Source organism: Ostrea edulis, chromosome 2, assembly GCF_947568905.1.
Source record: "Ostrea edulis chromosome 2, xbOstEdul1.1, whole genome shotgun sequence".
In the NCBI taxonomy this organism is placed as follows: domain Eukaryota; kingdom Metazoa; phylum Mollusca; class Bivalvia; order Ostreida; family Ostreidae; genus Ostrea; species Ostrea edulis.
The window spans coordinates 93,846,135-93,910,079 of record NC_079165.1 but is presented as its reverse complement, the minus strand read 5'-3'; the positions used below and the strand labels follow the sequence as shown (position 1 = coordinate 93,910,079).

Here is a 63,945-nt window from a genome sequence, read left to right as displayed (position 1 = left end):
TCCTCCACCCTTTGGCCTCTTTTCTCCATGTGAAGACGACATTTCGATAGCAGACTGCCTCGAACGCTCTAATCGTAATGTTTCTTGATTTTAGATCGATTCCCGGGAAAAAATAGAAACTTCCAGTCACAGTAAAATAATGTTTCATACCGGAAACGGCTCCGAATTTTTCCGGAAATAAAAAAAAATGTCGCTGAAAAATATGAATAAAAACTTTTGGGTCGGCGGGAATTTGACTGGGTCGGTCGGGCGAGGGGAAACAAACTATCTTTTTTTTTTGGCCTAAATGAGTCCCGTCTGAGTGATAGAGTTGTGCTGGTTTCCCTATGAATTGGGGGTGGGTGAGAATTTTCCCCCCACAAGCAAACACCCGATTGGCTGCCCACCTATTCAACCTATTCCTAGCCTGTTCTATAGCCCTTACATTTTGAGAGTGTCTCCAAGAAATACGTGGGAGAAGGAAGGACCATATAAGTGTGGTGTGAGAGAATATACCTGAAAGCAATTTGATGTCAGCTTTGATTCTATGCAATAAGCTCTGGAGTTTAGTTTGGCCTAAATCATTGGCCCCATAATGGATAAGCAAATATTTAGGGGGGTCCTCTAAAGTGGCCAAGTATCTGACTTTTTTGACCAGGTGTATGAATTTTAGACCGCCATACCCCTGCCACCAAATATCTACTCCTCTTTGGTTCAGGCCTAAGCTCCATCCCCCCGGTCTATTTCTTGCCGCTATTGATGCCTTTTTTATGATTGATGAACCGACTATCCAAACTGTTATTCTGTCTGTTTTTACACAGCCTGTAATGCATACCAGAAATTGGGAAAACGTAAGATATAGGAAATGTTGCAGTAAGTGGTGATCTAATATAAGCTTGAAAAGCAGTGGACTTGCATCTGCCAGCCATTTTAATCTCTTCATCTGAAAACCCCTTGTCTGCTGCAACTGTTGCAGCCCCTATCCTAAAAGAATGAGACTTGTAATATTTCTTATCCAAGCCAATAGCCATAATAATTCTATCTAAAACTGCCGAAAATTGATAACGGGTAAGTGGCTTCCCTCCAAAATGGCAAAACAAAGGTCCTGTAAAATGAGGTCTTATTAGCAAAAAATTGGCCATAGCTTGAACAGGGCAAATATTTGAGCCCTGCCTATTTAACATAATTGTGACCCCCTTTCCCAGTTGATCAGTTTTAGAACACCTAAGACATACTACTAATTGGTGATTCTGTATGCTAACATCATCAACCCCCAAAATTGACTGAAGATTGTTGCCCTTGGATAAGGCGAATTCTCCAACTCTCAAGAAGGCAAAAAAGGCTAATGTATATGCTGCTTTATATAATTTGGCTTCATAAAGACTCGAACACACAGTGTTTAACGCTCCCATCAAGTTTGTCAGAATTTGTTCCGTTATCGGCAACCTAGTATCCGCCCTGGACTTCAGACGCCTGAAACCATCCAACACCTTAGCAATAACAAACCTATTTGTAGAGTCTTCTAATCCCTGAATTTTGCACTCATACCCAATTGCCACTACATAAGCTCTAGCAGTAGATTCTGCATAGCCCTTAAGTGATAAGTATGCAATGAAATTGACTATTTGCTTTACTGGGGGTGGCCATATCATTTCTGCATTAGTCACGCTCCTAAACCTATCGAAAGCTAAAAGCCCCGTTTTGTATGTTGCTGATGTATTGGAGGAATTTGCTGCCGTCAGTAGTCGAGAAACTTCACGCTGGACAACAGATCGTGAAATGCTGCTGGTATTGGATCTGGGATCTGGTTTGCTGTTGGAGCAAGTTGGCGTAATCTTCCCCACTGTTTACGAGAAATGGCATCAGCTATACCATTATCAATACCAGCAATGTGTTTGGCCTTAAATGTGATGTTAAATTGCATAAACAACAATACTAGCTTCCTAATCACATACATAATCCGTGGAGACCTGGACGACTGAGTGTTCAAAATGCTAACCAATGCACTGTTATCTGTGTGAAATTGAACCTTATGACAACTTAGATCCTCCCCCCAAATCATCACTGCCAACAGTATGGGGGCCAACTCAAGAAATGTTATGTCCCTCAAGACATCCAAATTTTTCCATTCTAAAGGCCACTCATAGTAAGTCCAGTTTCCTTTAAAATAACACCCACAACCAAATCCGACAGTCCCAGCACTGTCCGTGTATAGCTGGATCGCTCTAGAATTAACCCATTCTGAATGAGGAAAATAAGCTACACCATTAAAATTGTCTAAAAAATGGAGCCATGATGACATGTCTTCTTTCAATGCTCTAGTGAGTCTAATATGACTATTTGGGCGAGATAACCCCATCATTGAATCATAAAATCTCCTGTTAAATGCCCTACTACCTCTGATAGCCTTGGAAAAGAAATTCAATTTTCCCACCAATGATTCCAGTTCCTTTAACTTAACCTTAGTTTTATTGATCAGAATACTAAGCAGCCCTTTCAGCTCCTGTATTTTTTCCCTGGGGATCTTAACATTCCTAAGCACTGTATCTATTTCAAGTCCCAGAAACACTAAGCAAGTAACTGGACCCCGTGTCTTTTCCCCTGCTAATGGAACTCCTAATTCACTGCACAACTGTTGGAAAATTGTCATTAACTGCAAACAGTCCCCCGATCCACTCCTACCCACACAGATAAAATCATCCAAATAGTGCTCGACTGTCCTTAAACCCGATTTGTTTATAACTGCCCACTGAAGAAATGTTGAAAACTTTTCAAAAATTGCACAGGAAATTGAGCATCCCATGGGCAAGCACTTGTCAATATAGTAATGATCCCTAACTCTAAATCCTAACAGCTCAAAATCTCCCGGGTATACTGGAAGTAACCTAAATGCACTTTTAATATCCACCTTACCCAACTCTGCACCAGGACCTATCCGAGTGATCATGTCAACAACTGTATCAAAAGCTGTGTATCTCACAGTACACAATTCCGGGTCAATAAGTGAATTGATGCCAAGGGATGGAGGGTACGACAGATGTGTAATCATCCTCCAACCACCACTTGACTTTGGAACAAGCCATATAGGTGAAATATGCATATTAGGCATAGGAGATTGTAAAAAGGGGCCCATTATCCTTCGCTCTTTAACTTCTTTAAGGATTTTTTCCTGTAACTGATTTTTAAATTGACTAGCTGACCTCAAATTGTCGGAAAACGTGAAAATTCGAGGACCTGTATAATTTAACTTAAAGCCATAAGTAAACCCATGTACTATTTCCTTTGCCACATGCCTGATTGGATATGGCATACATTTTTGCAGTTGTTTCCCTTGCGGCGGAAGTAGGTGGAGCCTTTACCGATGGGGTCCTAGCTCAGAATAGATTCCATTAGCAAAGCAAACGAATACGTAAACATTTCATACAGTTAAAAGTATTGTAGCATGCCCTCGTCATGTTGTTGTGTGCCTGGGTGCGCAAACAGGGGAGGACATCGTTTTCCAAAAGACGATGCCCTTCGGAAGCTCTGGATTATTGCTATTAAGCGTGATCAGAAGCCAGGAAAGTTGTGGCAACCTTCACCTTCCAGTGTTGTGTGTTTTCAACATTTCGAAAGTACCGACTATATCAAGGAAACAACTCACGGTAACATCGCAGTTGTTTTAAAGTCTGTTTCTTTAATATTACCAATGTTTTCTTTTTATTTGTTATTTCGTTAATTTGCAAATTACGTAATATACATCGAATGATACTATAGTACAGCTGTAGTACCAGGAACGTGTAATCGTGTATCTGTCCCTGTCAATTAAATCATATCAATGCATTACTGAAGTAGTTAAATAATCCATAACATTGCTATGATGACATATTCTACACTTGTTTAGTCATGGATGTCCAAGGTACGAGTCTACTACAAGATGGGACAAACTTTGCAACACCCTTCAACAGCTCACAAGGAAACCAGGGAGTTAATTCATTAATTCTATTTACATTTAATAATATGAAATGATGTCCAACTACTATTAGAGTATCAGTGTGCGAAACTTGCTTTCGAAGAGTGTACCACAATTTCAAATTTTATAGGCCCAACTGATTATTATAGGCTAACATAGAAGTATCAAATTCTAATTGTACTCATTATTTGTATTCGCTTTTGTTTTGCAACAGACTTTATCACTTAATATTGAATATGCATAGGTCATTTACAATACTGTTTATTTCTTGGTGATAATATCTAGTGTCTAATTTGTGCAAGTAGTACTAATAGGGAAATAAAATTGAACTACAGAATGCCCAAAATGTGTAAATGTCTTAAAACTGCATTAATTCTCTCTATAAACATATTAGTTCAAGATACTCGTCTCGCTACAACAGACTGGGGGGTGGGGGGTAATTCAAGTAGATTTTGTCTACCGTTGATTTTGCACACTGAAAAAGTTTTTCTACTGGTTTTATACTGCAACATAAAATGTTCACACTTTGGTATGTGGGTTCGATTCCCACCCAGGGCTTACTATTGCAAACTACATTAACTTATCTGAATAAATTTATAACATGTATTACATATAAAAACAATAAATATTCAAGTTTGAACCTCGCCACCTCAAATGTTCACATATTGCATAATGAAATTGAGTTTTTGTTTACTTTTTGTCAAAATTATTTTTTGCTTTTCTTAATTGTTGGATTTCTTGTGTTAAAACAAATTCTATGTTGGTGTAGTTTGCTGTTGCTGGTGCTAAAGGAGGATATACTGCCCTGTGCCTCCACCAAAGTGTTCCTTATCAATAAAATTCATCCAATTCAAGTTGTAATTTTCATTTTAATTGTAGATTCAGATATTATAAAGTAAACTATGATCAAGAACACTACTATAAACAATATCAATTGAATGTACATGTAATGCTTAAACTTCAGAATTGTTAAGATTTCCATCCATATAATAGGCACTACACCAAGAAAGAAACAGCTAAAAGACCATGCTGTCCCAAGTATCTTTCCATGGCGACAATGTAAGCAGTCATTCAAAGAATCTGAAGATGGCACATTGAGGTCTGGAAGAGGGTACATTAACACTGGCACAGCAGTTGAGGACATGGGCGGTGAAGCTGATGGTGCATCTTTCCTTCCAAATGAAGATTCTGTGTGTAATGTGGAGAGTGAAGTCACCATTGAGACAGATGTTCATCCTAATGCACTACTCTCCTCTTTTGCACCAAGTAACTCCAATTTCCCCCCATCATTTCCGGTGAACTCCAGCACACAGACGCCACAAAGACCCATTTTTAGTATTGAAAACTTTGTCAATGACAATGCTGGTATTATGTTTTATACTGGTCTTTCTTCGTATCAAGATCTTTTATTTGTCCTGTGGACACTTGGTGAAGCGGCATACAATCTTAATTATCTATATTCTCAGGTAGATAATGTGAGTGTTCCTGATCAGTTTTTTTTTAACACTGATCAAGCTTAGACAGCATAAGATTAACTTTGAACTGAATAGGCTTTTTAGCATTTCAGAGTCCTCTGTATCCAATATCTGGATTACATGGGTGAATTTTATGTTTCACCAGTGGAGAGAAGTTGACTTGTGGCCAGAGAGAGATCTCGTCAGGTATTATACACCAACTGACTTCAACAGGCAGTTTCCTACTACTAAGGTGATCATCGATGGGACTGAATGTCCTGTGATGAAGTCAAAACCACCCAGAGCACCTTTTCCACCTATAAAAATAGAAACACAGTTAAAGTTTTAGCTGGAGCAACACCGGGTGGTTTAGTTTCTTACCTTTCCCCAGCATATGGGGGTTCAACTTCTGATAGGCAAATAGTTGAAAGATCAAGACTTACAACATTATGTGACAAGGGGGACAGCATAATGGCTGACAAAGGGTTTAATGTTCAAGACCTTTTTGCACCCTATGATGTTACTGTAAATATGCCTACTTTTTTTAAGAACAGAAACAGAATGTGTGGGAAAACTATTCAAAGAGACCGCAAAAGTTCAAGTAAACGTGTACACATTGAACGAATTATTGGTTTGGCAAAGACTTACAAAATTCTTACTCAACCTCTAAATACAACTGAAACAAAACTTGCCTCTGAAATCATATTCAATTGTTTCATGCTTTGTAATTTCAGGCAGTGTATTATTCCAAAAAATGCTTAAGAACATGTACCAACTAGTTCACTGGTAATCTCAGTTGCGATTCCACTCAGCTGATATTTGGACTGATGCCTTCGTCAAATCGTGGAACAGCCCTCTGTAATTTATGTCTGGAAATAATTCCCCAACATCTATACATTATTGCAATTTAATTAACAATTTTTTAAGGACTTGCCTAGGTATTCCCAATTCAGTTCTCATTTCATGTGTTTCTTACCCTTGCAAAATTCAAAACTAAACAGGTTTCAAAACTTGATATGAATTTGGCAGCTATTGCATTCATTTCCAGTGTCAGACTGGAAAGCTTTGCATTAGGGTGCATTCACTGCATAGCACCTTTAAACACTGTTTTCATTATTGTCAAATAACTGTCAAATTCATATACATGTACAAATTTTGCATCATATATACATCAGCTGAGTCAAATCTCAACTAAGATTACAACAAGCGGCACTTTAGAGTAACCACAATGTCTGTCAGTCAGTTGTCTACTACAAGTGTACCTATGTGGGAAATACTAACCTTTGAGAAGTATCATTGTTTTGATATAGTACTTGTTTGTTAATTTTTTTTAACACGGAACTTTTGTATTTTGTGAGTAAGTATTTTACAGCCCTCTAGATACTGTACACGAAAAATTTGAATTTTATGCATTCTCTTCCAATGTAATATTTCCATCAATACTCTCTGAGTAAGTATTTGATAGTTGTTATCCAAAGTGAAGCAGATATTTTAAATTTTTTAGTTCTATCGATTTTAATTGTAGATTTATCTGATCCAGTACATGGAATTTGTACATAGGGTATTCCATTAGTAAATATTCTATTGCTTACTGCCTGTTACTTTTTACTGACTTACACAACAGATCATCCAGATACTTTGTTTTAAAAAGTCTCCTTATCACTATTGGATGCTTTCCACAGGTCGACATACAAAACTTTCAGATTTCTGAAGTTATCAACTGAGAGACAAGAAAAATATGGATTTCATTTAAACTATATATTTAAGTCATAAGATAAGTAGGTTTAACTACATATTCCGAATTTCAATTCAACAACAATGTCATCTTCATAAAATAAACATCCCAATTCAAAAATGTACAAAATAAGAGAAAAGATTCATATATATATATATATATATATATATATATATATATATATATATATATTCTATAAGGGTAGCTTTGGGTACCTACAATTGCCTATGCTAAGAAATATATATACAAAAAGAAAAAACAAAATTCTGATAATGTATGCAACATTGACTCATGGTAAAATAAACAGATCACAATGGCAATTAAAGTATACTTCAAATTGATATAAACAAACAATGATAAAACTTTATTTTGTCTAATCCTCTCAAATCAAAATGTAAAATTGCTATACTGCTTGAAGTAAAACTTCTCTAGAACAGCATTCTTGAAATGTGACTGAAAAAAGTGTTCAAGTTTTTCTAACATCTGTTCTATAAAAAACCTCATCCCTCTCAATTTGAAATATCCTGATATCTTGAAATGTATAAACAACAAAATCACATCTTTTCTTTTCACAACAAAACAACTGCCCCTGAACTTGATAATAATACTCATGTGTTGGGTCTAATGTAGTTTGACCATTAATAACTTTCAAATAAGGAACTGTTTGTGTTGTAACAAGTTGAGTTCTGGAAGAAAAAGGACATTTAACTTCTACAAGTTTATCTTGTTCTACAATAGAGTCTGGACTGGCTGCTAAAAATGGACAGATTTTACTAACAAAAGTTCCACAACTTCTGGTGAATTCACCCGTTACCTCAAAATATTTTTGAAGAGCAACAGACTCATACTTCTTGCCATGAATTATGGGAGCTGAATTGATATCATGAACAATTGTAAGAGATTTTGCCAGTTTATCTTTATCTGTCCTATCTGTACATTTGCAAATTCGACCAAATTTTGAGGAATGTAATCTTTTACATCTTTCTGAGAGCCATAGTTTATTTTTTGATTGACCCAGAGTTTGTTTTTCTAAGGAACAAATTTCTGCATTGCTTATATTTGTAATATTTTGTTCTCGAAGCCAAATGTCAGAGAGTTTTTCAAATGAATAATCATGGTCAAGGTCAACTGCATATGGGTTTGCTGGAGTAAATAACTGAGAAATAGGAAGGCGGTTAATTGGAGCATAATTAACACAATTATTTCTAAAATAATCATTGTAACCTGTGCTTTTTCTGAATTTAGTAGGCCTGTGATCAAAATTAAAAGCATTGGTGTCTTGTCTAGCAAGTTGCAAATCTTGAGCCTTGATGGGGCTTCCAGAAAATGGCTTACATTGATGAAAAGTTTGAATTTTCTGAGTACATGTTTTTTCAGTTACAATTTCTTTTGAAGACGAAAACTTGCATATTGCTAACAGCAAAGTACACACATGTTTATAATGAGCTTTAGGTCCCATACCAGCAGCACACTCACATTGTGTTTCTACAACACAACCATCTTGATCAATGCACACATCAATCTTATAAGTCACTGACTTTTTCATTTGGGCACGACACTCACTTCTGAAGAAGAAAAAGTTATTGAAGCTTGCCAAACGAATGTACTTTAGAAATCTATTCGAGAATAAATTCTGTGGTATAGTGTCAATTCTTTTATTTTCTTGACTAAGGAAAAACTCTACTGCCGTCATCTTCACAGTTGCACACACACAATCTTCATTCAAATCTTTGTATATGTCATGATCAGGCACACTCATTACATATTCTTCACTCTCTAACTTCTCTCTACCAAAATCTTTATTTCTATCATATGCTTCCAGACTGAAATAAATCATACTTTATCTATTCATCGCATGCATATATCTAGCATTTAGAAAAATAAATCATTAAACATACAATTATTTAACAGACAAGTCAAGTACTCTTCCTATCAAGCTAAAGGGTTAACTCTGCTCACTAGCCAAAACTAGGATGAAGGCTAAATGTTCCCTTCCAGAAATACCCGTGCTTGTGTGACAAAGTTCTTGGGACAATCACACCTGACAGAGAATATACCCCGAGTCCTAATGTGGGCCCCATTATGAGTTTTAATGCATGGATGATGTTGACAAATAAGTGAAATGACGATGACTTACAATTACAATGTTTAATTCCATTGTTGTCAATAAATAATGAATTATTAGTCATCGTATTTATCACTATTGATCAACAATATTCATAGGCTATCAAACACCTGCTAATCACAACAACACGCACCGCGCAGGGTAGACTACGTCTTGTAGTACTTGGGCCTAGTACGTGATTCTGTCAATTCTAACGACTGCTCAATAAACATTTAACGGTTTCAGACATTCAATTAATTCAACAAATGTGTGAACTTATTATATTTTCGTAAAAACAACACAAAAGAAAACAAACAAATCCATGTGTTACGATTTCACCGACACACGGTATCTATAGTCGTTTTGTTGAATCATGTAAACAGTACGATTTATATCAGCAAGATTGGAACAATACCGCGATACTGTATGAATAATGAATGAAGAAAGTCCTTACCGTTCTATCAATTCTCTCTTCCTTCCTAAAACTCTTGCACCTCGCTCTCGCAATTCATTTCTAAGCTTCGGGAGATCCCACACACCATAGCTATTACCGGGTTTATCCGCCATTGTTGTGAACTGTTGGACCCCATCGGAGCGTGCGCCCCCTGTAGTCAGGGGGAGATAACGTCGTCATTACTGTCCGCAATGAATGCCATTGGTGCAGATACTGTGCTAAATTAGAGACCCTAACAGGAGTTGAACCGAGCTCCCAGAGGCCTGGGTGCGGCAAATCGAGGGTACTTTTGCGGGATGTGGTGTGCTGGTCGGCTCCCTTGTTGGGGCCCCTGTCGTAAAGGTTGTTTGGGACTGAAAGAAGGAGCTTGTTTGTTAACATTGACAGCAAGGGGGCAATTTGTCATTGCATGCTCTTGGCTACATTTAATACAAAGGTGAGCATACGTGCAATGTTTCCTACCACAAAACCCCTGAAAGTTAAACATGTAACATTTATTTACCCCCTGTACTCCTGCAGGTGCCATGTTATGACCCCCAACCATATACATAACCCACAATTCTGTGACTATGGCTGACCACGATTTGGTGGGATCCATTGCTAATTTGAGCCGAAACTGCTCATCATATATTTTCCACCCAGAGGACCTGCCAGCTCCCGTACGTACATCATGCATGTACTTGAGCATTTCCTGGTATTTACTTGTATGGACAGACGTGAACACACTCAAATAAATGAGAAAAGCGTCCATCCATTTTTCAATAGATGTAATTTTAAGAGTATTCTTTCGCTTACTCTGCATCTGACCATCATTTCCAATCAGAAAAATTCTCTCGCTAGCCGAGTCTTCAATATTTGAATGTTTTAACAAGAGAGCCAGGTCTACATGTTTTCCCTCTACAATTTTCTGCCTGATCATTTCATTAACGTTTTGCCCCAATGAAAATTGCACTGAATTTACTGGCATGGGGGTAAAACCCCAATCCTGTGACAGAAGCGTATTTGTACCTGTCTGAAAGGGCTGGTCGGTATTACTAGACGGTATTTCGTCGCTGGTTATTCCCCCTTGCGGGACCGGCGGCTCCGTTTGTACCTGGGATTGGGCACCCCCCCCCCTCTTGTTGGTTTACTGCTACCTCGTTTTTGTCGTACCGGCGGCATGCTTACATCAATTTGAAATAAAAAGAATCTATGTAATTTCTAATTACACATATGAGAATTCAAGTATAATTGACGCAGTTACAAGTCACCAATATAAACCTTCCACGTGTGCCAACATTAAAATCTGCTAAAATCCTCAAATTGTAAAAGCCATCGTAGTCATTACATTGTAAAATTATCATCTGACATGATTAATCTTAATGATTTTGAAATTGGAAACAACTTATTCCTTATTTAGTAAAAGATATTTAAAATGTTTTTCTTCCCCAAAATTTGACCGACCTTCTTGGTTGGCTGCTGAATGGAAAAGAAGGAAGCTGGGATGCGTAATTGCCGAGTGCACCCGTGATGAGTTATAATTCCGGAACAAAGTTTCCGGATTGCAACATAACAGAGATGGGCTTACTATTATTATATATATACATATAGTAAATCATACGTTGATGCGAATACTATCGTAAATAATGCTTAGATAAAGACACATATTTACAGACAAGCTGAAATATGTAGATATCTAAATTATTAGTCAGTTGTAAGCTAAAAGATAAAGTATACGCTTGCATTGTGTGTTCCAAGAGGACAAAACCCGGTGAACCCCGATCATTACATGTAAAAAATAGATAAAAAACATTTCTTAAGAAAACATTTTTAGTAGAAACGAACGACTCTGACTGCATTTGCAATCAATGTCAACAGATCTACAACTCTAATCGTTTCATGCTTAAATTTTCGCAAGCATTCAGTACTACCATAAAGGGGGGGGGGGGGGGGGGGGAGATAAATCAAAATTCGCATGTAAAATTTATGGAAAAACTACATTCTTAAAACAAAAGAATGTGTGGGCCAAATTCCCCCTGTTGCTACGTCGCTGTAATAATTATTTGTTTATAGAATCACCTTACATTTGTCGATAACTGACGCACGTGTTCTGTGACATAGTTATTGATGGCTAGTCATTGGTTACTATTTTCATCATTAAATCGTGGAACTGGTGTTGAAGTATTAGAACGCGATTTTCACACATAAGGAGAACTTTCTTTTCCTGCATTTACACTCTAACCACCCCACTCACCGTCGGTCACTTAGGATTTAGTGGCATGTGCACAAAACATTGCTTAATGACTACATGTATATCCGAATCATGCGTGGATCTAGAGTGGAGGTCCGGACACCCCCTTACCTCTGGAATTAAAGTTGCATGTAAACATACAGATAAGAACTACCTAAAAGAGACCATAAATACCTGAGCATTTTTATCATGATTATTGACATACACGTTGTTTATATTTTCGGATTATAATTGCTTCATACATTAAAAAATGATCTTGAAAATTAAAAATGGATCCATTATTACTTAGAAAAGCGACATCAATCCGTATCTATTAACTCCGTCAAATCTACTGAGCGAGTTCTTTCTTTTGGCGTCACCCAAGGGTCTGTTCTTAGTCCTAAACTTTACCGCCTGTTTTCCAAACCAGTCGGAACCATCTGTCGACAACATGGAATTAAGTACCACTATTATGCGGCCGACCCTCAAATATACCTTGTAATACAACCAATGCAGGATGGAATAATTACTTTTCAAGATTAGAAGCTTGTACAGCAGATATCAATTCATTGATGGCTATTGTTGAAACGGAAGCAGAACAAAACGGAGCTGATCATTTTCTCTTAAAAACATAATACAGCAAATATTCCATTACACCACCTTAAAGTTGGAGAAAACAACATATCTGCTGCATCATGTGTCAAAAATATTGGTGTGCACCTCGATTCCTATCTCATTTTTGAGAGTTATGTATCATATATTGTGAAAGCATATCTCTTTCATATTAGCAATATTGGTCGAATATGCCATTTCATAACTACAGAAGCATGTAAGACTCGTGTCAATGCAATCGTTACATGAAAATTTGATTATGTGAACTCTCTTCTATTTGGAATCAAGAAGACCACCTTGGACCGCTTACAGAAGGTACAGAACACCGCAGCCAGGCTTGTGTCGAAGACAACAACACGGGGTCATATTTCCCCAGTCTCCTAATCTAAGCGCAGCTACATTGGCTTTCAGTGCAGTATCGTCCGCAATAAAAAAAAAAAAATCTTGGTGTCTACTTTCTGCGCGCTGACAAAACGTGTTCCCGAATAGCTACAAGAACCGATTGAAGTGTATTCCCCATATCGACTTCTAATAATCTGAAACATCACTTAAGCTCACCGTGCCAAAAATTTCGCAAAAGTCTTTTGGGGTACTTCCATTTAGTTGGGCTGCAGCCAGTTTAGTTTGTGGAATGATCTTCTGCAACACACTAAAGTTGCCAAAAACATTAACATTTAAAAAAAACCTGTTAAAATCCCACGTTTTAAAGATTGCATTCCTTATAGTTTAACGAAAATTTTACACTAGAGATGCCAATCTAAAATATATTAATGACAAACGAGTTTTTGTCAACAGAAGTGCATAATTTAATGCCAGATATATAAATCTATGCTTATTTCACAGATAATTTTTGAGGGGCGGGCGGGGATGATAATCTATGATAACCTATCAATTAAGTAATTAATTAAGTGGTAAACTTATTATTCTAGCATCATGAATGATCTTGTACATGTAAATTTAGTTTAATCAAATTGAATTAGGTGTGTACTGTATGAAAAATAAAATGAACTTTTCAATATTTTTTCAACACATGTTTTAGAACTTGAAGAGCAGAAGATGCATTCCATGACTCTTACATGATATAGAAGACAAAGGAGAGCTCTTGAGAATGGAAAAGAAAAAGAACCTGCGAGTTTTACAGTCAATGAACACACCTCACGACACAAGTCCATCCTGATTCACTAAACTGGTAGTCTACTCTTCTAAGGACACATCATGACTTAGTTAAGAGCAAGTTTTGGTGTCAGAAGACTAATGTAACTAAAACATTGCAAAATTAACCTGAAGTGTCTTATGTGAGCCTACTGAATAAGGATTCATTACTGAACAGTTGAAGGAAAATCACTATTATAATAAAAAAAAAGATGATTGTGTTGTTAGGATAACATTGTGATCCATGTTTGTTGAATTAACAACTTTGCAAAAATGAGTTGTTCTGTGTTAATATTATAAATTTACTAATTACTGGTATGTCAACATAGATTACAGTAACACTGAACAAACTTCAATAAATTTTAAAGTTTCATGTAGCTTCTGCATTAGAAAATGACACATATTGATTTTCTGGTCCAAAGGTCACCAGGTGTAATACAATACTCTGTACAATCGATGTCTGACCAGTTTCTTCGGAACCCTTTGATTGATAGTGATATTTCATACAGGGGTTGGTCACTGGTAGTATATGACCCCCCTTGATTTTCAGGTCAAAAGATTAAAAATGGCAGGGGCCTCCGTGGCCGAGTGGTTGGAGCATAGTGCTCAAAATCACACAGACTCTGTCGGCGTGGGTTCGAATCCCGCTCGCACCGGTAAGTGAGAAAGTTTCCCACTTTACTTTCGGAAGGTCGGTGGTCTCTTCACAGGACGTACATTGTATCTGGATTTTCACTTTCACCAATAAACACTGGGCACCACCAGATAACTGAAAAATTGTTGAGTGTGGCGGAAAATATCAATAAATCAATCAATTAAAAATGGCTAGGTGCAATGTAGCTAGTACTCTATGCAATGCCCCCCCCCCCCCCCCCCCCCCCCAATATATTGAGCCTGTTGTTCAATTATGATATTTCATATGTTGGTTGGTTATGAATAGTAGATGACCCTAATGACTTCCAGGTCAAAGGTCAGCAAATACAAGGCAGTACAATAAACAATTTATTGGTATCTGCCTAATATCTTGAGAAGACTTTTTTTTATAGTTATTGATAATAGTTTACATGGCAATACAGCACATGTAATATAGCTCGTTTATGGAAATGATTGCAAAATCTACTTGGTGTTTGGGGAGGGGGGTACTATTGGATTACATCAGTTTATGTTTACACGTTTGTTTTTAATCACTCTAACTAATCTTTATTAATATGTTAAACTTCTCCATGTTTATTTTAGAAATATCAATTGCTCATATTGTTCATTTTGTATTATTTGTCATTAGTATGAATTTTTGGCAAATGCCCAAATCTACAGTTTTCGTACTACATTGTATTGCCTCGGTTTCTTTGCATTCTCATCTAAAAAACCGTCGCATTTAGTAACCTCTTACGATTAGTAACAAAGAGGATTGAGGACTTATTCAAACGTGTTCGCACAGATATATATATATATATATATATATATATATATATAATTCAATAAAAAAAGCAGGAAAATATACAGTTCCAAAATATATTTAAATCACTAGCGCTTTGTATTCACCTGAGGATGGATGTTAAAATCCAGAAAGCGCTAGTGATTTAAATATATTTTGGAACTGTATATTTTCCTGCTTTTTTATTGAATTATATATATATATATATAAACAGTTATAACACCCAACCTTCCGTTTACTCCTAGGATCTAAACGATACATGTGATAATCAATTAATTAATATATAAAGCACTAAATAATCACAACTAGGTACTGAAAATTTTCGCCCCAGCCCGGGGTCGAATCAGCGACTTCCCTTCGTTGTGGCCGAGTGGACTTACGCACTGGTTTGACAATCTTGCTAGACGGTGGGTGCCGTACGTCGCTGGTTCGACCCCGGGCTGGGGCGAAAATTTTCAGTACCTAGTTGTGATTATTTAGTGCTTTATATATATATATATATATATATATATATATATATATATATATAGTTTGTAAATAAAGAATTCGGTATTTGATACAGTAAATACATCCAATAATAAAAGTCAAGAAACACAAAACTCGAATAACATTTCACTGTTAGCGTTTTCGGCTTTAATGCCTCTTCAGACAGTTATAAAATGAATTAATTATTAAAATAACTGTCTGAAGAGGCATTAAAGCCGAAAGCGCTAACAGTGAAATGTTATTCGAGTTTTGTGTTTCTTGACTTTTATTATTGGATATATATATATATATATATATATAAAATATATATATATATATATATATATATATGAGTTGCGTCAAGCGAAAAGGGACCTTCGTGACGTTCATGGAAAAACGTCACAATCGATCAAAAAAGTAACGTTGTTGTACAGACGATAATTGCCGGGGGGAAAAAAACGACACCGCTAAAAAGAGATTTCAACAGAGATAATACCACAACTACTGGCATCCCATGGATCTACAGGTAACGCATTCATTTTTTAATGACATGTAGTTTAAGATTTAAATTGTGTTACATTGTCCCCGTAAAACACAGTGTACGTTTATGCCTATATGGATCTACATAGGGCCTATATATTCTTGTACATAATCAAAATAAGTAAAATAACTTAAAAGTAACTGTGCATATATACAGAGCTTACTCCCATTAAAGAACTATTGTTCACAAAACTACATGTATGCCTATATATTGAAATATGTAAGACTTACTAGGTATATTGCTTACGATAATATTGTGATCTGATGTAAACAGACGACAACACTAACCAACGATGTCGGCACTGTTATTTAGTGATAATAGTCGTAGAATAAGTATAATAATGGGTAAACATTCTCCTAATAAACGGATATATTTAAAGAACTATTGATTATGAACTTAATAGAAGCACTTGACAACAGTAAACAAAATGTTTATCCAAAGATTCTTTTTTTTCCCTGACAATACTGTATTAATTTTATTACAAAGTTATGTAACGTCGAAATGGTCAAATGGGAACGTTCTCGATTTCTGACACGAAGATCCCGGTTCAATTCCTCTGACGGGCAACATTTTTTTCTTCAAAATTGCGCTTTTTCTTTTTTCTTTTTTAAATTGCAATTTCATTTTTTTCTTCAACATTATTATCTTTTATTTTCAAAGTTAATATAAACATTAAAGTATTTTCATAGGAATGATTATTTATAAGGTGTTGCTTTAGATATCGAATTAATTATTCTTTAAATAACGTTCAAGCAGTGATTTGTTTTTAATTGATTTTATATGAACTGTAACTTTGTTGAAGTTAAAGGCGCTTTAAAAATCCTAATAATGTATATTATATATTATTTCCAAATACTACTTTTTCAACACTTTACATGTACTTCTAAATATATAATTTTGCCTTTAAGAACAACTGATTTTTTAAAAATGTATTATACATGTAGCTAAAACTATGAAATCACAATAACATAAATTAATTGTCAAAAAGGTAGGCAGACTAAAAGAATAAATCGATTGTCCCTATACTAGTATATTTTGGTATCGATAAAAGATAAATAGATATTCAAAATTGATTTAAAAAGCCAATATACTTTAACCACTACAGACATTAATTTTGTATTTACACCCACCCATTAAATAAAGAATACGACCCCATTGCTGTCTTTTAACACCAATACTAATTTGATATCCATACTTTTCACTTTACAGGATCTAGGACACTTAGACGATGAGTATTTCCCCCATAGGCCCACACGATTATCGAAATACAATCCTGTGTTAGATGTCTCCGACGGTGATGTAAGCGATGATGGCAGTGATGATGAAATCAACAAAGGCTTTCATCGACAAGAAACTATCAGAAACAAAATCGATATGTTTGGAAGAAACTCTTTCACCGACAACAACGAAGAAAGTCAAAGTGAAGGTGAGGAGGACACTGCTTGTAATGGATACAACGATCTTCAAAGTTTAAAGCAGAACACTACTACAGCCTGTTCTTGTGGTAAAAACTGTTTGAAAAATATCGGTGTAAAAGAGATACAGAACTCAATATTGACCACAAAGGAACTCACTAGGGATGAAAAGGACATGTTTATAATGGGAAGACTGATGTGTACTGGATTTGGTAGCAATACCCAACGTGGGAAAGAGAGGAAAAGGAAGAAATACGCATACTATTTCCAAAATCAAGAAATTTGTAAAGGTTCCTTTCTTTTCGCCTACGGAGTTGGATCAAAGTATGTGAAAAATCTAGTTTCCCACATGAATGAAAATGGACATGTTCCACGGACACACAAAAACAAGAACAGACGCCCATCAAATGCTTTCAATTTCGATGATCTTAAGAACGCAATCGACTACATCCAGAATTACGCTGAAGAATTTGGACTTCCACAGCCAACGGTGAAAAACAAAAGCATCCCCATCACATATTTACCTTCATCGGGCAGCAAAACTACACTCCATTCTTTGTATTCTACATCATGTGACGAGTTGGGTAAAAGAAAAGTGGGACTCACAACCTTCAAACTTTTGTGGAAAGACTGTTGTCCTCATATTAAATATATGACACCCCGATCTGACATATGGCCTATATGTGAGGATTGTAGAGCAATAATTTCAACGGCGGTTGGGTTAGTTAAGAAGCAAGAGGACCTGCGCATTTTCACAGAACACTTGTCAAAGGTTGAGATGGAACGACAGGTAAATGATAAGTTTTGTTCAATACATATTTATTCAAGGATTGTGCCATTTTAAAATCAAATCAGAATTTACGTTTATTAAACACCTATTAGCTCTTATTTTATTTATTGAATTATTTCAGGTATATAATGATGCAGTGAAGAAAGCAAGAGATGAATTTAGTACATTCGCAAGACCAGCGGGATTACTTCCTCCATGCTCAACAAATCTTCAACATGTCCACTACACCTTCGACTTTTCTCAAGCGCTTTCCATTCCACATCATGCCAGACAGAGGGACCACTTTATTTCTTGACACCAAGAAAGGTGCAGCTTTTTGGAGTTGCCTTAGAGGGATGTTACCAGCAGGTGAATTATATAGTTGATGAAGACCAGGGAATGGGAGAAAACGGGGCTGGCGTCAAAGGTTCAAACGGTGTTATTTCTATGCTACATCACTGCCTTACAACATTTGGATCTGGAGAAAAAGAATGCATTATCCATTGTGATAATTGTGCAGGTACGTTAACATTTGAATACGTTGTAGTGTATGCATTTTTTGTATTTTGCTCACCTTCAACTATACATCATGATTTTGTGTATTTTTCTCTATAAAATACTCGTACATGTATTTATAGAGGTAACTATTCTTCTAGGTGAGAATAAAAACAGATACGTACTGGGGTATCTGTCATGGCGGACACTGTTAAGCCTACACAAGGATATTACCCTTTCAACGCAGGTGCCCTATCATGGGCGTTGTCTGGTGGATGCTGGATTTGCCAACATCAAGCGTTTGTACCACAGGACTGATGTTGATAGTTTATCCGGTTTAGTGGATGTCATAAACAGAAGTGCCAAGTCAAACAGATCGGTGACATATCTAAATGATGCGGGGGAACACAACTGGGAATGGTTTGATTGGAAGACATTTATATCCCAGTACTTTGGCCCAGTAAGAGGCATACGGAAAATGCACCATTTTAGATTTTCTTCGTCATTTCCTGGTAAGTTTAGAAGTAAAATCCCCAGTCATTTTGCAAACTAACCGTATATCAGCGCACGAGATACTAATTCAGGTAGGAATTTCTTATCATTGACTGCAAGAATATATTTTACAAATGTCTAAATATATTTATTTCTTTTTCCAGGAAAGATGTACGTCAGAGAAAGGGCTGATCAGGTAGAGACCGAAATTGTATTATTGAAGTCTGCTGTTATACCTGAAGACCTGACAGCTAATACCGTGATGCCGGATATTGTACCACCAGGAGGGATTTCTCCAGAGAGACAGAAATACCTCTATCGTATGGTCAGACCATTTGTCAGGGATCCTTATAAAGAGCTGACTTGTCCGAATCACGAGGAATAATCACACCATAATTTGGCCTATTATTGAAACTTTATGTCATTATTGGAATGAAGTATAGATGCTCTAACATCATAAAAGAGCTTACATGTACATACTTCTTTGTTGTTGCTTCTACACACATTTTGACCCTTGACTGCATCAATAGCTCTTATAATAAGGCATCATCAGAATTATATGTTATGTATTCTAAACCGAAACCACGTAACGTTATTTGACGTTACGCTAATGACGTCAAAACACAGAACAATTCACTTTGCTTCTATGGCAGTTTTTATGCAATTATTTTTTAGAAAAGAAGTGAAAATTGATACACAAATAATCAGGAGGACTTGTTCTTTAAGAAAAACTAAAAAAGTGAATTTCCAAAATCTTGTTCCGAAGGTCCCTTTTCGCTTGATGCAACTCATATATATATATATATATATATATATATATATATATATATATATATACACGTATATTTGTACATTAAAAATACCAAGAGCATATTTGGTTTGATTTTTTGAATAACAGCTACAGCTGGTGACTTACCATTATGAGTGAAAAGTTCGCGAGGAGATGTAAAACAAGCAATCAGTCAATGTCGATAGCCTCTATTCTAATAAGTTAACTACAGTCAGACACTTTAGCCATCCATCGTATACATGCTCATACAGGAAACTTATGTTAATTTTTTAAAAAGTAAAATAGATCGCTAAGACTCACCCAATTTATCTGGAAGTCCTGCATTACTATATCGTTCCACCATGATCCCGATGGACCATGTTGCAACTCGAAGCATCAACAAAAATCGAATTTCATGCATACACAAAACTAAATTCGTTCTTTGAAATACTCCGAGTCAGAGAACTCGATCTTAGAAATATTCGGAAACGGATTTACATTGTAATACTTCATAGTACAGCTTAACAAAGGTGAAAAAAGACATTATTTTTGTATCTTATAAAAAAAACTAACACCAATAGTATGCACACATGTAAGGCGAAGATAACGAACAGTGATCAATCTCATCACTCCTATAAGCAATACAAAATAGATAGTTGGGCAAACACGGAACCCTGAACACACCAGATGAGAGATCAGGTGCCTAGGAGGAGTAAAATTCACTGAACCGATCGTAGAGGAACTTCAGAAGTATTCAAATCAACTACCCAAAAGGACACATCGATGCTCTTTACAAAGTACTAGCCCAAACCATAATTTACTAACTCCGGATTATAGTGCCTTCAATCAATTCGAGTGCCGACTGTTCAAATAGTCAAAACGAATTACAAAATATAGCTCGCCAGATTTGTAATAACACGGGAAAATATCACCCCGATGAGACTCAACGTTCAACATATCTAAATTTTACAATGGTTTATTTTTTTACCGGACCCGACTAATATTGATAAAGTTTAAACATTTATCTTTTGAGTTTTCGTTGAAAACTTTTAATCTAAAGGTTAAAGCGAATAAATCTCAGTCTAACCTTTATGGCAGAGCTTGTTTACATAACCATATAACAATTATGTAAACCACTGAATAGATTTTAATTTAAAGTATATACCCAATGTTAAACTTTAAATAGATTGCGACTCAGCCATATGCAGGAGTTATAACATAAAGACATGGGAAACTACACTGTACGAAGATGTTTAAATATAAAATACGAAGATAACGAACAGTAATTAATCTGATAACTCCTATAGCAATACAAAATAGAGTTGGGCAAACACGGACCCCTGGATATACCAGAAGTGGGATCATGTGTCTAGGAGGAGTACGCAATCTCTGTCTACGTCTACCGGTAACAACCGCCGTGAATCTGATATCTTGATCAAATAAGCAGAGTTATCCGTAGTCAAAAGCAGTGAGCCAAGAACTATCTAACAATCGATATGAAAGTAGTCAGACAGCCTTTGACCCAATGATATGTTGTATTTGCAAACTAGATCGTTATAACGACCATACGATTTCCGAAATGCTGACTTCGAACGAGACTGTTGAAACCTTACAACATAAACTTGTTTATCAGTAGCCTGCTTCAATTTTAAACTTATCATTGGCAGTACAAGCTCTTGCGTATTGAATTAATTGAAATATATATACACTATATACAGGTGATAATGCAATATTGCAACATGAATATGGGAAGTTGATTATTTATATAGGAAGTTGAAGTATATCTATTTGACAACCTTTATCCTTGTTGGTATTCAGAATTTTTTTTAACAACATTTATGTTTGAACTCATATTGTGAGCCCGATCTTGTTCCAGGGGTCATGAGGTGACTAACTGTGAGAGAATGTTTGCAAAGGATTAAGATCACCAAGTATAAGATCGGTTCTGTTTCCAAATCTCATTTCTTCACAGAGGAGAGCTCACAGTGCGGACTATTTCCAACATTTCATGATTTGCTACTATCTCAACTGCTCTTTTCCGCATATCCGTTTGAATGTATTATATTAATGATTGTTTATCTGTACCAACGCCATGGTCTCATAACGATATTACAATGATACCAGCTATGAAATCAATCTGCATGAAAAATTAAAAAAAAAAACCCACCACAATTACCGTCTTTAAGGATGTATTAATAGTATCTGTATTTCTGAGATGAACTGTGATTTAAAAAATAATTCTAACTACTAGTAAATCAAGTGTATGTACAACATCCTCCGGAAAAGGAGTTGGGCTCGAAATAACGACCTTTCAGTCATGAACAATTTGTCTGATTTTTTAAGGTCCGTACACCGTAAATACGCTTTGGTTAACTTCTATCAATGTGAACATCGTAAGAAGAAAAATATTATTATTGTTTACAGGTGTTCATGTATATATTAACCAAGCCTGTCTAATGACGACGAGCAGGCGGGGCTCATTATTTGTGAGAGATTAAAGTGCAGCTTTGAATCTTAATTCAATCTCTGTGTTAAAGTATGTAGTAATTTTAGTAGGAGAGATTTCCTCTGGTTGCCTGTCAAAGACTGTTCCATAATGGTCGACAAAACACTCATGCAGAAATAAATATCAGCACTTTATCCCACGTTATTTTGAATCTTTTTAAGCATAATCTGTTATTTCAGTTGGTATATAGTAAAAGGCTACCTATCTATAGATCGTAGATTGGAATCTTACTTTTAATTTTTCTTAAACTACAACTAAACATTTTCAGTAAATGACATAAAGGAAACGTCTTAATTTTCAATTGCAAATTAGTTTTCCACTTTTCATCAATATCAGTTATCTCTGGAGTGCTTCAATCTATCCTTTCTTATTATAAGCCTCGCATACTTTACCTAATATTGGAATACGTGCAATATGGGAATTCCTGATTTCACATGGTCAATGCTGGTATATGTAACGTGGTCAATTCACGTTGCTTATCTGTACATCAAACAAAAGAGGTCCCCCAGGGAAACGCACTTTTTAAAAAGATTATTTTTTCGATTCTACTTTATTATATTATGTATGTAAATATGTTATTATACTACATGTAAGATAGCACATAAATATACAGAGTTTTCTAATTAAGTGAGTAGGACCCAGTATATGCACTCAGTAAAACCTTTGGAATTCCCTCAACATGTGTTCGGACATGTTTCAATATTTCACCACGTGTATGAGATTCAAACACGAGTTTGGGACAATGTTATGTAAATTGAGATACTATTTTTCATTATAAAAGGTAGAAACCTTTAGCTTCGTTATCAAATCAGCTGAACTGAAGCATTGATTAACCATGATTGCCGCCCTTGTTCTCACCGTGTTGATTCAGAGTGCCTTCGGTGGCAACTTGGTGGAAGTTCTTCAAGCCGATGGGGAAACGACACTCATTTCATTGGTACAACAAGCAGGTCTGGCCGACGCAATTTTAGGAGGTAATCGTCACGTACAGTTTCAAACAGGCATAGTAAATAAATTGTTTGTCTTCTATACGATAAATCTAGAAGTTAAAACATGTTTCCCGCAGCTAGTTACCTTTCATCACAACGAACAAATAATTATTGTAATTGTAAAACTCTCATTTATTAATGACAAGAAGATATCAATATAAAGAATTAGGGATATCCTACTTGCTTATCAAATTGTACATAGACTTGGTTTAGGATCTCCAAAATTTACTTGTAAAGATATAGTGTGATAATTATGATTACTATGATGAAAAATAAGGTGGCAACAAACAATAGGCCACAACATAACGAAATGACAACGTGTAAAATATATATAGCAGTCTAGTTGTATCGGTGGGGATGGGTATCTTTTCTGATGCTTCGTTTAAAACATCTAATGATAATAACTTTACTGATAACGTCATACAATAATTTATTACTTCAACAGCTAATCAAACGTCTCAAATGCACTAGTGGATTGTTTCGTCACCAAGCTAACGAAAATTATGTACCAGTGCATTGTTACATATAAATGCATAAAACATATTATTTACAATAATATCACTCTATATGTTAATTCAGAAACGAAGATAAAAGTTCTAAATATCGTTTTAAAATCTTAAAATTCTTTATATCGAATATTGGGAGGGCACCTCAGTCACTCAAGTGACCTATTCCTATACGTGTCCGCCGTCCGTATACATTGGTCGTTATAGCTTTGGAACATGTTTATCTTTTAATCGTAATCAAATGCATCATTTGACAGCAAATTTAGTGTGTATCATTTTAAGGAGTAGGTAGATATACTTTATGAATTGCCTGAAATTATTGTTTACTATCCTAGGAGAATTCACCATTTTTGCTCCAACAAACGCCGCTTTTTCCAAACTTCCCCAGTCCACACTTGATAGTCTTCAGAAGGATACGACAGCTTTGGCCAACATTCTGAAATACCACGTGGTTAAAGGGTCTATCCACAAGGCCGATGCTTCTAACGAGCTTCAGTTGGAGACACTAGCTGGAACCAAGATTAGATTCAACATCTATCCTCACAACAATGTAAGCTGTCTAGATTTGCACACTTATGGTGGATATATCATGTAATATTGTCGTGTTATTATGGGTTAACGGGTTACTTCTGTCTAAAATATATTTGAATCTTTCCGTCGATAGGTCGTGACTGTCGAAGGATCCAAAATCACTCACTTTGATTTGACCGCCTCCAACGGTATGGTACACGTGATCGACACCGTGATGATGCCTCCAGAAGGAAGTATCGTGGATCTGGTGGCAGGCAACAGTGACCTCAGCACCCTTCTCTCCAAGGTCCAGGCAGCCGGACTGGCTGGACCTCTACAAGGTACGCCAACATCTGTACAAATATTTTTTCGAAACTGCAAGTGACACGTATTAATCAAAGAATGACAAAATTCTATATGTAATGTTGTTTAGAATTGTATATCCATATCTGAACGAAGAATGTCCGAAACTGTGCAAGTGGCATATACCCAGAAAAGTATGACAAACTTCTATATGTATTGTTCTGAAACATTATAGATTTTGACTTTTGTTTCCAGGTGATGGTCTCACAGTTTTTGCGCCAACCAATGCAGCTTTCCAAAAACTTGGATCCCATGTCTTGAATAACTTGAGAAGAAACCCTCAACTTCTTAAAGGTTAGTCTTAGTTCATGGAAACCATTTACACTGTAATTGAGAAAGTGGGGATAAGTATATATCCCAAATTTGTTTCAGAAATCTTGGAGTACCATGTTGTTCCCCACACTGAATACTCCGCTGGGCTTTATAACAGAGAATACGTAAGGACGTTGGATAGTCACCATGATGTCATCAGGCTGGCAGTCAGTGGTACAGATATTTCAACTTTTTTCTTTAAAGATCATTATCAATTCTTTTCTATATCGTATTCTATCTTAACTATTAGATAACTCGTAGCGGTAGCCTAGTGTTCAATGCACCCGCTTCTTTACGAGGTTTCAAGTTCGATTTTCGATCCTGACGCCGTGTTATTCCTAACACGTTTGATATAGATAATTACTGTTCATTTTAAGCACCTATCATTAAAAGTGAAAATGACACATTGTTCGTTTATGACCTATAAAACCCCTGAAATATACTCCTAGTAGGTGTGGACGCACTGCTACGGCTTTGAACAGCAAGAAGTCAAATGTTTTTTTTTTTCAAATCACATAAACGTAGTAAGGTCTCTATGACTGAAAAAGTTGTTGATGTGACCCAAAAAAACCAAACCAAAACAACAACAACATACAAACACTGAAATTTATTTTTCAGGGAATGCTGTTACCGTAAATAGAAATGGCCATGTTGTCAAGGCTGACATTAGCGCCACCAACGGAGTGGTACACATCATAGACCACGTGCTCATTCCTGCCAGACATCTACTCTCCTCTATTTTGGGAAAGTGATAACATTAGAACAAACTTTACTTTTGTTACAGTTTTTTGTTACGATGTTTTACTCAAGTACATTAATGATCGCCAGTGATATGTTATGTATATCTGTTCATATTAATACGTGTGTTGATATTAAAAATTGAAATTTAACAACAAGCGATTGTTTACTTTTCTGGTTTATGAAGTAATATCAATGTAGATAATTTGGTATGCTGATAGCACTTCATTACAGAGGTGAATATATGTGGCAAAGTCCATAAACATTCTTTTTTCCTTTTTTACATTACCCGAAAACAGAATTTCACACTCTTCGACATCATCCACAGTATGGATGAGGCTGAATATTGAAAACTTGTAACAACATTGTCTTTTTGTGAAGCTCATTATTACAACTGTATTTGAACCGAACTTGGCATTAATTCCACTTTTGGTAATCGTACTTATACTCGAACTGCCCTTTCAAAGGTGAAATGCTTCAGTATAAGTGTGTGCCTGATCGAGAAGGGATGCTTACTCCTTCTTGGCATCTGATCCCACCTCTGGTGTGTACAGTGGTCCGTGTTTGCCCAACTATCTATTTTGTATTACTTATAGGAAAGGTGAAGATAACGAACAGTGATCAATCTCATAACTCCTACAAGCAATACAAAATAAATAGTTTGGCAAACACGAAACCCTTGACACATCAGACTTGGGATCAGGTTCCTAGGACGAGTAAGCATTCCCTATCAACTGGCCACACCTGCCGTGAGCCCTATATCTTGTTAAGGTAAACGGAGTTATCCACAGTCAAAATATCGTCAAAAAGGAGTTATGGGATTGATCTTCAACTTTCACACATTTAATATTCCAGTCAATGGGTCCGATGAACATGAGCTACTGTACCTATACTGAATTCTTAATAATATCAATAATGGCTCTTATTTATCCAGGATTACACAAATTAGCATATAACTAGTTTCCATTGTGGTCCTGTAAAAAAAACATATATACAGACACAAAATGAACACCTACATGTAAACTTCATAAAAACCCTAAAGAACAAAGATTACTGGATCTACTAAGTGTTCTACGAAACCCTATCATTGCTGCTCACGAATATACTAACAGCTGTGAAGGAAAAACTTCAAACATATTTTGCAACTACATCTGCCAGAAGTGGTGTAAATCAAATGTGGATTCTAAAATATTTTAAAGAGCGTTTAGTAAATTTGAAATCGAAAAAAAAATTCTGAAGTCAACAGCATCAAAACGTATGATTTTTAGCAATTTACACGACCATTCCTCGCGATAAATTAGAGTCTAGACTTTTTGATATCATAGACCGTTGCTTCTTGCACAAAAATGGAAAATGGAAGCATTCATATCTAGTGATGAGTCATCCAAAAATTACTTTGTCAAATTCCACGTACAAGTACTCTGAAATTGAAATAAACAAGATACTGAAGTTCCTCATTGACAATATATTCGTAGTGTTTGGTGATCAGGTCTTCCAACAGCCTGTTGGAATTCCGATGAGCATGAATTTTGCTCCTTTGTTAGCTGACCTGTTTTTATATTTATATGGAGCCGAACTTATTTAAAAATTTCTACGTAAGAATAAATTCTTTTCCTGTGACTTTCAATTCGACACTTAGGTATACCAACGACGTTTCATCTATTAACATTAATAATTTTCGTTCATATGTCAATTTGATACATGTATATTCCTTTGAGCCTAAATATAATACACCACAGAGTCGTGCAATTCTGCTTCATACTTTGATATTTTATTGAAAGTAGATACCAATGGCAAACTAACAACTCAACTTTATGACAAACGGAATGATTTCAGCTTCTGCATCCTCAATTTCCAATATTTATGTAACAATATTCCATTATCACCTTCATGAAAAGTGAAGATAACGAACAGTGATCAATCTCATAACTCCCATAAGCTATACAAAATAGAGAGTTTGGCAAACACACACCCCAGGATATACCAGAGGTGGGATCAGGTGGCTAGGAGAAGTAAGCATCCCCTGTCGACCGGGGATATAAACACCATATGCAGGTGATAATGGAATATTGCTACATGAATATTGGAAGTTCCATGTGGTTTTTATATCCCTCAACTGCTTCGATATGCAAAAGCTTGTTCTGTGTATGGTCAGTGTTTAAATTGAGGAAAGCTTCTAACAAACAAGTTGATGGTGTAGGGGTATCAGCAGTCTCGTTTAAAGTCAGGATTCCATAAACTCTGTGGTCGTTATAACAATACAACCTTTCATTGTGTCAAATGCTGTGTGATGTGTTTCATACCGATTGTTAAGCTGTTCTAGGTACACTGATTTTGACTGCGGATAACTCTGTTTACTTGATCAAGATATAGGGCTCACGGCAGGTGTGAACGGTCCAGAGGGATGCTAACTCCTCCTAGACATCTGATACCTCTTCTGATGTGTCCAGGGTTTCGTGTTTTCCCAACGCGTTATTTTGTATTGCTTATTAGAGTTATGAGATTGATTACTGTTCCTTATCTTCACCCTCACCTTCCATACAATTTGGACTAAACAGTATGGCGTTTTTTCTGCAGAGGAAAATTTAATGATTTTGCATCTCATAAGTTTATAACGTAATTTCAATGAAATACTATTGTCGGTGAAGGACTGCAAAGTTTAGGCCTATGTACGGCGTTGACGACCTTTAAACAAGAAGGGGACTTTATTGTTCTACACGTGCTGAGACATGGTACCTCGGTCTCTCTGCATTCTCACCCCAAAGAAACCCTTCGCACTTAGTAACCTTTTACGACTAGTAGCAAGGAGTAGAGAGGACCTATTCAAACTCGGATCGCACGGATATATATGTACATTTGTATATTAAAAGTATTAAAAGCATATTTGGTTTGATATTTTGAATAAAATTTACAGCTGGTGACGTATCAATATGAGTAACAGTTCGCGACGAGACGTAAAACAAGCAATCAGTCAATGTTAAAAGCCTCTACTCTAGTACGTTAACTACATTCAGACACTTTAGCCATCCATCGTATACATGCTCATACAGGCAACACATTTTAGTTTTTTTAATAAAAAAGATGGACCGGTCACCAAGACTTATCAAAAGTCCTGCATTACTGGATCATTCCACCATGGTCACGATGGTCCGCGTTGAAACTAGAAGGTTAAAAAACTCAGGTATCTTTCATACACAATATTAAATTCGTTCTTTACAATAATCCGAGTAAGATAATTCGATGAAAGGTGAAGATAACGAACAGTGATCAATCTCATAACTCCTATAAGCAATACAAAATAGATAATTGGGCAAACACGGGCCCGATCTTAAAAATATTCAGTAACTGATTTACATTGTACCACTTCGTAGTACAGCTTAATAAAAGTAAAATCAAGAAATCATTTTGCATCTTATCAAAAAACCAACAACAACAAAACCCCAGAACGCACATGTGTCTAATATTTACTGACCCGATCGTAGAGGAATTTCATTAAAGACCCAATTTTAAGTTAACACCCCCAAATTGTAAGCTGCCTGTCAATCAAACATTTAACAATAGATCTCATGTCGAGTGACACCTGCAGACACCGTGGTCTGGAGCTACCCCAGAGAGGTGTTTTGATAACAATAACAGCCAGTAACTTATTGAAATAATTTATGTCATCAATTTATGATACCTATATATTTATAACAGAAATTATTCATTGAGTCAATGACTGAAAGTAAAAGACAGAGAGAGAGAGAGAGAGACGGGGGTGGGTGGGTGGGTGGGTGTAGAATGTGTGTCAGCTACCCTTAGGAATACAATCATTATTCGAACACTATGTACACAGAAACTCTGCAGGGGTCCCTGAGACAGGTCCTGTGTATATCAAAACTATAAAAAAGCATGAACAGGTAGATTTCTACCGTGTTCTCTCTCTGTGTATTTCTTTGAGTGTCATGGAATATAGCAATTAACACCTTGGTAGACCCTGGACACTCCAGGTAAATAACATCTGTTTAGATAAGACTCCGCCTACATTTTCACTGACCGTACGGTCATGAGATGGGTCTTTAAGTATTTAAATCAACTAGCCTAAATGATACATCAATGCTCTTTACAAAACACTACCCCAAATCTCTAATTTAATTACTCTTGACCATCATTTCGAGTGTTGTGAGTTCAAATATTCAAAACAAATTACAAAAATATCGCTCTTCAAATTTTTCATAACACGAGGAAATATCACCCCGATCGGACTCAACATTCAATATATCAAAATGTTACATTTGTTTATTTCTTTACCGGAACTAAGTACTATTGATGAAATTAAATCATTTACCTTTTAAGTTTTCGTAGAAAACTTTTAATATAAAGGTTAAAGCGAATAAATTTCAGGGTAAGCTTTGTGGTAGAGGTTGTTTGCATATCAATATAAAAATCATGTAAATCAATGCAAATATTTTAATTCAAAGTATGTTCCTTATGTTAAACTTTGATCCTAATGGATGTGCAACTCTGTCATAACCAGGACTTATGACATAAAAAAATTTGAAACTACACTTCACGAAGATGTTTGAACATGAAAGGCGAAGATAACGAACAGTGATCAATCTCATAACTCATATAAGCACTATAAAATAGAGAGTAGGGCGAATACGACACCTTGGATATACCAGAGTTGGGATAAGGTGTATAGGAGGAATAACAGTCCCCTGTCGACCGGTCACACCAACCGTGAGTCCGATAGCTTGATCAGGTAAACGGAGTCATCCGTAGTCAAAATCAGTGTGCCAAGAACGGCCTAACAATTGGTATGAGGGAATTTGCAAAATGCTGACATTAATCGATACTGATGAAACCCTGCTTCATCAACTTGTTGATCAGTAGACTGCTTCGATTAAAAAACTGATCAATCTCTTGCGCATGAAATCAGTTAAGATATATACACTCTAGATGCAGGTGATAATGATAAATATGGGAAGTCGATTATTTATATAGGAATTTGAAGTATATCTATTTGAAAACCTTTACGCCTGTTGTTTTTCCGGAAAGAGTTTTAACAATAAGTTTGAACCCATATTGTTACCCTGATCTGGTTCCATGGGTCATGTCATGATTAAATGTGAAAGAATGCTTGCAAAGGATTATTATTATTATTAAGTATCAGATCGGTTCTGTTTCCAAATTCAATTTCTTCACAGAGGAAAAGTCACAGTTGACACTTATTACAAGATTTCAATTTCAACTGATGTTTCCTCCATAGCGCTTTGAATATACCATAACAATGATTATTCTTCTGTATTAACGCGATGATGTCATAACAATATTACAATGTTATCAGATATGAAATCAATCTGGATGGAAAATGAAAAAAAAAAACACCCTAAAATTACCGTCTTTCAAGGATGAGTTAATAGTATCAGTATTTCTGAGATGAATTGTGTTTGAAGAAAGAATTCTAACTAAATGAATTGTATTTACATCATACTTCTAAAAAGAAGTTGGGCTCGAACTAACAACTTTTCAGTCATGTAAAGTTTGGTTGATTTCTTTTAAGGTCCATACATTGTAAATACAGTTTTGTTAATTTTTATTAATATCAAAATTGTAATAAATAAGTAGAAATATTATTGTTTACACACGTGCATGCATATATTAACCAAGTCTGTGTAATGACAACGAGTAGGGGGATCATTATTTGTGAGAGATTAAAGTGCACTTTCCATCTTAATTCTATGTCTATTTTAAAGTATGTAGCATTTGTTTAGTAGGGCATGTTCCCTATGGTTGCCTGTCAAAGACTGTGGCATAATGGTCAACAAAACACAGAAATAAATATCAGCAATATTTCCCACGTTATTTTGAATCTTTTTTGAAGCATAAAGTGTTATCTCAGTTGGTAAATAGTAAAAGGCTACCTATCTATAGAACGTAGGTTGGAATTTTGGTTTTAATTGTTCTTAAATTAAAACTAAACCTTTTCAGTAAATAAGTTTAAGGAAACGTTTTAGTTTTCAATTTTAAATTAGTTTGATACTTTCCATAAACATCAGTATTCTCTGGAGTACTTCAATGTATCCTTTTTATTGTAAATCTCGCATGCTTTACCTACTATTGGAACACGTACGATATGGGAATTCCTGACTTCACGTGGTCAATGTTGGTACACGTAACATGGTCAATTCACGTTCCTTATCTGTAAATCAACAAAAGAGGTTCCCCAGGGACATGTGTTCGGACATGTTTCAGTATTTCACCACGTGTATCAGATTCAAACACGAGTTTGGGACAATGTTATGTAAATTGAGATACTATTTTTCATTATAAAAGGTAGAAACCTTTAGCTTCGTTATCAAATCAGCTGAACTGAAGCATTGATTAACCATGATTGCCGCCCTTGTTCTCACCGTGTTGATTCAGAGTGCCTTCGGTGGCAATTTGGTGGAAGTTCTTCAAGCCGATGGGGAAACGACACTCATTTCATTGGTACAACAAGCAGGTCTGGCCGACGCAATTTTAGGAGGTAATCGTCACGTACAGTTTCAAACAGGCATAGTAAATAAATTGTTTGTCTTCTATACGATAAAGCTAGAAGTTAAAACATGTTTCCCGCAGCTAGTTACCTTTCATCACAACGAACAAATAATTATTGTAGTTGTAGAACTGTCATTTATTAATGACAAGAAGATATCAATATAAATAATTAGGGATATCCTACTTGCTTATGAAATTGTAGATAGGCTTGGTTTAGGATCTCCAAAATTTACATGTAAAGATATAGTGTGATAATTATGATTACTATGATGAAAAATAAGGTGGCAACAAACAATAGGCCACAACATAACGAAATGACAAGGTGTAAAATATATACAGCAGGATAATTGTATCGGTGGCGGAGGGCATTTTTTCTGATGATTCGTTTAAAACATCTAATGATTATAACTTTACTGATAACGTCATGCAATAATTATTACGTCAAGAGCTAATCAAACGTCACAAATGTACTAGTGCATTGCTACCTCACCAAGCTAGCAAAAATTACGTTCCAGTGCATTGTTACATATAAATGCATAGAACATACTATTTACAATAATACCACTCTATATGTTAGTTCAGAAACGGAGACAAAAGTTCTAAATATCGTTTTAAAAATTAAAATTCTTTGTATCGAATATTGGGAGGGCACCTCAGTCACTCAAGTGACCTACCCCTACATGTGTCCGCCGTCCATATCCATTGGTCGTTATAGCTTTGGAACATGTTTAACAACTGTACCATTTGACAGCAAATTTAGTGTGTATCATTTTAAGGAGTAGGTTGATATCCTTTATGAATTGCCTGAAATTATTGTTTACTATCCTAGGAGAATTCACAATTTTTGCTCCAACAAACGCCGCTTTTTCCAAACTTCCCCAGTCCACACTCGATAGCCTTCAGAAGGATACGACAGCTTTGGCCAACATTCTGAAATACCACGTGGTTAAAGGGTCTATCCACAAGGCCGATGCTTCTAACGAGCTTCAGTTGGAGACACTAGCTGGAACCAAGATTAGATTCAACATCTATCCTCACAATAATGTAAGATGTCTAGATTTGCACACTTATGGTGGATATATCATGTAAGATTGTCGTGTTATTGTGGGTTAACGGGTTACTTCTGTCTAAAATATATTTGAATTTTTCCGTCGATAGGTCGTGACTGTCGAAGGATCCAAAATCACCCACTTTGATTTGACCGCCTCCAACGGTATGGTCCACGTGATAGACACCGTGATGATGCCTCCAGAAGGAAGTATCGTGGATCTGGTGGCAGGCAACAGTGACCTCAGCACCCTTCTCTCCAAGGTCCAGGCAGCCGGACTGGCTGGAGCTCTACAAGGTACGCCAACATCTGAACAAATATTTTTCGAAACTGCAAGTGACACATATTAATCAAAGAATGACAACATTCTATATGTAATGTTGTTTAGAATTGTATATCCATATCTGAACGAAGAATGTCCGAAACTGTGCAAGTGGCATATACCCAGAAAAGTATGACAAACTTCTATATGTATTGTTCTGAAACATTATAGATTTTGACTTTTGTTTCCAGGTGATGGTCTCACAGTTTTTGCGCCAACCAATGCAGCTTTCCAAAAACTTGGATCCCATGTCTTGAATAACTTGAGAAGAAACCCTCAACTTCTTAAAGGTTAGTCTTAGTTCATAGAAACCATTTACACTGTAATTGAGAGAGCGGGGATAAGTATATATCCCAAATTTGTTTCAGAAATCTTGGAGTACCATGTTGTTCCCCACACTGAATACTCCGCTGGTCTTTATAACAGAGAATACGTAAGGACGTTGGATAGTCACCATGATGTCATCAGGCTGGCAGTCAGTGGTACATATATTTCATCTTTTTTCTTTAAAGATCATTATCAATTCTTTTCTATCTCGTATTCTATCTTAACTATTAGATAACTCGTAGCGGTAGCCTAGTGTTCAATGCACCCGCTTCTTTACGAGGTTTCAAGTTCGATTTTCGATCCTGACGCCGTGTTATTCCTAATACGTTTGATATAGATAATTACTATTAATTTTAAGAACCTATCATTAAAAGTGATTGTGACACATTGTTCGTATATGACCTATAAAACCCCTGAAATATGCTTATAGTAGGTGTGGACGCACTGCTATGGCTTTGAACAGCAAGAAGTCAAATGTTTTTTTTTCAAATCACATAAACGTAGTAAGGTCTCTATGACTGAAAAAGTTGTTGATGTGACGAAAAAAAAAACCAACAACATACAAACACTGAAATTTATTTTTCAGGAAATGCTGTTACCGTAAATAGAAATGGCCATGTTGTCAAGGCTGACATTAGCGCCACCAACGGAGTGGTACACATCATAGACCACGTGCTCATTCCTGCCAGACATTTACTCTCCTCTATTTTGGGAAAGTGATAACATTAGAACAAACTTTACTTTTGTTACAGTTTTTTGTTACGATGTTTTACTCAAGTACAATAATGATCGCCAGTGATATGTTATCTATATCTGTTCATATTATTACGTGTGTTGATATTAAAAATTCAAATTTAACAATGTTTACTTTTCTAGTTTATGAAGTAATATCAATGTAGATAATTTGGTATGCTGATAGAACTTCAGTACAGAGGTGAATATATGTGGCAAAGTCCATAAACATTCTTTTTTCCTTTTTTACATTACCCGAAAACAGAATTTCACACTCTTCGACATCATCAACAGTATGGATGAGGCTGAATATTGAAAACTTGTAACAACATTGTCTTTTTTGTAAAACTCATTATTACAACTGTATTTGAAACGAACTTGGCATTAATTCCACTTTTGGTAATCGTACTTATACTCGAACTGCCCTTTCAAAGGTGAAATGCTTCAGTATTAGTATGTTCCTGGTCAAGAAGTGGCACCTGATCCCATCTCTGGTGTGTACAGTGGTCCGTGTTTGCCCAACTATGTATTTTTTATTACTTATAGGAAAGGTGAAGATAACGAACAGTGATCAATCTTATAACTCCTACAAGCAATACAAAATAGATAGTAGGGCAAACACGGAACCCTTGACACACCAGGCTTGGGATCAGGTTCCTAAGAGGAGTAAGCATTCCCTATCAACCGGTCACACCCGCCGTGAGCCCTATATCCTGTTAAGGTAAACGGAGTTATCCGCAGTCAAAATATAGTCAAAAGGGAGTTATGAGATTGATCACTGTTCGTTATCTTCAACTTTCACACATTTAATATTCCAGTCAATGGGTCCGATGAATATGAGCTACTGTACCTATACTGAATTCTCAATAATATCAATAATAGCTCTTATTTATTCAGGATAACACAAATTAGCATATAGCTAGTTTTCATTGTGATCCTGCTTTAAAACATATATACAGACACAAAATGAACACCTACACTTCATAAAAACCCTTTAAGAACAAAGATTGCTGAATCTACTAAGTGTTCTACCAAACCCTATCATTGCTGCTCACGAATATACTAACAGCTGTGAAGGAAAAACTCCAAACATATTTTGCAACTACATCTGCCAGAAGTGGTGTAAAACAAATGTGGAATCTAAAATATTTTAAAGAACGTTAGTAAATTTGAAATCGAAAAAACACTTTTCTCAAGTCAACAGCATCAAAACGTATGATTTTTTAACACTTTACACGACCATTCCTCGCGATAAATTAGAGTCTAGACTTTTTGATATCATAGACCGTTGCTTCTTGCACAAAAATGGAAAATGGAAGCATTCATATCTAGTGATGAGTCATCCAAAAATCACTTTGTCAAATTCCACGTACAAGTACTCTGAAATTGAAATAAACAAGATGCTGAAGTTCCTCATTGACATTATATTCGTAGTGTTTAGTGATCAGGTCTTCCAACAGCCTGTTGGAATTCCGATGATCATGAATTTTGCTCCTTTGTTAGCTGACCTGCTTTTATATTTATATGGACCCAAACTTATTAAAAAATTTCTACGTGAGAAAAAATTGTCTTGCTGTGACTTTCAATTCGACACTTAGGTATACCAACGACGTTTCATCTATTAACATTGATAATTTTCGTTCATATGTCAATTTGATACATGTATATTCCTTTGAGCCTGAAATATAATACGCCACAGAGTCGTGCAATTCTGCTTCATACTTTGATATTTTATTGAAAGTAGATACCAAGGGCAAACTAACAACTCAACTTTATGACAAACGGAATGATTTCAGCTTCTGCATCCTCAATTTCCAATATTTATGTAACAATATTCCATTATCACCTTCATGAAAAGTGAAGATAACGAACAGTGATCAATCTCATAACTCCCATAAGCTATACAAAATAGAGAGTTTGGCAAACACCGACCCCTGGATATACCAGAGATGGGATCAGGTGGCTAGGAGAAGTAAGCATCCCCTGTCGACCAGGGATATAAACACCATATGCAGGTGATAATGGAATATTGCTACATGAATATTGGAAGTTCCATATGTTTTTATATCCCTCAACTGCTTTGATACGCAAAAGCTTGTTCTGTGTATGGTCAGTGTTTAAATTGAGGAAAGCTTCTAACAAACAAGTTGATGGTTTTGGGGTATCAACAGTCTCGTTTAAAGTCAGCATTCCGTAAATTATGTGGTCGTTATAACAATACAACCTTTCATTGTGTCAAATGCTGTCTGACGTGTTTCATACCGATTGTTAAGCTGTTCTAGGTACACTGATTTTGACTGCAGATAACTCTGTTTACTTGATCAAGATATAGGGCTCACTGCAGGTGTGAAGGGTCCAGAGGAATGCTAACTCCTCCTAGGCATCTGATACCTCTTCTGGTGTGTCCAGGGTTTCGTGTTTGTCCAACGGGTTATTTTGTATTGCTTATAGGAGTTATGAGATTGATTACTGTTCGTTATCTTCACCCTCAACTTCCATACAATTTGGATTAAACAGTATAGCGTTTTTTCTGCAGAGGAAAATTTAATGATTTTGCAGCTCATCAGTATTTATACCTTCCTCTTTATATCTACCTTATGTTTTCCTCCCTAAACATCTCCATGAGTCTACTCTCCTATGTTTTTGCTAAGTTTTACTAAATAAGGACTAAGTCAGATTGTGTTGAAAATAGCATTTATTACAAATACCAAACAAAATCACAATATTCAAAATATAAATGTTACACTTGTTGGAATTAAAGTAACATTTATCTTATCTAGACTAGCAAATGACACAATTATGGATATGAAAACATAAACAATATAATAATGGAGTACAAATGCCAAAAAAATGGGACTATTCTGCATAAAACAGGCCACCAACTTGACCATATCTAAAAATATGGGCAAGTGTCCCATCCAGAGAAGACGAAATGGAAATACAGTTCTAAAATCTAACAAATAATTTAATTGAACAAAGATATACCCTATAATGTACAGAGAAATCTGAATTAGTGTTCTTCACCTTCAAACACAAAAAACAACCTGTTGGAGAGTGCTGCCTCAATTAATTGCATAACAATACCCCAACAGTGTACAATCTGAATATATGTGTAGATTAAGAGATGGCATATATGGTCCATTATTAGGACGAAAACTAACTACAGTTCATAAAAAGACTACCAGGTGTTGGCCCTTAACAGTCCAAAAAGGAGGGATAAATTATCTGCTGCCTCAGATAGTCAAATACGGTGAAAATATTCTTACGGTATGAAAGAAATTACTAGCCATTGTCAGCTGCCTCACACAGTCTGACTTGTCGCGAAATATCAATAGCATTGAAAACAGGAATTCTAAAGTACCTTTTAACAGCCCTTGAATTCCAGCGCCCCATTAGCCGTATTTGGTCTTCGGGTATTTTGCACTGAAAAGCATGTGATGCTGCCCCTATCCGAAAACTGTGAGATTTGTAATGTCTGTTATCTAAACCAATGAATGAAATGACATTTTTTAACTCTGATGAAGGATTGAGTAACAGGTAACCTACCATCAATAGTAAAAAGGGGGCCTTTCGAATTACCCCGAACTTTGAGGTATTTAGAAATAGCTCTCACTGGACATATAGACCTGTTACTTTGAGCTGATATATGTAAACACACTGGTCTACAAGAGTCGTGATGTTTGAAATGACGGAGAGTTAATGTTAAAAGACTTCTTTTTCCTTGTGGTTCAACAGCAATGTTATGTAATTGAATTATGTTCTTTTGTGAGGTTTTAGAAGATTTGGCTGTTATTTCACCAATGCGCAGAAAAGCAAAGAAACTTAGAGTGAACATTGCCACCAGGAGGCGTTTATTGTATTTTCCTAATGCTGTATATTGCAATGCTTCGACCAATTAACTTAATATTGTTGGTGTAATGGGCAAACGAACATCAGGTTTGCCTGACACATGCTGAGCCCCTTTCAGAAGTTTTTTTGATAATGAAAAATTGAGTAGGATCGGCAAGATCTCTAATCCGATGATGATAAGAGATCCCTGCTAAATAAGTGCTTATAGTATTGTGGGATTTATTTTGACTATGTAACCATGCCACAAAGAATAAGACATGCATCACTGATGATGGGTAAACAGGAGCACATTTAAAAATCTTGGAAAAATATTTTTCATATGCTGACAGGGTAGTATTATAAGATGTTTGAGTGCTTTCATCGACTGCCGCATCCAATAACTTAGATGCCGTTTCAATCAAATATGAAGATATTTGAGAGGAACACTGGTTGGGCAACTGTCCATATATAAAGCCAATTCTCTGAATTTTTCTACCTGCAATCGTGAAAGTAGATCTGGCAAAATATTGCGTTTGCCTGCAATATGTTCTGCATGAAATAAAATATTGTACTCCAAACAAGCCAAAACCAGTCTTCTTACTAAAGACATAACTGCCTCGTCCTTAGAAGACATTTTATTAATAATGTGGACAACTGCCAGATTATCTGAAAAGAACTATACTGAACAATTAGACAACTTTTGTCCCCATAACTCAATGGCAACCACTATAGGAAAGAGTTCCTTAAAAGTGATATTGAAATCCTGAAAATTTAAATCCACCCACTTGCCATAAAACCATTTGGAACCCAAAAAAAACAGCTCCATATCCTAAACATGTAAACATGTGCAGTTTTTCTGAATCTTGCCACACTTCATCCAGAAAAAAACATTTTCCATTGAACTTATCTATGAATTTTGCCCATGCTCTTAGATCTAACCTAGTTTGTCTGTTCAGTTTAAGTTTGAAATGTGGCTTACGTACACTTATTGTCAAATTAATCAGACTACGTAAAAAGGCTCGCCCTGGGACAACTACATAGCAAGCAAAATTCAGAAGGCCAATCAATGATTGAAGGTCACGTAATTTGATTTTCTTTCGCTTCTTAACAGATTCCAATGCGACTTCGATCTTTTCTATCTTATCATGAGGTAACCTAGTTTCCATGAAACAAGTATCCAATTCTATGCCCAGAAATATTATAGAAGTTGAAGGACCTTCCGTTTTTTCTGACTTGATGGGAACCCGTACCAAATCACACACTGAAATAAACTGTTTCAGAGATGAACTGCGTATCGATGAATCTGGTGGCCCTATGAACAAGAAATCATCCAATATGTGCAACATACTTGATATCCCAATTTTTTTGCAAGCAATCCATTCTAAAGCTGTGCTAAAAGACTCAAATAAAGAACATGATATGGAACAACCCATAGGAAGACACTTATCATAGTAGAACCGGTCTTGAAATTGTATTCCTAGCAATTCGTGATCATCAGGGTGAACTGGTAATATGCGAAACGCTGATGCTATATCCGTTTTTGCCAGCAAACACCCTCGACCTGTTTTCTTTATAACCCTAATTGCATCATCCACTGTTGTATATGACACTGAACATAACTCATCTGGTATAATATCATTAATAGAACTACCTTGAGGATGGGACAAATGGTGAATTAAACGAAATTCATTAACTTCCTTTTTGGGAACTAACCCAATAGGTGAAGACTATGGGTTTTGGAAAGGCGGGACGTTAAAAGGACCTGCAATTCTATTCAACAATATCTCTTTTTGTAACTTTTGCAATGCAATCCCTTCATTTTGCTTAACAGACTGCAAGTTTGAAGAAAACCTGGGAATTCTAGGCCCTTTAAACTCTAAGTGAAAACCTTGTTCAAATCCTTCACACAAAAATAACCTAAGATTGTCATCATAACCTTCCAGAAAATGCTTTTAGATGCTTGATTTAACAGGTGTAACTATTGACTTATTTTGATGTGTTGAACTGCCCTGTGTGTTTTGCTTGCTGAGAAGTTCCGGAATCGCTAAATGACTGATCTCCTTTTGAACACTTGAAAACTGAGTGTGGCTTTCCACACTGGTAGCAACTGTGCTTAAATTGACATCTTTGAGTGTTGCATTTTCCAAGCCTGTTAAATGCAAAACAGAGTCCTCTGAGGATTCTTTTCCCAATGTAAGACCCCCCTTTGCTATGAAATTGTGTGTTGGCACGAAAATTTTGTGTACTACTTGATTGTTTTGATGTAGTGGCCAACACCCAATACTCGTAATGTAGCTTTCCTCATGGCATTGCTGTTGCCTCAATATCTTTTCCGACCTGCTTATCATACAACAACCAAGACATCCCAGTACGCCTACTTGCTAGCTCCCGGACTATTTCCCCATGTTTTATTACGCTTGGAATAAGTTTAGGAAATTTTTCAGAGTAAATAGCCAAAAATTTCAAAAAGGCCGCGGTCCACTGATCAATAGACTTGATGCTCTTTCTATTTTTGGATTTCACCAACTTAAGCTCTGATTTTCCTGAACTTCGTAGGTGTACTGACATGTCCTCTGCACCAAAATCTTCCGTAGGAAGAAGTTTTTCAAAATCTATATACATACTTTGCCAGATTTTGTTTTTAATTTTTGCATCAACCTGTGCTGTTATTGGGGTTGATAACAGTTGGTTGTCACCAATCTCATAATCACTCTCACTAGAATCAGAGCTTTCCAGCCTCGATTCACTGTCACTTGAGGGGGACGAAGTACCTGATGTTGATTGTGATCGTGCTCTCCTCTTCTTTCGCTTACGGCCCCTTTTCTGACTTCGACCTCTGTCATCAACATTCGGCGACTCATTCACCCTCTCTTAACGCAGTGTGTCGAGGACCTGCTGGGTAACAGCCGCTACGAAATCAGGTTGCATATTGTGGTCTATGATTTCCATCTGTGTTCCCGTTTCTCTAAGTGTTCCTCATCCCCAGACCTTGCTGCAGCACCCACTCCTTTTGCCCTCCTGTGTTTTGGCTGCTCTACACGAGAGGAGTTGCTCATATTGTCCAGTTGTTCCCTGGATCCTGCTGCAGCCTGAATTCTGTTGGGCCTCCTGCCTCTTGGGAGCTTTAAGGCAGCTGTATCATTCATCTAAATTCTGTTGCAACAGAATGTATCATTATTCAATATTAATTGTTATATATAATATTCTAATAATTAGTATAAATTATTCTAATTGAAAATTCCTTTGCCATAATGTTTGTTATCCAATTGGACAATTATTGCACTTGTACTTGATACTGTGGTATGAAATATGTACTATATATCAAGAGTAAACTTGTAAGTACTTAATATATATGAATTACAAATGTTATAGACCACTATGCATATCTTACTTTATAACCATTAGGGGTTCGCTACAGCCTACATACACAACCACAATATAGGGAATGTATGAACCTGACTGAACTGAACCCCCACCAGTAATGCCCCAACCACTTGAGGCTTTATTACATTAATGACAACAATTTCTAGGTTCGCTACAGTCTACATACACCCCAACCAATGAGGGGTTGTGCAAACATGACCAAACAGAAACCCCAACCATACCTGCCCCGAACATTTACGGGCTTAACCACTCACAACCAGTAAAGGATTTGCAGCCTTGGTACACCGACCCATAGAGGGTGTATCAACATGACTGAAATTGAAACCCATATTGTGATTCAAAACAGCCTACATACATACCCCACACATTTAGGGGTTGTATGAACATGACTGACTATTTACATATCTGCCTGTATCAACCTATAACTTATAACTTAAACTCATTAGGGCTTAATCACCTTATCCAAGCTTAACAGGTTCTACTGAATGAGTAATGCAAGTCACTACCAGACTACTATGAAGAATATGATCATGCAGATGTTTCAGTCTTGCATATACTTACTACCCACCATTATCTATGGATTTTAAGGAAGACACAATACTGGCTCGTAAATTATTATAGTATTTCTTGTTTCCTTCGTCATTCAAATGCACTCCATCTGAAGAATAGACCTGCTGTTGGCTTTCTGCAGACCAAAATAGGAAGAAAATGGCACCATCTACATTTGCTAAGTAGCTGGACATTCAGCGATTTAATTTCTCCGCTCTGTCATTGAACCATGCAGTGTCCACTTGAAAACGTCTAAAACGAGTAGGGGGCAGTCTATACAATGTTTGTAAAACCACAACTCTTTTCACACGCTTTCCATAACGTAATGTAATTGCGAAATCAACCAATTCAAATCTCATTGACTGTTTTGTTTACATCGCATAGGTCATTTGACACACCCTGTATAAGAACCACGCTGGGTTGCATTCGAGTGACGTAATCTAGACCACTTGCGCGTTTCTGATGAAGACGCGCTCCTCTTTTCCCCAAATACGTAACAACTACATCCTCAGCTTTTAGATTAAAATCCATAGATACACGAATATCATTGTTATGTGCATTAAACTGTTGAAGCCGACACACAAACGAGTGTCCCAGAATCAAAACATCATGAGGCATTTCGTAAGCTGATTCTACGGTTGACCGAGAAAGTCAATCCCAATATATACGATCGCAAAACAATGTACTTACAGTGTACTTGGTGCATGGAAATGCTTTGTGAGCTACTTGAAAACTGTTTAAAAGTTTCGGTCTATAAATTACTGACGTGCATATACAAAACAAAGATGGCGAAAGTGAACAAAGAAAGTGGGGTTGAATTACACATAAAACCCAAAAAGCTCAACACGTCAAATTCCGGAAATTTTTTTAATAGAATACCGGGTAGTTGTACAATAATTAATCGAGAAGGTATAAATTACTTTATGTTGCACATAAATATAAATAACATAATTTCAATGAAATACTATTGTCGGTGAAGGACTGCAAAGTTTAGGCCCATGTACGGCGCTTAAGACCTTTGACCAAGAAGGGGACTTTATTGTTCTACACGTGCTGAGACATGGTGCCTCGGTCTCTCTGCATTCTCACCCCAAAGAAACCTTCCGCACTTAGTAACCTCTTACGACGAGTAGCAAGGAGTAGAGAGGACCTATTCAAACTCGGATCGCACGGATATATATGTACATTTGTATATTAAAAATATCAAAAGCATGTTTGCTTTGATATTTTGAATAACATCTACAGCTGGTGACGTATCAATATGAGTGACAGTTCGCGACGAGACGTAAAACAAGCAATCAGTCAATGTTAATAGTCTCTATTCTAGTACGTTAACTACATTCAGACACTTTAGTCATCCATCTTATACATGCTCATACAGGCAACACATTTTAGTTTTTTTTTAGTAAAAAAGATCTTTCATACACAATATTAAATTCGTTCTTTGCAATAATCCGAGTAAGATAACTCGATGAAAGGTGAAGATAACGAACAGTGATCAATCTCATAACTACCATAAGCAATACAAAATAAATAATTGGGCAAACACGGGCCCGATCTTAAAAATATTCAGTAACTGATTTACATTGTACCACTTCGTAGTACAGCTTAATAAAAGTAAAATCAAGAAATCATTTTGCAACTTATCAAAAAACCAAATAAACCAACAACAACAAAACCCCAGGACGCACATGTGTCTAATATTTACTGACCCGATCGTAGAGGAATTTCATTAAAGACCCAATTTTAAGTTAACACCCCCAAATTGTAAGCTGCCTGTCAATGAAACATTTAACAATAAATCTCAGGTGGAGTGACACCTGCAGACACCGTGGTCTGGAGCTACCCCAGAGAGGTGTTTTGATAACAATAACAGCCAGTATCTACAGGCATTCGTTAGATCTTGAGGAAGCCCAGTATACCTGAGTTTTTATAGCATTGACCTGTCCATAACTGCTATTTTCTTGTAATTCAATTGTTTTTAAAAAGACCCTTAAACAATGCAATTTCAATAGAATTGTAATTTTGTCCCCTCTATGTACATGTATTATAAATTACACAATCAGAAATCAAACAATAATTTGTACAATAATTTCTAAAACTTGTAACTTATTGAAATAATTTATGTCATCAATTTATGATACCTCTATATTTATAACAGAAATTATTCATTGAGTCAATGACTGAAAGTAAAAGGGAAAGAGAGATGTGGGGGGTGGGGGTGGTTGTAGAATGTGTGTCAGCTACCCCTAGGAATACAATCATTATTCGAACAGTATGTCCACAGAAATTCTAAAGGGGTCCCTGAGACAGGTCCTGTGTATATCAAAACTATGAAAAAGCATGAACAGGTAGATTTCTACCACGTTCTCTCTCTGTGTATTTCTTTGAGTGCCATGGGATATAGCAATTAACACCTTGGTAGACCCTGGACACTCCAGGTAAATAACATCTGTTTAGATAAGACTCCGCCTACATTTTCACTCACCGTACGGTCATGAGGTGGGTTTTTAAGTATTTAAATCAACTAGCCCAAATGATACATCAATGCTCTTTACAAAACACTACCCCAAATCTCTAATTTAATGACTCTTGACTCTCATTTCGAGCGCTATGAATTCAAATAATCAAAACAAATTACAAAAATATCGCTCTTCAAATTTTTCATAACACGAGGAAACATCACTCGGATCGGACTCAACATTCAATATATCAAAATGTTACATCTGTTTATTTCTTTACAGGAACCAAGTACTATCGATGAAGTCAAATCATTTAGATGTTATTTTGAATCTTTTTTGAAGAATAAACTGTTATCTCAGTGGTAAATAGTAAAAGGCTACTTATCTATAGAACGTAGGTTGGAATCTTGGTTTTAATTGTAACACATTCCACTTTAACTTGATCAATTCCATTTGATCAAAACCCTTGTGTGGTTGTTAAGAAGCTAATTTTAACAACTGTTTGTTAAGAAAACTCAAAATGTTACAATGAACACAGCATCTTTGTCCAGAAAGGTCTTAACAATTGATTGTTAAGAAAAGAACTCCATTTGCACAACCTTTTTAACAACTGTTTGTTAAGGACAAGTCTTAACAACTGTTTGTTAAGGGACATGTCTTTAACAACTGTTTGTTAAGGGGCATGTTTTAACAACTGTTTGTTAAGGGACATATCTTAACAACTGTTTGTTAAGGGACATGTCTTTAACAACTGTTTGTTAAGGGACATGTTTTAACAACTGTTTGTTAAGGGACATATCTTAACAACTGTTTGTTAAGGGACATGTCTTTAACAACTGTTTGTTAAGGGACATATCTTAACAACTGTTTGTTAAGGGACATGTCTTAACAACTGTTTGTTAAGGGACATGTTTTAACAACTGTTTGTTATAATATAATGTAATGTCACAAGTCATTTAGAATGTTTTTGGGAATAGGTTGAGAAATGAATCATCAGCATGACGAATCATTGAACATAGATTTTGTCTTATTGTTGATATTAAACAATTTGTATTCAGATGCATATTTTTGACATAATGCAAATATGTCAGGTCCCAAATCATAAGTACAGAATGTAATTCAATATACAAAATATTCAGATATATAGGGGTTTTAAGACACATAAAATTAAAATGCTGAATGAATTTATAGAGCATGTTTGTATTTCAACATACACACAGTGTACTTGTCAAATTAAATCAAAATCCTTACTTTTGTCAAAATCATTTCCTTAATTCTCCTGGAGACTCCTTTCATCGATTCAGGTTTATATAAAGTAAGTTTCATGAGTGTTAAATTTATCTTTTAAAATGTAAAACTTAACGTATTCTATATATGATATTCTAAACTGTAGTTCTAATTATTGTTCCCTCTACCAAGTTAACAGTGAAAACAAAACAGTTTAATCTGATGCTTATAAATTGATTGGGACTAAAGGAGGTATGCTACGTGTCACCAGAGAAATGGGTGATATGGATGAAAAGTGGAGGATATGTACAACAATATTTTCAAATTGAAAAATTTAATTCTACAAATGTCATTAATTCTAATAAGGTACAATGATCTGCAAGTTAGACCAGCCTACATGCACATATCCCCAGTATCGGACTAATTATAAATCTCTTTTCTTCACCGAGGTATTAATTAATCAACATTAGAGCATGGAGGTTTCAAGTTATAGTTCCTGCAATCATGTTACCAGCTGTGCTTTACATTGCATGACAGTTCGTGCATGTTTTCCCAGAACTAATTGACACCACAACATTCAAACATCTTATATATTTCTATGTACAAAATACTGCAAGATATGTGTCCTTATAAATTTCTTTTGAAGATCTATTTTTTCTAACTCTGACACCTTTACCCCTACAAGCTAGGTGAAACAAAATATTGTAACTATTTCTTTTCTTTACGAATTTAGAGTACTATAGAATATGAATGAAGTAGATGATTACAATTTAATATATTGATTAAACAATGACAGCTATAACTTTGAAATTATCTGAATGAATTGTGATTACAGAAAAATCAAACCATGATACTTACATAGTGGTAACCTTGTGACAATTCTTTTTAGGTAAGCCTATGCAAGGACAAAATCCTATAATCACCTGTTTACAAAGGAACAGTTAATTGTTTTGAAATCAACACTTGACCCCAAACCCCAGGCATAATGCAGCCACTAGCTGGTCCCATGTGCTTAATTTATACCACATGTGTATGTTATCTGAGTCTATCAAAAACTGATAGGCAAAATGACCAGGGCTTGAAAAGCTGCAAAACACAGCTATTTAACACAAATAATAATGCAATATGAACATGTTAATACATTATATATATATATATATATATATATATATATATATATAAATAAATTATTTATTTATGAATCATAAAAATTAATGAAATTGCATATTTTGCTGATCATACAAAACATGTACTACAGTACTATAGAGTAAATTAAACAAATGGATTGGTAATTATGGTAGAAGCGCTAAGATGAACATTAATTTAGATTTAGATATCTTAATTATTAATTAAAGAAATAATTTATGTCTGACAATTTTTTATAAGCAGTGTATAATACTATTGGTCAGCTGATGTTAGAATTTCTTTTAAAGATGTAAGGGGGAGGGGGAAATAGTGTACTAACTGGGTTTTCAGTATAAACATTTACTTTGTACTTTTTCCAGGATATATAAACTTCAATTAATGTATGAAGGATTTTCACATTTTCTTCTTTTTGCTGAATAAAGTTTGCAGTTTTCAATAGCTGAGATTACTATAAATCCCATGGTGGGGTATAATAGCATGGTTATAAGGCGTTAGTCTGCATGTCCATCTATCAGCTCATTTCTGTGTGACTGACTTTATTTGGCTCATGGGATCCTCTAATGAAGTGAGCTCCAAATCATCAAGTTCATGACGTAAAGTGTGTTACCAGAATTGCAAATATCCCTAACTTCAGAGACAACACAGGTGGCATGCATTACAGCATGACTACATTGTTACAAAGTCAGAGCACAAGTGTCCCAATAAACTTTTATCTGCTAAACCTGGGAAACAGGAAATAGGAGTGACTCAATTATAGAAGTCTTGAAAGGTTAATAGAGTTTTGGGAGCGTCAAAGAGCTAATGCTGAATAAAATATCAATTTCAGTTAATGAGTTACGGCTTGGTGTAAAAAGCGGAGGATGGAGGCTCCAAAATGGAGTGTCAAAGAGTGCAAGGGGTGGAGCCTCTTATGTCAATTTCAGCACATTTGCCTATTTTATCTGTCTTTCAGTTTAAGACCCTAAAACCTACTCTCCATCTGCAATAAAGTGCCTGTCAGAATTAATTGCTGGATCTGCTGTCCCCAAAAAATCATTGCAAATAATTATGTGATGCATAACATTGACTAACTTCATCTGCAAATATATTTACATTGTAAAGCCTGTAATCGCACAATACATAGGGTATTTGAAAACCAAAACAAAAACAAAAACAAAAAAAAACAGAAAGAGATTCAGGAAAAAATAAATAATGTCCTTTAGATATATCAAGAGCAGAGGGGTCAGAACATGGTTCACCTCAAAAATAAGTTTAGATGATCTCTCCCTTAGCAGTTAATTGTTTGCTTTTCAGCTATTTGATACCTAATTAAATCTGTCAAGACTTCATGGGTTACTGTGGGATAGCAGCAGTGGGACATAAATCTTATCAAGTTTAGATGTTAACATCTGTTGTCTAACAAGCACACATTGTACGTTCCCTTTTGTTTTTGATATCTAAAGGTTATTATTTTTTTTTTTGCTGAATCTCATGTTGATGTTTCTTGATCTTTTCTTTCTCTTTTCATTTTTTTGGAGAAAAATGATAACAAATGCTCTGATGTATTGATAAGGTTATTTACTGAATCTATAGAGTTGTTATTTTTAATTTTTCTTATGGTCTACACAAAAATTGAGTATGGGGATAAAATAGAGATTCATTCAGTGAACTTCAAAGGAATTACTTTTTAATTGTTTGGATAATGTGACATTCTAACGAATTCTCACGGAATATCGGGAAATTGGGATGACAGATCTGATAAGCAAGTGCTAAAATTTCAACATGATGCTCCACCTCTTGCATCATCTGACTCAACAGGCTCCACCCCTTGCACTCTTTGACACTCCATTTTGGAGCCTCCATCCTCCACATTTTACACCAAGCCATGAGTTACAGGTATACATATTGTGATACACTACAGAGATAGATTGATTATTTTCCTGCAAGAATTCAGTGTCTTATATTTAATAATGGTTTGTTTCACCATACAGTGTTATACTGTGTTACAGTAACATACATGTCTATTGTAAGAAAAACATTTAAAACTTTTGGTAGGTAAGAGAAATTAAACTTTCAGGACATCATTCTGGTTGTCGAAAAAAAATTCTGATTAGGCCAATTCAACTTAATTGATAGATTATCATCCCCGCCCGCCTCTCAAAAATTGGCCCGCCCGAATTTTTTTTATTTTGCGAAACTTGCGATTTCCGGAAAATGTTCATGTCCGACTCGGGTATTTACACGTCTTGTTTACATTTCCGGTATAGCAACGTGAAAAGCTACGTGAAGAAAATATATCCATATGGTTTTCTTAATTTCTCGCGTTCTTACAGGCATAAATCTTAAAGAAGTTTGGTATATTTCTGTTTGAAATTAAAGCTTAACCTGGAATTTGTCTGTGAAAATAGCATAGATTGATATCCATCTGGCATTAAACGATGCACTTCTGTTGAAAAAAAATCATTTGTCTTTAATATTTTTCTCAAAAAATAAAACAAATAAAATCCTCCAGTCCCGCCCCATACTTTTTGGTGACCCTGGATGATAATCTACTAATTAAGTTGAATTGGCCTTAGTGCTACTGTAAGTGTTTAGAAAGCCCTTAACAGTAGGTTTTCACTAAACTAAAATATATGATAAAACATGAATTGATGCATTTGTGCATCCTGTGAAGTAACGTGTGACTGTGAACACATCAAATTAACAGAAAATAAATCTCAGAACTCCTTCTAATTAGAAAAAGCCATCACATAAAGTTTAGCAATATCAAAAATGTTGATATCACTGTAATGCTATTCATAAAGAAATGTTAATTAGTCTAAAATAAATATAATTTGATTCACAAAATTACTGAAATGCAAAATGAAATTCCCCAATACGGAACTTTCGGGATGTGCCTGAACGACCGATTATATTTTACGTTTACACACCACGGTAACGTGATAATAACCAATTGTAGGGCAAAGTTGACATCGATACAAATGGTGTTTACCTAGCACACGGCCCGTAAAGAGCTATGAGCAGTCCCACGATGACGATCCGAGTCACTATTAGTGCCTAGTACCTGGGTGTAAATTAGATGGAAGGGAAAAGGTGCATTTAGACGCGTATCATTGGATGCAAAGCATGAGGTATTACCGATATCCTCAAGATATTCCCTAGATTTATTTCTCTCGCCAACTCGCATATTTCAATCAAATGCATTTTCCTATAAAATGGTTGTAGTAATTCCTTTCTTTCAAAGATAGCATTTTTAAAAATGCAGGAATTTAATAGCAATTGAAGAATTCCATGTTTGTTTACTTTGTTGTTATTGTAATCCGGAAGTGACATGCCCTACAAACGACATTCAACGCGCGATAAAAGTCGAATGGATCCGTATCTCGAAAGTCCCATATTCAGGCACCTTAGAAAATCCTGGTGTTGTAATTAAAAACAAAAATTTTAAAAAAATCTTTATCCAAATTACTAAAATGATTTTGAACAATGGAAGAGTTTCATCTCATTTCATTGTTCACATGTATTACAAGTTTGCAAGTTTTACACCTGTAAGCTGTCGTGGTAACTGGGAGTACAAGACCAATGGTCTGGTACAATAACATATTGCCAGACTAGCTGTTAACAGGCATTGTCCCTTCCAATGGTGCCCCCTGTAGTGAGGCCAACAAAATGTGCTTTTTGGAACATTTTTATACGTCCATCTTTAGAAGGGACGTATTATAGTACAGCATTGTATGTAAGTCCATCCGTTTGGGGTTTTCTGTATAACTTTCTAATTTCATTTCTCTGTCACATGCCATGCTGAAACTTGCTATGTAGCTTCTTTGTGGGTCATTCTAGATCATTTCAATTTTGATCCATTTCAACCTCTCTTGCAGGAGTTGTGCGCCTTTATTTGAAAATTATTGTTATATAGAAGGTACGTAATTTGTCCGACAAACTCCTCCCACAATTTTCAAGTGAGAACCATCTTCTTTTACAAGATATTTGTATGGATATTGAAGATGTGCATGTGGCAAGGATTTTGATTTTCTTTGATTTTTGAGAAAAATACAGGTTGTTGAACTTAATCAGTTTTGAGAAAATATTGCAAAGAGAGTACATGATTTCTTCGGCGAATTCCTCCCACAGTTTTCAAGTGAGAACCTCTTATTTTACAAAGTGTTTACATGGGTATTGAAGGTGTGCATGTGGCAAGGATTTTGATTTTCTTTAAGTTTTAAGAAATTTACAGGTTAATGAACTCGGTCAGTTTTGAGGAAATATTGCATAGAGATCGAGTACATGATTTGTCTTTTATTTTTTCTTCCCCAGTTTTCAAGTGAGGACCTTCTTATTTTTAAGAGTATTTGTATGGGTATGGAAGATGTGCATGTGGCAAGGATTCTGATTTTCTTCAATTTTTAAGAAAATTACAGGTTGTTGAACTTCCATTTTGAGGAAATGTATTAAATAAAGGACATGGTTTGTCCTTATAATTCTCTCACAGTTTAGAAGCTATGGCATTTGTATATAACTTAAAATATATGCACAGTGCAGGGATTTGATTTTCGACAATTTTGATTTTATTTATTTTTGACATTTTGAATATTGAGAGGTTGTTGAACTTTCTCAGGGAAATATTTTATACACAGAACTCTTGGTTTGTCTATCTGCCTCCTGTCACAGTTTTAAGCCAATTTAAGACCCTTTATTCATATTATGCAAAGAAAGTATGTCACAGCCTGATACCAAATGTTTCACATTATAATTTATTAATGCAATAAGTGTAAAACTAAGTAAATTGAAAATCAACTTAGAAATTGGAATTTCAATCCTATGTTTTCAAGGGAATTCACAGCGCTGAAAAATGTTACCGCCCGTGCAACGATATATCTTTTCAATCTGCGTTGAGCTAGCTATGTTTTGCCGGTGACGGATAGAAATATTTCATTTCTTTCCATTTATTTTTCGGCAGTCTTAGCTCTTGGGGGGGGGGGGGGGGAGGGGGGGGGGGTGGCTAGTCCTAATTTTCTCCCAGAGTGATTGATTGTATATTGTTTAACATCCCTCTTGAGAATTTTTCACTCATATGGAGACATCACCATTACCGGTGAAGGCCTGCAAAATTTAGGCCTATGCTTGACACTTACAGCCTTTGAGCAGGGAGGGATCTTTTATTGTGCCACACCTGCTGTGACACAGGGCCTCGGTTTTTGCGGTGTACGGGCTGAGGGTTTTTAAAAACGAGGGAATTTTTTGTTTTTCACTGTTGAAATCCACTCATCAATACACATATAGATAAAGATCAATATTTTCATTTCTACCATTTAATAGCCCCAAAATATTTTCAGAATGAATGTATTTTTTTAAAAGATGGCTTTTGATGACCTGACCCCCCCCCCCCCACCCACCAAAAAAATCCTTATTTTTACATTGTCATTATAATACTATAGCGCATTTATATAGTGTCATATCTTAAGCTCATGCTGAGCTAGTTTACTGAATTTGCCAGTGTCATGAACATGCCTACAGATTATCAACTTATTGTCTGAATGCATGCAGTTTTGTAAGACTTTTTAATAGATGAGATCTTACTATAATAGGTAATTGTGTCATAATAAATGTATTATTTTATCATTAAAAAAAAGTTAGTGAAACCTCAAATCACCGACTGACAGAGTACTGTTGCAGACATAGATATCCATCACGTCATCACCAATTGCTTATTTGGTTTTTCTTTTTTATTTTTTCCTTTTTTGTTGTTGTTGAAAATCTTAATTTGTAATCCAGCTGCATGCATTACCTGACATGTACATTACACAGGGCCATATGTTACAAACGGATGCGCGGATCCAACAATATATTTTAGTCATAAATCAATTTAATTCTTGTACCGCATGCATTTATAAGCATGCCTGAACTGCCGCGGTGGTCTAGAGGTAGAGCGTTTGCCCCGCAAGTGAAAGGTCAGGGTTCGAATCCTGGTCGCGATTTGAAGCCCTTCACCAGTCTTCATGACGTCTCCATATGAGTGAAAAATTCTCGAGAGGGACGTTAAACAAGAGACAATCAATCAATCAATATAAGCATGTCCAAGTGTTTACATTATAAGGCATGATAACATAAAATCGTATCTAAATCACAACTTTTTTTTACAACATATGTTTAGAATTCATAGGTCTGATACACAATCATACTAAACCTTGTTTATTTTCATGGTCCAGAGGTGTGCTCCTGTAATACGATACTTTGACTACTGAGAGATATTGTGATAATGCACATTTGAAAGAAATATTACTTTGGTGCATGCATGTGGAGGTATTAATTTGATCGATAAATTAAGAAAATAATGAGATTTTTATGATTTTTGTGGAAACAACATCATAATACCAGGTGAATGTGACATCATTGATACAAGACTTCCCGGAAATATGCCTCTATTTAGAACAACTAAATGGCCAAGAGTAACAATATAGTAATGTCAAGTTCATTGACTGAATTTTAAAAATATGTAAATTTGAGGCCGATTTTCACCCTTAGCACCGTCCTTAGATGTGTAAAGTGTTTTAGTTATATCTATTGTATATTTCATTGTGCTAATTTATAGATTTTGTCTTCACTAATATATTTGTAACACTGACTGTTAAATGTGTCAGTGTAACATTGTGAAGTGTGACAGTAGTAGTCCATCTGATATAATGTAATGCTGTAATGATTATTGGTATACATGTATATTGTTTAAGAATGTACATTCCTCTCCCGGGGGCCCTTAATCACACACACTTAAGATGGCCTTATCTCCCCCTCTATCCATTGCTAGACTTCCATGTACTGCTGTCCTTACCACTTTAGAATTAGAGTAAGTAATCATTTTCTCAGACATTCAATCACATCATTTTTACATATACAATTGTACCCTTGGGAACTCAAAATCTAATATGCTAGTGAAGATTAGAATGATCAAGCCACCTTTCTGAATCTATAAATATAGCATCATCCTGCAGTTGTTGTGCCTATCAGCTCAACACAAATTGATAACATAAATTAATCACAGTGGGCTAGCTGGTGGCTGTGTCAATGTGCCTGAGATTTCAGGTCAAATATTGTAATCTGAACATCTTAGCTGTTGCTGTGTAAACAGGCTAATATGTGATTTCTTAGTTCCTAAAAAGTTGTAACTATGTAAGTACATGCATGTATCATGATTGTTTTGTACTGTAATCACAGATCATTCATATTAATTGTAAAAATACATAATTATATTAAATCTTTATTTGATAAAAAAAAAAGCATCAGATATAGTAAAAACACATTGACAAAAGTAATAGTTCTTGTTTTGATCTATTAGAATTAAACCAGTGTCGGAATCTGTAAAAGCTGTACTTAACTGTGTCACACCTACAATATGTATGTGTGTGGAATGATCAGTTCTGAGGTACATGTAAATTATGTACTATTTATACCATGAAACCAAATACAACTGTGTTTTCAAAACTGTTTTATAATTGCATTATTGCAAGAATTAGTAACCTTATAAAGACCTCTATATGCTCTAAGATTCTTCAAGATGGATACGTACACACATGTATATATACATGTATATATAATATGCAACCTGTAAGCATATTCATGATGGATTTGATACATTGATATGCATTCAATTATCAGCCTGTTGTCAAACTGATAACTTTGATAATGTGATTCTTCTCTCTCTCTCTCTCTCTCTCTCTCTCTCCCCCCCCATTGATAAAAAGTAAAATTCTTGAGGGGATAGAAGATATCACGTTCCTTTATAACTTATAAACACATCACATTTATATTATTATTTTAATTTTCCTTTCATATTTGAAAATCTTAAATAAATTGGTAATGTAAATTGTAACTATATTTTCATGAAATCCGAATTGGACGATGCATGTGACAAAATTATTAGTCTAAGGAATTGAAATTATATTATGAAAGAAATCCAGAGCATTCATCCACATGCAGGCACCTGAAGCATGGATACTACTTACATCCTCCCCCCTTTTTTAATAATTTTTTTGTGGCGATAATTTCTCTGAAATGTGTGGATTCCCTGTCTACCTCATCCTTCTTTCAATATTCTATGTAATTAATTGTTTCATACTTTTGTAAGCTTTAGAGATTGGCCTTCTACCATTATGTATTTTATTATATATCCTGTTCATTAAATTGACAGAAAGTTTGTGTTAGCAGTATTGCTAAATTGGTTCTTTTACTGCAAGAAGGCATTGTCTATCACTTAATTGTAGATCCCATTTTCATCAGCTAGTGTAAACAATGGCTTTCGCATTTTGCCACTCTATTGACCACAGATCGCTGTTATACTCACCGCTCCAATTAGCAGATATCACCTCTCCAAATTTTGCATTTTTGTTTTTAATCTTTTTTTTTCAAAATTATCATATATATATATATGTGTGTGTGTGTGTGTGTGTGTGTGTGTGTATGTTCATAGAAATTCTTTATATCATGATCATTGAGAGGAGATACAGTTCCTTTATCAAATTGATTTTCTTACCAAACAGTTGTGAATACAATAGTGTTTAGGATGCCCCTTAACAAACAACTGTTAAGACAGTGCAGTGCATACACAGATGTCATGTGCTTTACAAAGACAATCTTAGAGTTTCTAATTCTGAAATTTTCCTAACTATCAGTTGTTAAGACTTTTCTGTACAAAAACACCATGTTCTTTAAATATATTCTTGGAGTTCTTTTCTTAACAAACAGTTGTTAAGAAATGTCCGTTAACAAACAGTTGTTAAGATATGTCCCTTAACAAACAGTTGTTAAGACTTGTCCCTTAACAAACAGTTGTTAAAACATGTCCCTTAACAAACAGTTGTTAGGATATGTTCCTTAAGAAATATTTGTTAAGACAGACATGTCCCTTAACAAACAGTTGTTAAAACATGTCCCTTAACAAACAGTTGTTAAAACATGTCCCTTAACAAACAGTTGTTAAAACATTTCCTTTAACAAACAGTTGTTAAAACATGTCCCTTAACAAACAGTTGTTAAGACTTGTCCCTTAACAAACAGTTGTTAAGACATGTCCCTTAACAAACAGTTGTTAAGACTTGTCCCTTAACAAACAGTTGTTAAGACATGTTCCTTAACAAACAGTTGTTAGGATATGTCCCTTAACAAATATTTGTTAAGACAGACATGTCTCTTAACAAACAGTTGTTAAAGAAATACTAGGTTGTGCAAATGGAGTTCTTTTCTTAACAATCAATTGTTAAGACCTTTCTGGACAAAGATGCTGTGTTCCTTGTAATATTTTGAGTTTTCTTAACAAACAGTTGTTAAAATTAGCTTTTTAACAACCATACAAGGGTTTTGATCAAATGGAATTGATCAAGTTAAAGTGGAATGTGTTTTGCTCTTAAATTAAAACTAAACCTTTTCAGTAAATAAGTTAAAGGAAACGTTTTAGTTTTCAATTTTAAATTAGTTTTATACTTTCCATAAACATCGGTATTCTCTGGAGTACTTCAATGTATCCTTTTTATTGTAAATATCGCATGATTTACCTAATATTAGAACATGTGCGATATGGGAATTCCTGACTTCACGTGGTCAATGTTGGTACACGTAACATGGTCAATTCACGTTCCTTATCTGTAAATCAACAAAAGAGGTTCCCCAGGGACATGTGTTCGGACATGTTTCAGTATTTTACCACGTGTATCAGATTCAAACACGAGTTTGGGACAATGTTATGTAAATTGAGATACTATTTTTCATTATAAAAGGTGGAAACATTTAGCTTCGTTATCAAATCAGCTGAACTGAAGCATTGATTAACCATGATTGCCGCCCTTGTACTAATCGTGTTGATTCAGAGTGCCTTCGGTGGCAACTTGGTGGAAGTTCTTCAAGCCGATGGGGAAACGACACTCATTTCATTGGTACAACAAGCAGGTCTGGCCGACGCAATTTTAGGAGGTAATCGTCACGTACAGTTTCAATCAGGCATAGTAAATGAATTGTTTGTCTTCTATACGATAAATCTAGAAGTTAAAACATGTTTCCCGCAGCTTGTTACCTTTCATCACAACGAACAAATAATTATTGTAGTTGTAAAACTGTCATGTATTAATGACAAGAAGATATCAATATAAAGAATTAGGGATATCCTACTTGCTTATGAAATTGTAGATAGGCTTGGTTTAGGATCTCCAAAATTTACATGTAAAGATATAGTGTGATAATTATGATTACTATGATGAAAAATAAGGTGGCAACAAACAATAGGCCACAACATAACGAAATGACAACGTGTAAAATATATACAGCAGGATAGTTGTATCGGTGGCGGTGGGTATCTTTTCTGATGCTTCGTTTAAAACATCTAATGATAATAACTTTACTGAATACGTCATACAATAACTTATTACTTCAACAGCTAATCAAACGTCACAAATGTACTAGTGGATTGTTTCATCACCAAGCTAACAAAAATTATGTACCAGTGCATTGTTACATATAAATGCATAAAATATATTATTTACAATAATATCACTCTATATGTTAATTCAGAAACGAAGACAAAAGTTCTAAATATCGTTTTAAAAACTTAAAATTCTTTATATCGATTATTGGGAGGACACCTCAGTCACTCAAGTGACCTACCCCTATACGTGTCCGCCGTCCGTATCCATTGGTCGTTATAGCTTTGGAACATGTTTATCTTTTAATCGTAAACAAATCCATCATTTGACAGCAAATTTAGTGTGTATCATTTTAAGGAGTAGGTTGATATACTTTATGAATTGCCTGAAATTATTGTTTACTATCCTAGGAGAATTCACCATTTTTGCTCCAACAAACGCCGCTTTTTCCAAACTTCCCCAGTCCACACTTGATAGTCTTCAGAAGGATACGACAGCTTTGGCCAACATTCTGAAATACCACGTGGTTAAAGGGTCTATCCACAAGGCCGATGCTTCTAACGAGCTTCAGTTGGAGACACTAGCTGGAACCAAGATTAGATTCAACATCTATCCTCACAATAATGTAAGATGTCTAGATTTGCACACTTATGGTGGATATATCATGTAAGATTGTCGTGTTATTATGGGTTAACGGGTTACGTCTGTCTAAAATATATTTGAATCTTTCCGTTGATAGGCCGTGACTGTTGAAGGATCCAAAATCACTCACTTTGATTTGACCGCCTCCAACGGTATGGTACACGTGATCGACACCGTGATGATGCCTCCAGAAGGAAGTATCGTGGATCTGGTGGCAGGCAACAGTGACCTCAGCACCCTTCTCTCCAAGGTCCAGGCAGCCGGACTGGCTGGAGCTCTACAAGGTACATGTACACCAACATCTGTACAAATATTTTTCGAAACTGCAAGTGACACATATTAATCAAGAATGACAAAATTCTATATGTAATGTTGTTTAGAATTGTATACCCATATCTGAACGAAGAATGTCCGAAACTGTGCAAGTGGCATATACCCAGAAAAGTATGACGAACTTCTCTATGTATTGTTCTGAAACATTATAGATTTTGAATTTTGTTTCCAGGTGATGGTCTCACAGTTTTTGCGCCAACCAATGCAGCTTTCCAAAAACTTGGATCCCATGTCTTGAATAACTTGAGAAGAAACCCTCAACTTCTTAAAGGTTAGTCTTAGTTTATGGAAACCATTTACACTGTAATTGAGAGAGCGGGGATAAGTATATTTCCCAAATTTGTTTCAGAAATCTTGGAGTACCATGTTGTTCCCCACACTGAATACTCCGCTGGTCTTTATAACAGAGAATACGTAAGGACGTTGGATAGTCACCATGATGTCATCAGGCTGGCAATCAGTGGTACAGATATTTCATCTTTTTTCTTTAAAGATCATTATCAATTCTTTTCTATCTCGTATTCTATATTAACTATTGATTAACTCGTAGCGGTAGCCTAGTGGTCAATGCACTCGCTTCCTTACGAGGTGTCGAGTTCGATTTTCGATCCTGACGCCGTGTTATTCCTAACACGTTTGATATAGATAATTACTGTTCATTTTGAAGGACCCATTATTTAAAGTAAAAGTGACATTGTTCGTATATGACCTATAAAACCACTGAAATATACTCCTAGTAGGTGTGAACGCACTGCTTCGGCTTTGAACAGCAAGAAGTCAAATGTTTTTCTCAAATCACATAAACGTAGTAAGGTTTCTATGACTGAAAAAGTTGTTAATGTGACGAAAAAAAAAAAACCCGAACAATAGACAAACACTGAAATTTATTTTTCAGGGAATGCTGTTACCGTAAATAGAAATGGCCATGTTGTCAAGGCTGACATTAGCGCCACCAATGGAGTGGTACACATCATAGACCACGTGCTCATTCCTGCCAGATATCTACACTCCTCTATTTTGGGAAAGTGATAACATTAGAACAAACTTTACTTTTGTTACAGTTTTTTGTTACGATGTTTTACTCAAGTACAATAATGATCGCCAGTGATATGTTATGTATATCTGTTCATATTAATACGTGTGTTGATATTAAAAATTCAAATTTAACAATGTTTACTTTTCTAGTTTATGAAGTAATATCAATGTAGATAATTTGGTATGCTGATAGAACTTCAGTACAGAGGTGAATATATGTGGCAAAGTCCATAAACATTCTTTTTTCCTTTTTTACATTACCCGAAAACAGAATTTCACACTCTTCGACATCATCCACAGTATGGATGAGGCTGAATATTGAAAACTTGTAACAACATTGTCTTTTTTGTAAAGCTCATTATTACAACTGTATTTGAAACGAACTTGGCATTAATTCCACTTTTGGTAATCGTACTTATACTCGAACTGCCCTTTCAAAGGTGAAATGCTTCAGTATTAGTGTGTGCCTGGTCGAGAAGTGGCACCTGATCCCACCTCTGGTGTGTACAGTGGTCCATGTTTGCCCAACTATCTATTTTGTATTACTTATAGGAAAGGTGAAGATAACGAACTTTGATCAATCTCATAATTCCTACAAGCAATACAAAATAGATAGTTTGGCAAACACGGAATCCCTGACACACCAGACGTGGGATCAGGTTCCTAGGAGGAGTAAGCATTCCCTATCAACCGGTCACACCCGCCGTGAGTCCTATATCCTGCTAAGGTAAACGGAGTTATCCGCTGTCAAAATATCGTCAAAAAGGAGTTATGAGATTGATCACTGTTCGTTATCTTCAACTTTCACACATTTAATATTCCAGTTAATGGGTCCGATGAATATGAGCTACTGTACCTATACTGAATTCTTAATAATATCAATAATGGCTCTTATTTATCCAGGATAACACAAAGTAGCGTATAGCTAGTTTTCATTGTGATCCTGCTTTAAAACATATATACAGACACAAAATGAACACCTACACTTCATAAAAACCCTTTAAGATAGGTAATTACTATTAGAAATTTCTGTCAATCAAAAACTTTTTTCATTTAAATAAGTTTAACAACTCATAAACTAACTAAAAAACCCATATTAGACAAACCTTTGCGGGTTTATTTTTATACTATGTGCTACAGAGCACTTATACCCCCAAATGTAAAAGCCAAATTTTAACACAATGATGCATGATCTCATGTTTTATTTAAAATATGCACCAAAGCACATCATATAAAGCTATAATATATATAATATATATATTATATATAAAAATCAATAGTTATTCATTTAGTGGGAGAATATTTAAAGATATTCAATTGAAAACATTCATACCGATTGTTAAGCCGTTCTTGGCACACTGATTTGACTGCGGATAACTCCGTTTACCTGATCAGGATATGGGGCTCACGGCGGGTGTGACCGGTCAACAGGGGATGCTTACTCCTCCTAGGCACCTGATCCCACATCTGGTGTGTCCAGGGGTCCGTGTTTGCCCAACTATCTATTTTGTATTGCTTGTAGGAGTTATGAGATTGATCACTGTTCGTTATCTTCACCTTGCATTCTTCAGAAAAAATCACAGAATATGGCAATTTTGAAAACTTCTCAAAATCTAAATTGTTTACATGCCAGTTTTTCTTTAAAACTTTTTAGAATTATATCTAAGGTTAACAAAAAAACAAAAACAACAACAACATATTTTACCATAGTTGACCAGAGATATTTTGTAAAATGGTCTCTTGAATACGTAAACCCCCATTTTTAAATATAAGTTTTACAATTATTATTTGCACACTTTGAAAATAGTAAATTGTAACAACAAATACAGTCTTAAAATCAAGATTAACAGAATATAACAATATATTTATAGATATGTAAAACATACTGAAAATTTTGTCCTACCAGACAATTAGAATACAATTAGTGGGGGGAGGGGGGGGGCACCCACCTCTTCCTTTTTCTCACAATTTTTTTGGTGTGTGTGTTATTCTTTTTGTTTTTTCGCTGTCAATCATATCATACATAAAAATACATACATGCTATCTCATACAAAAAAATAAATATAGTGTAACATATATATAGATTCTAACAACTACAGCTCATGTACAAATAATTTTGTTTCTTGAAAGTACTTGTGAAGTAGAGTTCAAGTATTCAACAACCTTGCTGATGATTTTCTGAGGATTTATAATTCTGGGTTTCTTTGAACCAAACACAAACTCATTAAAAACAGTTTGAATTCCACTGTGAGGGTCACGCCTATGTGTGATTTTTAACTTGTTCAGGCTTAGATTGCAAGTTATGAGCCTTTCAGTGATCAATGCAGATATTAAATTGCTTTGTACCATTGGAGCTACTGAGGACTTGGCACTATAATCATTCATGGTAAATATATCTGAAGATTCACATTTGAATGCTAAATTTGACTCGTACAGTTCTTGTAAACTACAAACATCAGACAAAGAAGTTATAACTGGAACTTTCTAGTCGGTGTTTAAAATTTAAAACCGGATACATAAAAGCACGGACTTTCCTTAAAAACTACCAAACCCTATCATTGCTGCTCACGAATATACTAACAGCTGTGAAGGTAAAACTCCAAACATATTTTGCAACTACATCTGCCAGAAGTGGTGTAAATCAAATGTGGAATCTAAAATATTCTAAAGAACGTTAGTAAATTTGAAATCGAAAAAACACTTTTCTCAAGTCAACAGCATCAAAACGTATGATTTTTTTAAAAACATTTTACACGACCATTCCTCGCGATAAATTAGAGTCTAGACCTTTTGATATCATAGACCGTTGCTTCTTGGATAAAAATGGAAAATGGAAGCATTCATATCTAGTGATGAGTCATCCAAAAATTACTTTGTCATATTCCACGTACAAGTACTCTGAAATTGAAATAAACAAGATGCTGAAGTTCCTCATTGACAATATATTCGTAGTGTTTGGTGATCAGGTCTTCCAACAGCCTGTTGGAATTCCGATGAGCATGAATTTTGCTTCTTTGTTAGCTGACCTGTTTTTATATTTATATGGAGCCGAACTTATCTAAAAATTTCTATATAAGAAAAAACTCTCTTGCTGTGACTTTCAATTTGACACTTAGGTATACCAACGACGTTTCATCTATTAACATTAATAATTTTCGTTCATATGTCAATTTGATACATGTATATTCCTTTGAGCCTGAAATATAATACACCACAGAGTCGTGCAATTCTGCTTCATACTTTGATATTTTATTGAAAGTAGATACCAAGGGCAAACTAACAACTCAACTTTATGACAAACGGAATGATTTCAGCTTCTGCATCCTCAATTTCCAATATTTATGTAATAATATTCCATTATTACCTTCATGAAAAGTGAAGATAACGAACAGTGATCAATCTCATAACTCCCATAAGCTATACAAAATAGAGAGTTTGGCAAACACACACCCCTGGGTATACCAGAGATGGGATCAGGTGCCTAGGAGAAGTAAGCATCCCCTGTCGACCGGGGATATAAACACCATATGCAGGTGATAATGGAATATTGCTACATGAATATTGGAAGTTCCATATGGTTTTTATATCCCTCAACTGCTTCGATACGCAAAAGCTTGTTCTGTGTATGGTCAGTGTTTAAATTGAGGAAAGCTTCTAACAAACAAGTTGATGGTGTAGGGGTATCAGCAGTCTCGTTTAAAGTCAGGATTCCGTAAACTCTGTGGTCGTTATAACAATACAACCTTTCATTGTGTCAAATGGTGTCTGACGTGTTTCATACCGATTGTTAAGCTGTTCTAGGTACACTGATTTTGACTGCCGATACCTCTGTTTACTTGATAAAGATATAGGGCTCACGGCAGGTGTGAACGGTCCAGAGGGATGCTAACTCCTCCTAGGCATCTGATACCTATTCTGGTGTGTTCAGGGTTTCGTGTTTGTCCAACGCGTTATTTTTTATTGCTTATAGGAGTTATGAGATTGATTACTGTTCCTTATCTTCACCCTCACCTTCCATACAATTTGGACTAAACAGTATCGCGATTTTTC

At 35.6% G+C, this 63,945-nt stretch overlaps 4 pseudogenes; all 4 read left to right on the top strand.

The window, feature by feature from the left end:
* Window positions 1–5,073: 5,073 nt before the first annotated feature.
* Window positions 5,074–6,151, top strand: LOC125680144 (uncharacterized; annotated as a pseudogene).
* A 10,071-nt stretch (window positions 6,152–16,222) lies between these two features.
* Window positions 16,223–19,737, top strand: LOC130051985 (uncharacterized; annotated as a pseudogene).
* A 3,636-nt stretch (window positions 19,738–23,373) lies between these two features.
* On the top strand, window positions 23,374–34,895 carry LOC125660657 (transforming growth factor-beta-induced protein ig-h3-like; annotated as a pseudogene).
* A 22,405-nt stretch (window positions 34,896–57,300) lies between these two features.
* The window catches only part of LOC125681654 (transforming growth factor-beta-induced protein ig-h3-like), a 13,420-nt pseudogene continuing 6,775 nt past the window's right edge, over window positions 57,301–63,945 (top strand).